The 72,089-nt window shown below is 36.5% G+C and overlaps 3 protein-coding genes across 12 annotated transcripts; all 3 read right to left on the bottom strand.

Annotated features, from left to right (window-relative positions):
• Positions 1-33,811: 33,811 nt before the first annotated feature.
• LOC131057353 (uncharacterized) lies at positions 33,812-39,174 on the bottom strand. 10 transcript variants are annotated; one of them, XM_057991490.2, is made up of 5 exons: positions 38,977-39,174; positions 38,753-38,811; positions 38,560-38,626; positions 38,375-38,441; positions 33,812-34,141 (listed from the first exon to the last, which is right to left on the bottom strand). In XM_057991490.2, the coding sequence occupies exons 1-5, from the start codon at positions 39,066-39,068 to the stop codon at positions 34,112-34,114; spliced, it is 315 nt and encodes a 104-aa protein (XP_057847473.2). In that variant the 5' UTR covers positions 39,069-39,174; the 3' UTR covers positions 33,812-34,111. The 10 variants fall into 10 exon arrangements, with proteins under 10 accessions (XP_057847473.2, XP_057847471.2, XP_057847481.2 ...); XM_057991488.2 differs by having other exon boundaries at positions 38,573-38,626; XM_057991498.2 differs by having other exon boundaries at positions 38,758-38,811.
• Positions 39,175-39,668: 494 nt separating this feature from the next.
• On the bottom strand, positions 39,669-43,556 carry LOC131856885 (uncharacterized). Its single transcript, XM_059208841.1, has 6 exons — positions 43,367-43,556; positions 42,492-42,940; positions 42,193-42,383; positions 41,913-42,007; positions 40,692-41,616; positions 39,669-39,969 (listed from the first exon to the last, which is right to left on the bottom strand). Exons 1-6 carry the CDS (start codon positions 43,554-43,556, stop codon positions 39,669-39,671), a joined length of 2,151 nt encoding a protein of 716 aa, XP_059064824.1.
• Positions 43,557-63,442: 19,886 nt separating this feature from the next.
• LOC131057412 (ervatamin-B) lies at positions 63,443-65,477 on the bottom strand. Its single transcript, XM_057991591.2, has 4 exons — positions 64,963-65,477; positions 64,644-64,876; positions 63,966-64,103; positions 63,443-63,848 (listed from the first exon to the last, which is right to left on the bottom strand). Exons 1-4 carry the CDS (start codon positions 65,426-65,428, stop codon positions 63,579-63,581), a joined length of 1,107 nt encoding a protein of 368 aa, XP_057847574.2. The 5' UTR covers positions 65,429-65,477; the 3' UTR covers positions 63,443-63,578.
• Positions 65,478-72,089: the final 6,612 nt, after the last annotated feature.

Below are 72,089 nucleotides of genomic sequence, written 5' to 3'. Positions count from 1 at the left end.
GTTGGGTTGTCTCATGGATTCTACACTTTCCTGGCACTGCGACTTTGGACGAGCTCCTAGGATGAAGTTGTACATTCAAATTCCACCAAACTTGTTGATACTCTTGATCATGCGAATGATGAATCTATCGCCCATCCATTGAGAATTCTTTCATTTTTTTTAACTTTTTTTTTTTGGATTTTTTACTTAAAAGAGATGTAGCATATCTCAAATTCAACTTGAAAGCTCATTTTGGTTCCAACTTAATTTGTGAATCCTCTTGATAATCCAGTGATCGCCTTCTTTTCTTGTACAAATTTTGTTGGTGAACCGCTTCAAAATATGACTTGATAAGCTCTAGCATCAACTAATTCATTCATGTATTCACTATCATGCCCTCCTAATGCCAATTTTGTTGGTGTTTTTTATGATACCATGCAACACAGAATAAAATACTATGTATTCTATCCTCTTGAATGCTAAACTATGTGATCAAACGAGACAACTCCAACTTTCTAATAGTCAGGTCTTGACTTTATATGTGGATAGACTCAGTGTGTTGATGTGATTTTGTTGGAATCACAAGGGGACTTAGTTTATGCTTGAACTCTAGTGGAACTTGAGATCTAATTGACATGAAAAGAAAATAAAAAGGATAAGGTTTTATGAAGGCTATGCTACTCCTAAGATCAATGATGAGAATAGATGTTACTTAGATAGACAAATTCCCTCAAACCAAGATTTGCTTTGCCATGATGACAACAACTATGCAAACTTGATGCAATCTTCTAAGGAAATTAAAGATTTCCATACTCCAAATACATCACTCAAATGCTTAATGTTGGTGCAACTTGAACAAGTATCTACAATCGAACTTAGCACAATAACGAGGCTTAGGCTAACCTTACACTAAAGCTTACAATTAATAAACTACAAAAAGTATGAACCAAGGAATTCATCACAATATCTTCACAAGCATCCACCATGATCAATGAAATTTAATTAACATTGTGAAGTAACAAGGAACCATACAAAATGTAGAAACACATACATCCACCACAACAATTACAAGCTTCCTCCTCCTACTCTACTACTACTTCTAACTGCTAACTATCGATTGCTTCCGCTATGAATTCTTATCTATTCCACTTTACAAAGTTAGGAGAGAAGGCCTTATATAGATTCCCCTTTACAAATCAATGGCCAAGATTACAAGATGAAACCCTAATTAGGGTTAGTGATGTGATGTTTTCACACATTGCCCCATTGCAAATGGGGACCCCCACTTTTTTCTTAGGCTTAGGATTTTAGTTAGGTTGTCTTAGCTTGGTAAGTTTGGTGATCGTTAGCCCTTATGAGAAGTGAATATGTCTTGTCAAGTCAGGATTTAAGTTGTGTTGCCAACCTTGCTAGGGTGGTTAATGTTGCTAAAAGTTGTCAATTTGCAAGAAAATGCCTTAGGATCTAAGGTGATGTGGATTAGGGTCTTTGATTGACACAAGTCAAATTGAGAAAAAGATTCGTTAGGATCACTCTTAGGGGAAGGTGGATGATGCAATCTCATAGCATAGTTCGAATTTAATTAAATTAAAAACACACTTAAATTTAATTAAAAATACATTTTTTTTGCAAAATTTAATGAGAAGATGCATCCAATGAGTCAATAAATGAGAACACAAAAGAAACAAGTTGACTCTAGATATATTTAAATGCACGGTGTCTACAAAATCGCATCCTCGTGAGGAATGAAATGGTTGGAAGCCTAGAAGCAAAATAGTAAATAGTTTTTCTAAAACCAAAGTAAATACATCATTACAATTACAACTTCCTCTTCCCATCTCTAGCAAAAACTAGGGGAGAGGTAGAACTAGAGGGTCTAGTCCTAGACGTTTGCAGTGGGCGTGACTGTGCCTCCTCTCTCGGTATGGCTAGCTTGTCCTCCATCCTGGATGAAGCTATGTCTCCACCTGCTTCCGACACTGGCAATGACTCCTCATCCTCATCCTCTTCCTCCTCAATGTCATCCAACGTGAAACCAAATCCACCCCCCTCCTCCTCCATAGCCTGCCACTCCAAATCAATGATGTCATCCTCGGAAAACAATGGAGGTTGCTCATGTTATGTCCAATCACTGTAAGGATCTATATCATCCAAGTCAATTGGACCACCTTCTGCTTCCTCTACCTTCCTTACGTGCAATCGAAGATTATATTGCACGAAGACAAGGTCATTAAGGTGTTTTTGTGTTAACTTGCTCCTCTTCTTCGTGTGGATTGCTTCAAACAAGCTCCAATTGTGCTCACAATTGGATGAACTACAAGGTTGACATAAGATTTTGAAGGCAAATTTTGTGAGATGTGGGGTATTTCCACCCCAACTTTGCACCAAGCATCTGCAAATTAAAATTAGGTTGAGTGTAGCACCCCTCGCCGAGGTCTGAGGGTGAGAAAAAGAGGGGTAGAGAGATAGGTCTAGATCTTGGGAGAGAGAGGAGAGAGTGAGATGGAGTGTGGTGGAGAGGGCGATAGAGGAAGAGTGATACGGAGATAGATAGGTCTAAAATTCAAGGCAGATAAAGTGAGTGAGATAGAGAGAGCGAGATAATGTTGATAGGAGCATACTGATTACTGAAATTTGACTGTGTAATTTCCCCTTCTCCGCAGTGATTAGTTCAGTGGTCCATTGGTTTATTCCGGAGACTCGTAGGCTATTTGGAAAGGAGAATTAGGGTTTCCAACTTTTGTGGAGTTCTGGTCGAGCTTTTTAGGGTTTACCAAGGGGGAATTCTTCAGTTTTGTCTATGGTTTCCTTCTGAATTTTTCATGAGCTCTAGGGTGGCATAACATGCATTTGATTCTTTGGTGAAGTGAGAACTTACTATTTTTAGTAAGTTAGGGTTTGGCAATTTGGATGATGTTGTCTTACTGAGCTTTCCAAGCTCTTTCTCTGGGTGCGAAGATCATGTTTTTTGGAGGAGTATTCCATGACTTACTATTTTTAGTAAGAGGCAGTTTTGAGCAATTCTATTTTTAGCAGTTTGGAAAGGAAATTGTTCTCATAGCAGTTCAGTGGTCTTGATTGCACAGCTTCATCCTAGATTTTGTTGATAATCATTATTGGAATCATAAGTGATTTAATTAAATATTATTTCCTTATCCTAAGGTTTAATATTTAATTATTTTATTACTGATTAATGATATATTAGGTGACTTAGGAAAAGACATTTATATCTAATATCAATGTTATATTTTCCTAAGTTAGGCGTTGAAATTTGAAGAATGCATTAAGTTATTGTTGAAGACTTAGGCAAGTTCGAACTTGCTTAATTATTGGTTAAAATGCAACTTGGGCACCCGCCTTGGGAAATGAAATGAAATGTCATTTGGATGCCATATGATAGTGAAATGAAATGAAATTTGGAGAGGTGAATTTGAGAACATTTACATTTGAATTTCAGAGGGAAAAAACTATAAATACAGGTGCTTGGCCTCCCATTTGGACATCTTGAAAAATTGAATCATTATGCTGTCGGTTTGGTAATTGAAATCTGAGCTTCGAAGTGAGCCTTCCTAGCTAAGTGTAGTTTTGTACTTGCAAGACAGTACCTAGTTGTTTTATTTGTCCTTTCAGTGATATTTGCAAGTTTGTTGAAGTGTGGAATTGTTGGTTCTACTATAGTTCGAGTTTTGGTGTGTTTCCAGGCTACTGGGGAAGTCATGGTTGAAGCATATTTTCATGTCTTCATGTCACCTCCTGCTACTTTTGGGTATTGGCTCCTTGGTTTTCGATGTCCTGGGCGATTCTTCCTATAAGTTTGCATTGGTTTTCATGGTGTATTCGAATTTATATTGCAAATCAAACTTTTGCTTTAGTACGCCCTATGTTGGAGGTGCTTTGGGTTGTGTGTCTTGGGTTTGGGGCATTGTTGGTTGTTGTTTATCTATTCTATTCATGTCATCTTCTTTGTATCTTTCATTTGCATCTAGTTTGGGGGTTTTCCGTTGAGTATAGAGAAAGCTATGAGTGATTTGGTGAGTTTTCAGCTTACTATCATAAAATTACAGATTTCCAGAAGTTGGTGTTTGGGAGCGCCTTTCATAGTGTGAGTAGGTTTGTTTTGGGAGTGATTTGAGGTGTTTTTGGGTGAGTTTGGAGATAAAATTGAGTGTTTCTTAGTTTCTTGAAGTTGTTGGTCTCCGTGTTATTGATCCTAGGATTTCATAAATTCATGTTGAAGGATCTTTTGGGAGTTAGTAACTGTTTGAAGAAATTTATCAGCATTGGACAACATTACCTCTCTATTCTATCTCTCTATTTTATATTGTAAGGTTAAGTAGTAGTACTACTAACCATTTCTAGATTGTAAGCATTCCCACTGGAAAGTGGAAGAGGCTGGCTTGCCACCTATATTTTGATATTTGTTACTTAGTCCTCCCACTGCATAAGCGATTGAGTGATATATGTTTGTAATGGTCCTCCTGCTGCATAAGCGGTTAAGTGTTTTTTATTGTAATGATCCTCTCGCTGCATAAGCGGTTGAGTTGAGCTTGTTTGGTGTGTCCAGTCCTCAGGCTGAAACATTGTGGTTGAGTGATTCATGTTTTGGGAGTGTTGTTCTCTTGGTTGGTTTACTGCCAAGATTCTTGATTCACCTGTTGGATAAGCGTAAGGGGTTGTCTTTCTGCACATTATTGTATTTAGCACTTCAATAGATTGTTACTAACGATCCCCTACTATCGTATGCTCTCGCCCTCCTAGTCTGGGCTCTCGGTGATCAAAAGGTGTAGGTTTCCCTTAAGTTGTTTGGATTTCATTATTCTAACCCTAACGGGTGATTGTAATCTTTCTATTGAAAAATCATAAAAAAATTTAGGGGAATATTACACTAAGTCGGAAAAATTAAAAGATCTTCTAAAACCTAGAATTTGCATTATAACTCCTAGAGATTTGAAACCACTCTCAAACATCCTACCAATATATACATGAAATATAACTTAAAGTATAACAAAAAAAAGACATTGAAATGCCACTTATACTTAAATGTTATATTTCATGTATATATTCTAATGAAGAGAATAAACCTGACCTAAAAAACCAAAAATATATAATTTTTTGACATGTTTGGGCCTCTTTTTTTAGTGTACCCGAGTTTTTTATAGAAACTCGCCGAGTTTTCACAAAAATCTCGGTGAGTACTCGAGTGAGTTTTTCAACGAGTAAAAGTCAGAAAAACTCGCAGGGCAGAAAAACTCGATGAGATTTCAAAACTCACCGATTACTCTGCGAGTTTTCCAACTATGGGTACGCCAACCTCATGAATGTCAGCGAACTAAGGAGAAGGGGACATTACATCTTGAGTTGGATTCCTATTTGTTCTACTAGTGTGTTGTTGAAGGTCTGTATGGCCTTTGTTTTGCTAAATGGTCTTGTGACACCTATTGTTGATGTCCTATTCGACCTGAGTTTGTATAGGGTCAGCACCCTTGTTTTTCTACCTATTGATGTGTGCTTTGTGACTTCCATTTAACAAAAGTAACTTAAGCAAATTTAAATTGACTTGAGAAGATAGAAAACCATGCAAATACTCCAAGAAAGCATATAAAATCACCAAGCTTCAATGTCTTACATCAATTTGGCTACACTGTAGCAACAATTCTCCAAAGTCTCTTATGAGGTACAAATGAAATGAGCTATCTTATATAGAGCTCTTATTACAGATGAAGAGCCAAGATTTATCCAAAATCAAGGGCCAAGACCAAACCACCTAATCCCTAATTAAGGTTTACAAAAAATCATTAAATACTATGCAATGAAAATGAAATATTCTCCTCATCACAAAACACAAGGAGTGAGAGCCAATGAGAAAATCAAATGACACCTAATCATCTAACAAAATATGTTCTAGAATTTGATTTCCCCTATCTCTTTCCCTAGTTCCATAGGAAATGAATAGGGTCATTATTAATTCAAGCTCATCCATGGCGAAACTTGGCAAGGCATCAAGCTGCAATTCTATCACATCCAATTCCTTTGTGCATGCTTCGAAGATCTTCTCCCACTTTGCTTGCTATCATTGGAGATGATTCATAAAGATCATGAATGAAAGGATTTCATTCAACTAATTTTCCTTGATAGACTCAATCCCTAAAAGTAAGTAACCTTCACTTTCTCCTTCAATCCTTCAAATTTCAAACCCTAATTTTCACTCATTTCCTAGCCCAAAAATTCTTCCAAAGATGAAAGGATCTTTGATTATATCCCTTTGGAAAATCCTTCTATCTTCTCACAATCTCCCTTCATTCTATCAAGCATTGCCTTATTCATCATCAAGGAACTATACCAACGGTTGAAGTCATAAATATTTCCTTCTTCAATTACTCTTTCTTGTATCAAAATTTGCATAGGAATCCTCTTCAATACATTGAGGCAAGCAATCGTCTTATCTTGGGCCATCAAAATATCTCCCCACTAGTTTTCCACACTTTGAATCCGTCCTCTAAACAATGCTATCTCATCATATATTTGCACAAATCCTTGCAAAAACTCTTCCGCTTGCCTTGAAATATTTTCAATCTACTTCCTTACTTCTTGATTTGTGCCTCTTATAGCTTTGAAACTTTCAAATGAATCTTGTGGAATGGAGATTGGTGGGACAAATGTGTCATCCTCTTGTCGCACTGGTTTCATAAACCGTTCTATGAACTCCCTCAATCTTGCATTTTCCAATTCTAAATTATCTTTCTTCTCTTCTGTTTTATTGAGTCTTTGTTGGATTGTCATGAAATTTGGTTCCTTTGTTGTTGGCCCAAGGTCAAGTGTTTTAACCTTATAATCTATAGGAGTGATCTCTTCTCTCGACTTATCAACCATGAGAATTTCCACTTGTAGAATGCATGATTCTAAGTCCTCTCTTGTGATGTGGGAGAATTTAATTACCTTCTTTCATTCTTTGGCCTTACTAATTCTTGCAAAGAAATCATCTATGTCTTTGATGGGTTGAACTTCTTGAACTATCTTCTAACTCGTTCTTTCTCTCAACCAATTAGGTACTGTGGATAGTTCCATTCCATCTTCCAACTGACTATCCTCATTGATTCCCCTTAAGGCTGAAATAATGACCTCATCTAGCTCTTCATTTGTATTTGGGTTAGAATTTCCCAAACTTCCACTATAGCTATCTCTTCTACCTCAGGATGATCCGCAATTGGTGATGCCCAACATGAGAGGGTGTTTGTTGCTCTACTCCACATTCTACTCACAAGTTGTTCTCTTATATAGAAGTTTGATTCATTTTTGACTCCCTAACCGATGAAGTACTTGTAAATGATTTGGTAGTACTTGTTCTTGATTTCTTATGTTAAGACTATGCACTAGCAACTTCCTTTCCCACATTTCTCCCTTCTTGAGGACTCTCAACTATATTCTTTCTTTTCTTGGAAACTTGAACCTCTCTGTCGCTATTTCTTTATGCATTGCTTCACCATCATCAAAGGAAGAATCTGTTGGACACAATGGATCACTGAGAGGGGGTGAATCAGTGATTCGACACTTTTCTCTTCAAAAGGGATATACCGGTAATCTAAGAGACAAATAGAGTGTTGATCGGTAAGCCAAACTATGCAAACAAAGTGTGTGAAAGGATTTGCTATAACATCAAAATGACTCATACACAAGAATGCATCACATAACAACAAATATATGAGGAAAACCCAATGTGGGAAAAACCTCAGTGAGAATAGCTGCTGGAGATCTTCGGCTCCAATCCAGCCTCACAATTAAACTGATCTGATTACAATTTTAGGGCACCAACCCAAGGAGCACCAACCCCTGAACTATTTATAGGATACAACCTAAAGGAGCTACAACCCCTCCACTAAGCACCTACTTAGTGAAGACAATATGAATATTCAAATACAAAAGTAAATTCCTTGTTGCAAATGAAGTTTTGCAACCCTTCAATACTCTACTCTACCAGTTTCAATCTTATTGATCTGTGAAACTTTCAAACACACTGTGACACTGCCATTATGTTGGTCCTTTACTCTATTGAAACTTCTCTTTATCTGTTTGTTGGATTCACTTCACACCTGCTCACACTTTGCCAAGTTCTATCTCTATCGGTTGGCTCTTTGTTGTTTCACACACCTTACCGATTTCTCCTTCTACACACAGTCACTTCAGATTTCTTGTTTTCCACTCAAAACAATATTTTCTATCTCCCTTTCATTCACAAACATAATCACAAATCGTTCTGTAGTAGTAGTCTCCTCAATTTAGACTTGTACATTTAAAAACAAGTTTTCCTGCCAAAAACAAATTCAAACTTCAAGCGGTTAGGGTTTCTTTCCTTCGACCAAATCTACATCAAACTTGTTTGATCTGCCTTGGATTGTTCACCTGTTATGGGGGGATGCATCTGTACACATTTTCATTCATCCAATGCATGATTTCTAAAATAGAAAACTTTACCCTACTTTACGGACTTGATCTTGGTTGACCTCATTTCATCTAGCTGTTTCTAACTGGAGGTCAATCTGCAATCGAATTTCGTGCCTTGATCACCATGCCAACAACTACCTAGTCATTCTTTGTCATCCATTCTTCCTCAAGCAGCAACAATCAGATAATATCCCGTGAATTTTGGATTTATCATTTAATGACCACCAACTGCATGGACAGCCATGTTGATGAACATTTTATCAACCTCTACATGTTTGCCACCTCAGCTCCCCATGGCACACATTGACATACATTCAACTCACCAACAAAGAGTCAGTTCAACCCTGAACATCCCTGCCAGTACAAACACTTCTACCAGCACAAACTATTACCGGTATGCCTAATACACAGGGCAACCACTGTTACCGGCATTACATAATACTGACAGTTCATCTTGTCTTCCAGTATGTCTTCATGCTTTCATTCAGTTCAGCTCACCGGATGTTGTTGTGATTCATCTAACATTTTGCCTCTTCATCACAAACAAACATCCAGCCATCATACCGGTTTATGTCTTACCGATTAAAACTCAGGAATGCCAACTCACTCCTGCATCTCACCTCATACCGGTGATATCATATGTCAACACATAATCATACTTATCTTACTTATGTCATTTCAAACATCTTCATACAGGGTTGACACACACTACCGGTAACCTGCACTACCGGTTGACATCAATGATAACTCAATGCCAACAATCTCCCCCTTTGGCATTGATGTCAACACCACTTTTTGTTCCGGTTTCTCTCCCCCTTTGACAGCAATGGCAAAGGGAACCTTAGTCTAACACCAAACATACTACCAGAGTCTAACCATAATCTCTTCGTTGTCTTCAACCGGTACGACACATTCTCCCCCTATGTCCATGCTTCATGATTCAAGAGTCATATGATAGTAACCATTGTTGATTCCCCCTGAACCATACATCTCCTACACATTTAAGTGTTGTTGGATGGTGGGACAACTCCCAACTTTTTTCTCAAGTACTCAAATGGGCCCAAGGGAAGTGGCTTGGTAAATATGTTAGCAATCTGCTCAACAGTTGGACCATATTTTACTATGACCTCCTTGTCTGTTATCTCCTCCCTCAAGAAGTGATACTTGATTGCAATGTGTTTTGTTCTTGAGTCCGTTACTGGATTCTTGGAGACGTTGATTGCACTTGAGTTATCACACCGGATTGGAATAGTTCTGATATCTCCACCTAAATGTCCTTCAAAGTATGTTTCATCCATAATATCTGTGAACAACATGTAGCAGCTACTATATACTCTGCCTCGGCAGTAGATAATGACACTGAATCTTGCTTCTTGTTGTGCCATGATACTAACTAATCTCCTAATTAGAAGGCACCTCTACTTGTACTCTTTCGGTCATCAATACTTCCTGCCCAATTTGCATCAATATAAGCCTGCAAAGAGAAGTCTCCTCTCTTTGGATACCACACACCATAACTAATAGTTCCTTGCAGATACCTGAAGATTCTCCTAACTGCATTTAAGTGAGACTGTTTAGGAGCATCTTGGAATCTTGCAACCATGCAAATAGCTTGTACAATATCTGGTCTAGATGATGTTAGATATAACAGACTACCAATCATAGACCTATATAGTATCTACTCTACTTTCGGTGACTCATCTAGTTTTCTCAACTTACAACCAATAACCATGGGAGTACTTACCAGTTCGTTGTCCTCCATTTGAAATTTCTTCAACCTATCTTTAACATACTTGGTTTGTGAGATGAAAATTCCTTTCTCTTGTTGTGAGATCTGCAAACCAAAAAAATAGAACAACTCACCCAGCATGGACATCTAAAATTTTGTCTTCATCTGATTTGCAAATTCTTTGCACACGATGTCCTTATATACGACAACTATAATCATGTGATCTCCATTTACCTTGACATACAAGTTGTTGTCTGCATTCCCTTTCCAGAAACCTTGTTCCTTCAAGTATTTGTCTAACTGGGAATACCATGCTCTGGGAGCCTGCTTCAAACCATACAAGGCTTTCTTCAATCAGCATACAAAACTCTCATCATCATGTAAAAGATAACCCTCTAGTTGTTCCATATACACCTCTTATTCAAGGTTACCATTAAAAAATGCAGATTTAACGTCCATTTGGTAGACCTTATAACCTTTATAAGTAGAGAAAGCTAAAAACATTCTTATTGCTTCTAACCTAGCAACCAGTGCAAAGGTTTCTTCGAAGTCAATACCTTCCACTTGAGCATACCCTTTGCAAATGAACCTTGCTTTATGTCGAATTATCTTGCCTTCTTCATTCATCTTGTTCTGGTAGATCCACTTGGTGCCTATGACATTCTTGTCTACCGGTCTAGGAATAAGTTCAAAAGTTTGATTTTTCTCAGTTTGTTTCAGCTCTTCATCCATGGCATCTACACACGTCTCTCTTTTTCTAGCTTCATCAAAAAATTTGGGCTCAAGTTCTATCATGAGGCAGAAATTTACCTGCTCATCATTCCGGGCTAGTCTCCTTCTGGTCTGCACACCTTCATTTTTATCTCCTATGATTTGTTCTTCCGGATGGTTCTTCTACACATATCGGTTGGAGTTCTTGCTTGGTACTTCTTCTACTGGTCCATTGTCGGGTTGATCTTCATGCTCATCATCTGAAACATCAATATAGCGTGTCGGTGCAAATTCTTTCTTATGTAGGTCTTTATCTATTCTCATATTTATACTATCAACCATTTTTCTCAATTTCTTGTTATAGCATTTGTAGGCTTTGCTATTGGTTGAGTAACCCAAGAATATTCTTTCATCATTCCGGGAATGAAAACTTCCTAATGATGGACTTGAAAAGCACTGAGAGGGGGGGGTGAATCAGTGACACCAAAAATAAAACTACTTCAAACACTAATTGGTAGATGAACTTAACAAAGCTTTCCAAAATGATATAACAACATCCACAATAAGTAAAATATCCACCATAACACAAGTGTTTGTATGTGGAAAACCTAAATAGTTAAAAACCATGGTGAGATGGAACTCACAAGTTAACTATCTGCAGTAATAGATAACTGACCGGTTAGGGTCTACAAAGTTCTCTGCTAGGAGTGAATGTTGTTAGAGATCCCAAATCTTGATTAGAATCTTATACCCTGTTAAAGGTAGTACCCTGTTAGCAGTAACCTCGGTGGAGGATTTATGAACCCAAACTAATGGATCACCCTGTTAGAGGAAAGAAGCTTGTTAGAGCTTACCCGGTTAGGGGATTTGAATTTTGTTGTGATTGTTAGAAAACAACAGGATTGGTTTGATTTGTCTGAGTAGCACAATACTTGCTTGATCAAATCCTTCTAAACATATTCAACACTGCTCTTTTGCATACTCTGCATCTTAACTCTTTTGACTTTCGCACACAACATATCACTTTCACTCATATGAAATAATTCATTGTAATGTCAATATATAGACATTAAGATTACATGTCAGCCCAAAGAAATCATAACACAATTTCTTAGGTGCAGTGTATCTGGTCAAGTGACCATAACTCATCAAAAAAATACCACCAAAACTTGTTAGTGGGATAACTCATCATGATTTGTGGTAACTCATCACAAAATCAACAAATATCAGTTGGAACAATCAATATCGGTTGGAATTAAATATATGAACCGTTATCCTTGAATCTTTTGCTATAATCTCTGCTTGATCTTCATCTTGATGCCAACTAATGTGTATCCACTAGTTGTCTTCTATGCATATACCAGTTGTCACAAAGTACCGGTTAGAGATAAACCTCTTAGTATAACCTCTAGTATACCAGTTGCAGTATAAACAACTTGAAGTTATACCGGTAGACAATATAAACATGTGTGTGTGTGTGTATGTTTCATCAATGACAACATATGATAAATATATTACAATCATCATCAAGCCAACACCTAGTCCATCAACATCTCTTTTGATGAAACACTTACTTCCAAACACTCAAAAATGCTTGAGTGATGGTTTCCGGTCATACCATAACTCATAAGGAGTCATTCTACTGTTCACTCTTAGCTGTACATGGTTTAATGTGTAGACAACATTATGAACTGCTTCCTTCCAGTATGTATCTGATATGCAAGCCTCACTCAACATTGTTCTGGCCATTTCCTTCACTGTCCTATTCTTCCTTTCTGCCACACCTTCTATTGTGGTTTTCTTGTTGTTGAATACTGTCTTCGGGTTCCATGTTTCTCACAGTAGTCAATAAACTCATTTGAAGAATATTCTCCACCCCGGTCAGATCTTAGGCACATGAACTGTTGGCATTCTACACTCTTATGAGAATAGTGGTGTTGTCATTGATGGCAACCATCTGGCAACCTTCTGGCACTCACTTCACTGGCACTGGCATAGACATCCACATACATCGGCAGATACTTCACCGACAGCGGCAACAATGCATACCGGCACCCCAACCGACAGGGAATAAACTTTTGTTTATTGTATTTAAATGTAATTATCTTTTGCAAAGCCAACATGGCATATTGTAAAAGACTCATATATATGTATGTGATCTTATAGGTCATTTTGTGTATCAAGGTAATATACATGGAGAGAATATATGGATGATATTTTGTATAAGGAGATATAGTTGACAGTGAAGGTTTTGGTTATAGAATGAGCTTAAACCGGTACTGAACCTGGCATAGTTGATGTTGATTTGAAGCAATACATTGTATTGGATTTCATAATCCACTTTTGTATTCAGTGTGACTCTTATTGAGCAGTGAGCTCTAGGAAATTGGTCTTCCTACATATGCAGGCCCCTCATTGTAAGTAATATTTATTCATTGGCCAGTGAGTGAATATTGTGGGTCACAAATCCCACCGAGGTTTTTCCCACACTGGGTTTCCTCGTTAAACATCTTGTGTTATGGTGTGTTTTATATGTTGTCTTTATTTTTCCTGTTTATTGCATTAATTCCTATTTACCGGTACACTGTTTTGGGATGCAAAGTTTTTAATAAGGTTAAATATTTTGTAAACCAGTTAGATACTGATTCACCCCCCCCCCTCTCAGTATCTTTGGGACTATCATTAATCCTAACAATTAGTATCAGAGCCTGGTCCTCTATTTTCAAAAGCCTAACAGCTTGAGGAAGATTCTAACACCGGTATAGATGGAGAACTTAAGAGGACAATTGGAAGGAGCTCCTGTAGACTATGATGCAGAGAAATTAAAGAATATCAAACTTGAAGATGATCTAAGGACTGCACAAGAATTCATTCAAGGACTTTAGGAGAATAATACTATAGCTCGAAAAAAAAGAAAAGAACTTCATGAGAAGATGTAAAGTGATAATGATGAAAAGGAAACTCTTAATGAGCTTGTGAACAAGTTGAGACAAGAAAATAGTAATATGAAGAATGAAATGCAAGATATGACTATGAGGTTTTGTAAAGACATTGAAGATAGGAAGAAGAATGAAGATGACTTGACTAGGAGACTCAATGATGCTGGAAATGAAAATCTAAGACTCAGTCATGAAAATGATATGTTGAAGATAGGTCTGATTCACATGCAACATGAGAAAACTGAACTCATGAGACAAAAGGGAATTCTGGAAAATGAGTTAGCTACTGCAAATCAACACAAAGAGAAATTCAAGAAAAGTTCAAAGGAATTTGATAATATGCTGAAAAGTCACAAACCTAATGGAGATACTAATGCACTTGGATTTGAAGTTGGAGAAAGTTTTGGTACTGCAAACAATCATGATCACAGTAAACCGGTAAGACAACCTAATTCTTACAATTTTAATGGCAAATGTTTCAATTGCAATAAATATGGTCATAAAGAAAATCAATGCAGATTTAGAAACAATTAGAACATCAATGCACCCACTGGTCAATGTTCCAAATGCAACAAAGTTGGTCATAATTCAGAAAACTGCAAAATGAATGTGAAATGTTATGTTTGTGGAAGATATGGGCACTTATCTAATCAATGCAGAACACAAACCGTTATAGGATATGGAAAGGATATTCAGAGGAATAATGTGACTTGTTATGCTTGTAACAAGATTGGACATATTGCAAAATTTTGTAGAAGCAAGACTTCACTGGCAAATAATAAAGGATCCAGTTTGAAAGGCAAAAAAAAGTTAGATGAGGTAAAGCAAGAATTTTCAAAACAATGGATTAGGAAGACAGATCAGAATGTTGATGAGACTATTTCTTCACCGGTAGAACAAAGTATTACTCCACCAGCAGGAGATTCTTCATCCAACTGAAAAGTAACCCTTTGGGGATATTGTAGCAAGTTGAATATCATGTAGATTACCCTTGTTCGATAGTGAGAAGATAGATTTCTTCTTTACCAGCAAATGTGTTAAGTTTTCACTTAACCGACTAGCATTTAATGTGGTTGTTGAAAGAAATGTCATTATAAATCATCAGATTTCCCTCATTTTTTATTCACCAAGCATTCAAAATCAGCAGAGAGCGTGAAAAAGAGCTAAGGCATTCAAGGCGAAGGTGTGAAGCGATTTCTTTCAACCATTCAAACATTATCAGGCAACTAAAGGTATTTTTCAAATGGCTTCTTCTTTTGCTCCCGAATTTATTGCGAACCCTACTATTGTGGAAAACATAAAATGTCCTAGGCCTGTGTTTAAAATAATTCCTGAAGTAGCTAAGCAAGATGATTCTATAGGAGCATTTTCAAAGATTCGTAAAGGTGTAGCTTATGCTGAAGACCCTAGGATATATATACATTGCAACATTGAAGAATTAGGTTCTGAAGAATTGTTGAAAATGTTTAGAACTGTAATTTGTGATGAAAATGGCACTATTAAACCCAAGCACAAGATTGTGGAGACTTTAGGTTTTGTTGAAATATTGAATATCCCTTAATTTCCGGAAGAAGTAGTGAGAATTGTCCTAAGTAGGGCACATGGAGAATTTCTATGGTTAGACTTTGTCTGCAAATTTACCCGGCAAGCAATTAGGGTAGTAACAAGTTTACCCTCAACCGGCAGCAGACCGGACAAAACAAAGAAAGTTCCTAACAACAAAGTAATGACCCTAACTAGAGCAACATCAGACAGTAGATCACTAAGAGTGAATGACATCAAGGACATCAATGTGAGATTCATAAGTATGGTTTTAGGTTACAAGACTACACATGCAAACAACCTTAATTCAATTTCTATTCTTTGCATTAATAGTGCTTATGAAATGGTGAACAACAATACAATGATTGATGTGTGTGAATGGCTGAAAGATGAACTCAAAGATAATTTGAAAAAGATTAAAGGAGATAAGAAAGGGACATTTCGATTTGGTAATCTCTTGGTATGCTTAATGTTGTATTTCATAAAGGAAATCCCCGGTATAGGACAGAAAGACTTTGGATATGACATACTGGTAGGAAAACAATTACAGGAAGCTTTTACCGGCATGGGAATTGCAAAAAACAGCAATATAACTAAATACTTTAAAGCTTTTCAAGCCAAAATGAAAACTAGAGAAAGACTATCGCAAATTGTAGTAAATATGATAAAGAAATCTGTTTTGTAATCAAGAAGTATGAGACATGGATGGAAGTTTTACTTCCTAGGACTGTATGGGTAACTGAAATGGGCTATGAGGTAGATCTCAACATTATTGAGACATATGCAAAAGCTTTGTTAGATGCACTAAGAGAACCAACAAAAGAATTTTTTGGTAGTGCTAAAACAATTGAAACTAATGTGAAAACAATGAAGTAAAGGAAGAAAAGAGAGAAATATATTAGGGATGCATCAAAGCAGGTAAAGGAAATCAAACAAAATGTTATGAACATTACTAGTATTTCGGCAAGTGAGCTGGAAGGACTGCAACCGGAGGCACACATTTCACCGGTTGGCACATCTTTTGACAGTGAGATACCAGCTGAATTCAAAAGAGTTGAAAGGAAGAGAAAACCTTCACCAGTACCCTCTCCTCCACCCAAAAGAACAAGGACCTTAAGGAAGAAACAACAGGCAGTAAGGCAACCGGCTAAGAAACTAACTCCCAAGAAGAAACAGAAACCGGTCATACCCTCATTAGATAATTTGTTAAATGAAATAACTGATGATGGTAATTTGGATAATGTGAGCAAATTGTATAACACATTCAAAGATTCAGAAAAGGAAAGCATTGAAAACAACATAATTTTACATCTGGATATATACAAGAAAGTTTTAATTGAATTTGTGGATGACTTGCCTAATGAACTATATAGAAGATTAGATGCCAAGAGGATTGTAGTGATGGAATTGGACAAGAAACTTAAAGTTGAAAAACTTCTAGCTGTACATCCGGTTAACTCAAAAGAGGAGATTGATGACCCGATTTGTGAGGCTAACAGATCCATTTTTGCTAGTGGTCATCGGCAAGTAAGTTTGATGGCAAGTAGAGTAAATGAGATTGTAGAGGAGACTGTTGATAAATGGGATATCTTTTTTGTGGAAAAAGAAAAACAAGAGGAATTGAACCGACCAAAGAAAACATTCAAAGTTTATCAGAAGGATAAGGACAAAGGGAAAGGTAAAGTTGGTGGAATACCGAACATCAAGATAACTGATAACTTGCCACCACCTTTGGATACTGCACTAGTACATATTGATGTTCCACCAGTTACTGAAAGTGAAGGTATCACACATGATAACACTAATCCTGAATCTGAAATACTATTCACCATGAATGTAGACACTCAGGAAGTGAATATTGTTGTGGACAAGGATGGTACAGAGGCTAAGGATGATAATGTTGAAAGTGGTAACATTGCTGATAAACTGGTAGAAACTATTGAGGTTGAGATCCCAATAGAGCAATTATTACAAACTAAGCAACCATTAGATACTGGGAAGAATACTAAAAGTATAGATGCTGGCACAGAGAAACCTACTGAGACAGAGCACACAGAGAAATCTACAGAAACAGAGATACATATTGAGGTAGTGAAACCGGTAATCACAGAGGTAATTAAGATAGTTGGTCAGACATCTGGTACTTCATCAAGTGAGTTCAGACCTACTAATGTAACAGAGGTACTCCTGGACTCTATCAAGAAGATAACTGACTGTAATGCATTGGCCTACAAGGCAATTGATGACACCATACCAATTCTTAAATTGATTGCACTGAAATGTAACATAGATCATGTAAAGGATTTTGTAGGTAAATTGGACACGTTGTCCAAATTTATTATTGACAATGTAATAACAATTGATAAGGTGAATGAGGACACCTTCATAGAGAAAGTTGAAAAGGAGAAGGATAAATTCTTTGAGGATACAATAAATAAGTGCACAGAACACATGAATACACTTTTACCGACATTGAACACTACAATTTTGGGATACAAAGAGTTGTACAGAGAAACATGCAAACCACATCTTTTGACAAAGGACATAGAAAAGGCAATCAGCAGAGTACAGAAAGAAATAGATGATATAGCTGATAACATAATTGGTTCATCTGAACCTATATCAGTTATTGAGCAAGAAATAGTAGGTTTTGAGGAGAAATTGGAGAAATTTGAGAAAGAGAAGGCAAGGATTAAGGCTAATGCTAGAGAACTTGAGTATAAACTTGGTCCTAAGTTGGACAATCTAATCTTTCTGAGAAATGAAATCTCTAAGGCATTACTTCAAGGAGAAATATCACCGAAAGAGCAAATGCATCATCTCACCAGAACGATCCAACAGACTGAGGCAACCCTAAACGACAGCAACAGGTTCATGCAGATTTTAAATTTGGTTTTGGCAGACATATTTCAGATTGTAACCAACTGGTTACAAACTTTGAGGTGAAATTTTTGCACTCGTTTGACAAATTTTGACAGCCTTTGTCATTGATGTCAAAGGGGGAGTAGTGGACAAAGAAAAATGATTAATCAGAGCAGATCATCTGCTCAGGGGGAGCTTATCTTTTTGGTAACTTTTTGGACTTCGGTTTTTGGAACAGTTTTTTTATTTTTCTCATGAGTGTTGCCATTAATGCCAAAGGGGGAGATTATTGGCATTCTACACTCTTATGAGAATAGTGGTGTTGTCGTTGATGGCAACCATCTGGCACTCATCTGGTAAAGCCACTGGCAATTACCGGCACCGGCATAGACATCTACATAAACCGGCAGACACTTCACCGACTGCAGCAACAATGCATACCGGCACTCCAGCTAACAGGGAATAAACACTTGTTTATTGTATTTAAATGTAATTATCTTTTGTAAAGCTAACATGGCATATTATAAAAGACTCATATATATGTATGAGATCTTATAGGTCATTTTGTGTTTCAAGGTAATATACATGGAGAGAATATATGGATGATATTTTGTATAAGGAGATATAGTTGATAGCGAAGGTTTTGGTTACAAAATGAGCTTAATCCGGTAATGAACCTGGCATAGTTGATGCTGATTTGAACAGTACATTGTATTGGATTTCATAATCCACTTTTGTATTCAGTGTGACTCTTATTGAGCAGTGAGCTCTAGGCAATTGGTCTTCCTGCATGTGCAGGCCCCTCATTGTAAGTAATATTTATTCATTGGCCAGTGAGTGAATATTGTGGGTCACAAATCCCACCGAGGTTTTTCCCACACCGGGTTTCCTAGTTAAACATCTTGTGTTATGGTGTGTTTTATATGTTGTCTTTATTGTTCCTATTTATTGCATTAATTCCTATTTACTGATACACTGTTTTGGGATGCAAAGTTTTTAATAAGGTTAAATATTTTGTAAACTGGTTAGATACTGATTCACCCCCCCCCCCCCCCCGCTCTCAGTATCTTGGGGACTATCATTAATCCTAACATTAACCGGTGTCCACTGTCATTTTCAACCATCCTTCTGAAGATATTGAATCTTCCAAATGCCTATGATTTTTCATGCAAAAATGTCACCCAAGTCATCCTTGAGTAGTCATCAATGAATAACATGAAGTATCTCTCACCGAACAAATCCCTTGTCCTTGTTGGTCCACACAAATCTGTATGTACTAACTCTAGAGGTATTGAGGTATTGTACTCTTTTGTTTTGCAACTCACTTTGATTTGCTTGCCTCTACTGCATTCATCACAAAAAGTACTTGTTGGTTTAGTTATTTGTGGAATATTTCTCACATACCGAGCTTTACTTATCTTCACCAGATTATCAAAATTTACATGACCTAATCTCTGATGCCACATCCAGCTTTCATCAACCTGTCCCATCATGCATTGGGACTCATAGCATTCCTTCAAATTGTAGACATTACCATCTGTCCTCTTTCCTTCTGCTACAACCTGACCAGTACTCTACTTGCTTATTTGACAACCAGTAGAGTCAAATGTGAACTTGTACCCTTTATCACACATCTGACTTACACTCAGCATATTATGCTTTAGCCCTTCCACATAGTAAACATCATGATCCTTGAGCTTTCCATCAATATTCAATGTACCACAACCCTTAATCTTGATAGAGGAGTTGTCCCCAAACCGGACAAAACCACCATTCCAATGATCAAGCTTGATGAACTTTTTTTTGTCTCCAGTCATGTGATTTGAGCAGCCACTATCTACTACCCATAGATTCCTCCTTTCAGCATGTAGAGCAGTCTTCACAATCAAGCTTGACTCTGTCTTGTTCTTCTCTTTCTCTATCCAGGCCTATATCTCTTCTTTCTTCTCTTCTTTTGTCATCTTGTGTTCCAATTTAGTCTCTATCTTCTGATCCGGTACTGTTTTCTTTTGCTCATCAATTCTCGACTTACAATGCCTTGCTATGTGACCAAAATTTTTACACTTGTAACATTTTACATTAGCATTAAAAGATGTATCCAAAATATTCTTGTAGGTCATCTGCACATTTCTCCTACACTCATAACTCTTATGACCAAACTCATTGCAATTATAACATGTGATATTTGTACCTTGTAATGCAGCAAATGAGTTTCTACTCTCAAAACTGGGATTTACATTCATTTTCCTACAATCTGCCATTCTATGACCGCACTTATTACACTGGTGATAATAACCATGAAAGTTTGGAACATACTAGTTAGATTGTCTTGGTCCTGCAAATGACTACCTCACGGGGGGTCATCCTTTCATGTTGCTAACTTTGGTGAGCCCTTCATGATCAGCTCTTGCATTTCTCCTTGGATCTACATGTCGATGCATTGTGTATGGCCTCTGGTTCATTGATTGCATATACCGGTTTGTGTGGCGGTTCTTAACAGTATCTGCATATGTCTTCTTACCGATATATTTTCTTACCGTGAATGTCTTCTTCTCTTCACCTTCATTTGAAGAAGTAAACTGTATCTCCTTACTAGATGTGTCTTTGCTATTTGAACTTTGACCCTCTTCAAATCCTTAGCCACCAGTATCTTTAGATTGCTTTTGCTTTCTCAACATCTTGTCTAAAGCTTCGATGTTGCCTTCATATTTGCTTCTCACTTTCATTTCTTCCTTGTTTTTCTCTAATTCCTTCTAAATCTTGACAATTTATTCTTCCAAGTTCTGATGCTCCTTCTCCTTTTTACTCAAGTCTGTACTAGTAACTTCATAGATCCTCTTGGCTTCTTCCAATTCAAGTTTTAGATCTGCAATTGTTTTCTTGGATTCTTCAAGATATTTCTCCAACATCTCTTGTTCTTCAGCTGCAGCCTTTTCTACCTTCTCTAGATCTCTTCTTGTTTTCTTCAACTCTTCCAAGGCACTGATGAGCTCTGCTTCAAGGTCTACTTCTCCATCTTTCTCTTCTTCTTCTCCTTCTTCAGGTACCAGAACCTCTTCAACCATAAAGAGGTTTGCTTTGAATTCATCTTCACTGCAACAGTCATTTGAGACACTCTCCTCATCTGTGGTATAATTTTCATGCGTGTAAAGATTGTTCATCTTTTGGTTGCCTCTTCTACCATGTCGGTAGACATTCTTCTTCTTGTCCTTACCGTATGATCTGCTACCACTTGATTGATTATCTTCATTCTTATCACCATAGGGACATTTGGCAGCAAAATGTCCAATATTTCCACAGTTGAAACATTTTAGGAGCAGCTTGCCTTTGTATTTTCCTGAACCCATCTTGAGTCTTCTGGCAAAGTTTGCCATGATATCATCAGAGTCTTCACCGGTTCCATCTTGAACAGACTCTTCTTTACCTTTCCTTGATGTTTTGAATGCAACTTCTTTCTTCACAACCTCAGTACCGACAATCCCCATCTCATAAGCAGTTAGAGAACCATATAACTCATCCATTGTAAAGATTTACGTATCTTTAGCTTCTTCTATTGCTGAAACCTTTGTATCATACTTAGTTGTGAGAGATCTAAGTACCTTCTTTACTACCACCTCATCTTTTATTTCTTCTCCAAGCCCTCTAATGGTGTTTTTTGTTTCATCAATCCTTTGGAGATAGTCAGCAATCTTCTCTTCCTCTCTCATCTTCAAACCCTCAAGTTGTGCTCTCAATGTCTATAACTTAGCTTCCTTGACTTTAGCATCGCCTTCAAATATTTTCTGCAACTTATCCCAAGTTTCTTTGGCAGATGAGCAATGCATGACCTTAACAAATTCATTATCAGATAGCCCACTAAGAATAGCATTTTTTGCCTTAGCATTGTTCTCATATTCCTTCTTAGCATTTGGATCAGTAGGAGGATTATTAGGGACTGTATACCCATTCACAACCGACATCCATACATCACAACCTAGAGAGGACAAATAGGTTTCCATTCTTCTACTCCAAAAGGCATAGTTGACACCATCAAACATAGGGGCTTTTGAGGAGCTAATTCATTTCTTGCCATTGTGAACACCTAACAGGATCTACCCAAGCTAGAGAACGCTTTGACAAAATAGGGTACCTAAGCTCTGATACCAATTGTTGGACACAATGGATCACTGAGAGGGGGGTGAATCAGTGATTTAACACTTTACTCTTCAAAACGGATATACCGGTAATCTAAGACACAATCAGAGTGCTACCCAGTAAGCCAAAATATGAAAACCCAATGTGGGAAAAACCTTGATGAGAATAGTTGTTGGAGATCTTCTGCTCCAATCCAACCTCACAATAAAACTGATCTGATTACAATTTTAGGGCACCAACCCAAGGAGCACCAACTCAAAGGAGCATCAACCCCTTAACTATTTATAGGCTACAACCTAAAGGAGCTACAACCCCTGCACTAAGCACCTACTTAGTGAAGACAATATGAATATTCAAATACAAAAATAAATTCCTTGTTGCAGATGAAGTTTTGCAACCCTTCAATACTCTTCTCTACCAGTTTCAATCTTACCGGTCTGTGAAACTTTCAAATACATTGTGACACTACCCTTATGGTGGTCCTTACTTAGTTGAAACTTCTCTTTCTCTATCTATTGGATTCACTTCACACCCACTCACACTTTGCCAGGTTATGTCTCTGTCAGTTAGCTCTCTACTGGTTCACACACCTTATCGGTTTCTCCTTCTACACATAGTCACTTTAGATTTATGTCGCAGTAGTCTCCTTGATTTAGCCTTGCATATTTAAAAACAAGTTTTCCCACCAAAAAAAAATTCAAACTTTAGGCAGTTAGGGTTTCTTTCCTTCAACCAAATCTGCATCAAATCTTGTTTGATCTGCCTTGGATTGTTCACCTGCTATGGGGGGGTGCATCTATACACTTTTTCATTTATCCTATGCATGTTTTCTAAAAATGGCAAACTTTACCCTGCTTTATGGCCTTGATCTTGGTCGACCTCATTTCATCCAGCTATTTCTAACTAGAGGTCAATCTGCAATCGGATTGCATGCCCCGATCACCATGCCAACAACTACCTGATCATTCTTTGTTGTCCATTCTTCCTCGAGCCGCAACAGTTAGATAATATCCCGTGATTTTTGGATTTATCATTTAATGACCACCAACTGCACGGACAGCCATGTCGATGAACATTTTATCAATCTCTGCATGTTTTCCACCTCATCTCCCCATGGCACACATTGACATGCATTCAACTAGCCAATAAAGATTCGGTTGAACCCTGAACATCCATGTCGATACAAACCCTTTTACCGGTACAAACTTTTATCGGTATGCCTAATACACAAGGTAACCACGGTTACTGACATTACATAATATTGATAGTTCATCTTGCCTTTCGGTATGTCTTCATGCTTTCATTCAGCTCATCTCACCGGGTGTTGTTGTGATTCATATAACATTCTGCCTCTTCATCACAAACAAACAGCCAACCATCATATCGGTTTATGCCTTATCGGTTAAAACTCAGGCATGCCAACTCACTCCGGCATCTCACCTCATACCGATGATATCATCTGTCAACACATAATCATACTTCTCTTCTTTCTGCTGGTTCAAACATCTTCATACCGGTTTGACACAGACTACCGGTAGCCTGCAATACCAATTGACATCAATGACAACTCAATGCCAACAGAATCTTCCTCATCTATCTTGTTGTATGTATGTGATACCCTTTGTTTCTCAACTTGTTAATTCGCTAATCAATCCACCAACTTGAATTATCTATCACATCCTTCATCAATGTGTTTATATCCATAAGTTTAGGTTGTAACCAGCTTGGTGCTAAGATAGGTTTGTCCTTTTCTTGCTCATATTGGGGCAATACATGTTCTCCATTATCCTTCACCTGATCCAAAACTGGGAAAATATTGCATCTTTTGATGAAGTCAATTGACATCCTAGACCAAATCTTTCTCCTAACTACGAATTCATCTGTGAGGTTTGCCCAATAATCCTCTATGTCGATTATATGCTTGTATCTTTTCCTTTCCATTGCCTACATCTTATGACGAGGATCAAAGCACGATCTCTACTTGTATATGTCAAGTTGATAGAATTACAATTTTGTATTAGTTGACTTGGTTGCTTGAGTTGTATAACATGTTTCTATCATCTTGCCAATTGAAATAGGAAATGATACCCCAGGGTTATGGTCTTCCTTCTAAATGAAATCAATCTCTGATAAGTGCCTTACCACTTCAAGTTGCACCATCTTGTCAGTTGTATATCTAGGAAGCTTATATGAATGGTATGTGCACCCCTAGATTCTTATGTATGTGTTCCTTTTAACAATATTTCATGTGTTCCTCCTTGTAGTAGATGGGTGAGATACATTTAGAATGCATCGTTGACTCTTTTGTAGTGCTCCTTCTCATGCAGTTACAATTGGAGATAGCAATCATATACCTTGAGATGACCTCTCTTAATTCCTACTTCACCTTGCATATCAATCCCTTATACCTTATGTTTTTAGCCAATGTATATATCACATAAGAACTCATGTAGAATCTTCTTGTCCTTTCCAAGTCCCTCAATTGTATGTCTAGGTTATCGCTAATCAGCTTAGCCCAATTCATCATCTTCAAACCTAGAGAAATCCCTTCTACATAGAAGAACATCCACGTTTCAAACATTTCTCCTTGTGGACTCCCCATGATACTATTGAGCATGAACACCATATCACTATACTCATCCTTGAAATCGGTGCACACAAGTTTCTTTGGTAGCTTGGATTGTAGTCTCTTCGGTCCGCTCATCCAGTCCGAAATAACAAGGCCCATACATCTTCCAGGTGCCTTCTCAAAAAATGTTGATGATTCTTTCTTTTAGTCTTGTTCACCATCCCATCACAATGAGGAATACCAAATGTCTCTCTAATTGCCTCTTCCAAAAGGAATGCAAGAACTACTCCATTAGGTGCCACTATTGTCCTTGTTTAGGGATCATAATGCCTTGCACATTCAACCATTAACTCATTGCATTGAACTGCTAGTAGGAAACTGACGGCTTGGTAAATTCTATTCTTAACCATGTTGTTCACTACGGTGGATGGCATTTGATCTCGAGTGCAGAACATTCTCCTTTTGAGCTTGACTAGGTCCAATTGCTCCAAGTTGGTATCTCCAACTTTCTTCCATCTTGATGAAATTTGAGACTCCGAGAAGAAACCTCTAAGTGTGGTCATCATTTGATCATTCCTTGCACTTCCTCCATTCTTTCCTCCTGACATTCTCATATACGAAACTTTGAAGTAGAGAATATTATTTTGAAAAATAATGATTAAAAATGATTCCAAGTTACTAATTCCAGAATTATGTAAGTTACGATTTCTACTCATGAATCTTGCATTTAAGTCTTAAAATCATAATAAAAATTTTAAAAGATAATTCTAGGACTAACATGATGATCTTGCAACATTTGAATATATAAATTCCTCATGAATTATGTCAAAATCTAGCCTTCATACTTGACACAGTGGTCTAATTCTAAGTTCGAATGTTGATTTGATCAATTAGCCTTTGATCAATGATTAGCCCTCTACTAATTCCTTCTTTCAATGATTTTCCTTCAACTTTACCCTATCAATTTTCTCTTCAAATGCTACAAAATCTGATTGAATTTCAACTTCCTAAAGTCTACTGGTTGAGTGCAAACTTAGGGAATATTTCTTCCTTAATGTGAATTTGTTGTGCTCTTCCCTTGATGTGAATTTGTTATAACTCTCCTTGGTACAAATTTATGCAAGTTTGAATTTGAATTGGATGACTTAGTGCTTTCTTCCTTCACTTTATATGCCTTGCTTCAAGGATCGCACCATTTCATCTATCAATCCAGTTGACTTTACCTTGATGTTTTTTCTTTCAATTAATTAGCTGACTTCAAGCAAAAATGTTTTTTGCTTGCAATTAAATCAAAATTTGCCTCCCTTTCATGCTTGCTAAGTTGGCACCCTTCCATGTGATTTGTACTTGCAAATGTGGTGTGCTAAAATAGGAATTCCATGTTTTCTAGCCTTTGTTTTAATTTGATCTCAATTTCCTTGTTTTTCAAGGAAGGTTTGATTAAGGTGTTTAAAGTTCCTTTTTTTAAGGAAGACTTCGATGTTTTGGGGGAGTAAATTTTCTTACATTTTTTTGGAGGTTGGTTTTCTTTCTTGTTTTTGGAGGTTGGTTTGCTTCCTTGTTTTTGGAGGTTTATTGTCTTCCTTGTTTCTGGAGGTTGATTTTCTTCCTTTAATTGATATTTTCTCTTAACAATTAGCCGCTCATGAGAAGGAATTTAAATCTTCATTGATTTTTGAAGGAACTCATTTGATAGGGGAGTGCTAATCTTCCTTGATTTTTGAGGAATATTTTTCAATAATTTCATCCAAACTTAACTTCTCAAAATGCTTCTCAAATTGCTAAGACCCAAACTCATGAGATAGGGAAGGTTGAAATTCCCTTGTTTTTTAAGAAAGATTATCAATTCTTTGCTCAAAATTGCCAAGGCTAGAAGCACACAACATCATGAAGGATCAAATTTCACCCAAAAAATTGTTCAAGACATGCTAAATTTTCCTTGTTTTACAAGGTAATTCTTCCAATTCTATTGCCTTAAAATTTCGCTCTCTCAAAGATGAAAATTAAATTGCACAAAGGAGATTTTATTTCCTTCAAAATTGACCCTTTAAATTTCACTCAAGAGTGGAGAGAATTGGTCTCCATAAGGAAATCTCAATTTTGTCTCTCATTTATCATTATTCTCCAACTGTGAAAAGTCAAACCCTAGAAGGAAGTTTCCAAATTCGCTCACTATGACTTCTTCTTGACAACCTTGCGACATGACAAGATTGAAGACAACTCTAGCAAAAGATTGGCAATATTAGCAACATATCTATAGAATTGATAATATTTGACAAAATTGTCAATATTATGTGCTTGGCTCTGCCTTGCAATCTTAACAACCCTTCATCTAAGATAGCTTGAAATGTGCAAACTTCTAAAAGTGAAATGCCCTAGAGATTGAAAATTACTACCAAAATAACAAAACCCTAAAACAACTAGACGCCTAAGCAAAAAAGGGGGATCCCCATTTGCAATGGGGCGATGTGTGAAAAGGGTCACAACACTACCTATTTTTAAAGTTACCTATGATTTGTTTATATACAGGGTTAGCACCCTTGTTTTGCTACTTTAATTATCAAAAACAACATACAATGGCCTAATGTGAATCAATAATGGATTAGAAAGCATGTTAGTGGCTATTATAAAGTGGTATGAGTGTCACCTTAAAACATAACACTATAATTCATGAACTAAATTTATCTTTTTCTTTGCAGGTTGGCAAGATCAATGCTTTAATACTCATTTGCATTGTCCCCTTTTGGGGATATACCTGATTTTACCCAAAATAACAATTCCCACAATACAATTTATTTACAAATAGTATTCTAGTACATAATTGCAATTCAATTTAGAGAAAATTATAATCAATTAATATTAACATTAATATCAAGGATCTATGATCACATACAAACAGTTCCTATTGAAAAACATAGTATCCTACATGCATTGAATCCAATTTTTTATCATTTTCTGAAAGCCAACCATATTAGAAATTTAATGGGAAGGCTTGGTAGGATGCTCGAAAACTATTCCCCACAATTAATCCCAAGAGCGCAAAATGATCAACCAAGTCAATTCGACCCCTTGGCCCATAGGCTAACCAACTTGGGGTGGGCTACTTAATTGAAGGATGCCCAAATACTAGTTCTATGGAACTAAGCCCAAGAGTGCGGAACAACCAACCAATTCAATTCGACCTCTTGGCCCACAAGCTAACTGTTGTGAGGTATTCACACATCGTCCCATTGCGAATGGGGACCCCCAATTTTTTCTTGCTTTCTAGTATAGTGTTAGGGTCCTTAGCTATTAGCCTTTGCATTAGAGGGGTATAGGTGGTCAAGAAGCCAGGAGTCAAGTGGATAGCCTTGTGTGAAGTCTAGCTATCATGAGATCCAATCATGAGTGAAGAAGGATTGCTAGTTAGAGGGTCACTTCAAGTGCTCCTCTTGAGGAGTGAACTTCACTTCATGTGCACCCCTTGTGGAGCAAACTTCTTGTGCCTCTCCCACAGAGCGAAAATTCATCCTAAGACTACATGGTGAATATTGCACGATGCATCAAATTTGAGAGAGTGAACGAAAGAGAGCAAAGGTGAGTTAGAGACTTCACTACCCTCAAGAGCGTACTTCATTTACCATCACTTTTGGAATGAATTTCCCTTAGAAACCTTGTTTGAGTGTGAATTAGAGCGTTTGAATGAATATAGTGAGCATGATTTCGATTTGAGGTCACCTCAAGTACTCCTTTGGAGAAAACTTTACTTCATGTATCCTTTGATAGGAGTCAATTTTGCATTTTAGGCCTTCATAGGGAAAGTTTGACATTTTTTTGTAAATGAAGACTTAAACCTAAGGGTTGAATCGATGAAGCAACAAACTGATTGAAGAAAAGTTTGTTTGAAATTAACTTCATTTCCAAGCCCCCAAGAGAGAACTTCATGATTTGAAGGAGGAGAGCGAACTTAATGTTTGAGCATTGAGGAGCGAACTTCATCTTCAAGGCCAGGGGAGCGAACTTCATGTTTGGGCATAGAAGAGTGAATTTCATGTTTGGGCATACATGAGCGAACTTCATGTCTTGTGGATGGAGACCGAACTTCATGAAAATGAGTTTGAGAGAGAATTTCATGTGATGACCTCCAAGAGTGAACTATATATGCAAAGAAATAATGATTTTGAGTTAAAAGCAAACTTCATGAACTGAGGTACATGAGCGAACTTTGGGAAACAGAAGAGGGGATCGAACTTCATGAACTGGAAGAGGGGAGCGAACTTCATGAACTGAGAGAGGGGAGCGAACTTCATGAATAGAGGAAGGGGAGCGAACTTGATGTGCACACCATGTGGAGCAAATTTCTTCTAGAGGCTTTCCCTAAAGACAATTTTCATGTTAGCATCAATAAATGGTGGAAGACTCAATGTTAGAATCCATGGAATGAAGGGAAATGAATTAAAGTGAGTTCAAAGACAAGTTTAAGGGTAACTTCGTGAACATCAAGGGTGGAGCGAAAATCAACTTCAAGTGCTCCTTCATAAGAGCAGACTCTCTCTAAATCCTCTTATCAAACCTGCATAACACATAAAAGCAAAGAATATATCAAGTTAGAAGAACTATCAAGGTTATATATTATGTGTATTTGATATCATGTTTGTTTTGTTTTGCAGACGAGAGAGGGTGGTGATTGCAAAGAAAAAGGAGAAAGATTGTAAGATCTACACCACCATGAAAAGGGTAAAACATCATTTACAAGCACAAGAATGCCCAAGAGGAATCTCAATTCTCACCGCACCATAAAGACATGAAGAGATCAAAGGAGCACGATGGAGAAGCCATACAATCACCCAAAGGCAAGCAGGCGAGGATGGAGGAATAACTCAACTACATCAATGCTCCCTATCATCATCATATTAAGCAAGCGACTAATGTTGAGTATCAAGAGATATCTCTCAACATCCCTTCATGATGATGAATCAAGTCCACAAGTGCAAAATTGAGGTGGCATCCCAGTCGCTATCTCCACCAATCAAAAAAGTTCCACATCAGCATGTCTAGATGCAATGAACCTAACTCGTCCATGATGGCACAAACTTTGAGGCACCTACCCTTATTATCTATTGGTCGTACCAAAGTGTGTAATTATTTCATTAGCCCGAATTGAGTTTGATGTCGCAAACCCTAATTAGGTCGTCATTGTAAAATCTAGGCCATTGATCTCAAATTGATTTGAGCCATTGAATTGTATTGAGAGCATTATAAAAGGCTCAAGCTCTTCATTTGTAAAGGTTAATAGTAAGTAGTGAATAGATAATTTTTGAAGAATAGAATAGTGAATAGCAATTAGAGTAGATGTTAGATTAGGAGAAGGCAAAGATTGTTGTCAAAGCCTTGTTGTAAAGAACAATTGATTTCATTGAAGTTATGGTGAATTTGATTTGTTACTTCAACAACTTGCATTATCTTACTTCTAAATTTGTTTTTCATGTTGATTAGATTGAATGGAGGAATTTGTTGAATGTATTTGTGTGAAATTTGTTTAGTCCATACCACTAGCCTCTTGTTGATTGTAAGTGCACCTTGCATGGTCAACTGGAATGATATGAACCTAACCTCAAATTGTTATGCATCCATTGTTTACGCATTAACTTGAATGATGAGCAATGTTTGATGGTGATGATTTGAACATCTTTGAAATGTCCTTAGAAAATTGCACTGAGCTTGTGCCAAATTATTCAATTTGATAGTGAGACCTCGCCCAATAGGATTCCATCTAATCATTTACTCATTTTTTTACATTCTAGGTCTTAGAATAGAACTCCCCAACCCTTTATCTTTTGCCCTTTTTTTCAACTCAAGCTAGTTTAGGACAAAAAAGCATCACAAGATTATAACATCAGATGATCAAGTCCCACCGATTCAAGCATTCAATAATTCAACGTAAGTCCCCTTGTGATACCAACAATCACATCAACCAACTATGCTTATCCACACATCATGACCTGACATATAAGAACCTTGGAGTTGTCTCAAGTGATCCTTAAGCTAATCTTCAGCATTTGATTAACTTTGTTCAAGAGAGGATAAGATACTTTTGGGTATTTTATTATGTGTTCGCATGTGCATAAAAAACACATCAACACTAACCAACTTGGGGTGGGCTACATAATTGGGAAAAAGTCGATATCATTGCATCTCCCTACCACGTTTCCTAACTAATCCCAAATATGTTAGGATGTTGGGAGACTGTCTTCCTCATTCAAGCCCAAGGACAAGGAATGAGCCTCCAATTCATTCAGCCCCTTGGTCCACAAGTATGACAGGACCGCTAGTCCATCCAGCTCGAGGTGGCATGCTTGATGAGGGAAGATCAATACTACTACATATTCCTTACAAATTTATATATAAATAATCTTAAATACCATACACTTTCCTTAATATTTTAGATTGTTGTACTTTTTTTGAATTCTATTAAAATCAGACTTGATCATTTGATTGTTGTTGAATGATTGATATATGTATGAATGACTGATTGATTGAATGAATTCCTTTGATTGTATGATTTGAGGTACTAGTGAGTGATGATTAAGTGATTGATGATTAGATGATTGATAAGTGATGATGTAATGAATGTTGGTTTGATATATTAGTGAATGATGATTGAATGAATGTTGATTTGATAGAATGGTTTGTTGATTGATTGCTTGATTTGATAGTTTATGATTGTTTTGTGGATTCATGAATGATGATTGATAAGTGATCCTTGAATAATTGGAATGATCTCTTTTATACTTCATTGGTGTAAGGGTCACTACCTTACATAAGACTTGAGTCACCACCCTTCATTTCTGCCCTTTGAGTGTAATAACCCTTTATACCTTCCAATGTGAGAGAGAGTCACACCTCTTCGATATGTCTGCCCTTTGCAAGGGTCATAACCTTTCACAGTTTTTACCCTTTGAAAAAATCCAACCCTTCATAATTTCTACCCTTTGAAAGATTCACAACCTTTCACAATTACCACCCTTTGAGAGAGTACAACCTTTCATAATTTCTCCCCTTTGAAATAGTCACTTCCTTATTTACTACCCCTTCCTTTCTATTAATCCTTTCTTGATTCATATGCTCCATTCTTTCTTCCTTGACTATTGTTGGACAAATGATTCTTGGATGTCCTTCTCAAATGAAATGATCTCCCTTTTATGCCTCATGTTTGAGGGAGTCACAACTCTTCATTTCATAGCCTTTGACCATTCAATAAATTTTAATTATATTATTTTTTTTATTTTTATAAGTTATTATTACTAAATCCCATTTCAAAAAGGGGACATTACAAATACCAAAGCAGTTATAAGCAATCATTGGACTATTCCAATGATCGTTGCTTGGGGCTCCTTATGTACCTTAGGAACTAGCCAAGACACTAGTAAAAGATTACCAAGGGTTACCCTAGATGTAGTCCAAGAGTGGTTGAGTTGGTAGTTACCCCTATCATGCAAGTAAAAAAAATTGGAGTTAACTATCGTATCAAGGGTGTTAATAGGCAGTCACCTATAGCATGGAGGTGATCAATGCCAGGTGCTACCCATATTGTGAAGGGGAGTGGTTACAATATTGCTATGGCCACAACATGATATATGTTTGGAGCTACTTTTTGGGTGGATAGACTTGTTGGTGGCCTAGGGGCAATTGAAGTTAGAATCCACCAATATAGTAGGTTTACTACATGTGGAAATCTCTCTTGTGCCAACACAATCAATTGGGGTTGAGGATGGGCCCACAATGAAATGCGAGATACAGTGAAGTCCTCTTCCTAGTTGATCCCTAAAAGATCCAAGTCTTCACCCCTCACCTAAGTCCATGATCTTAACTTTTTTATCATAGGATTGATTGTTCTATAGAATAGGTTGCTAAGTCCACTTGGTTGGGGTGGACAGGGTAGTGGTTCACTTGGTTGGGTTTTTGGCACCTTCAAGATTGGTAAACAGGAACCCAAACAACCAAGATGCTACTCAAGACCAACCAAGTTGTTATTCTCCACCAGAAACTTGTATGTTATGATCATTGTACTTTACATTCCTATTGCACATTGTGTTATAAACTCGTTAAGTCCACCTTCATGTTCGTATTGCCAAATTAAAATGATTTTTGTATATAATTGCCACTTTCCCTTAAAAAATTAAGCATGTATATCTTAAAGTCTTTCCCTTTCACATTGTTTAATAAAACCCTAAAAGAACTATTGTATTTTTAATAAAATTCTTTTAATAAAATAGTATAGGATTGTATTGTAAAAAATTTGAAGCTTCCTAATGGATTAACGCATCATGTAAAATAATCTAGTGTTACTCAGAAAGCACCTTTAACCAATTGTTTAGTGAACCACAATCACAAATTCTATTCATAAAGAACAGAAGCACTGAATAAAGAGATCTCCATTGGATAAGAAAGAGAGGCTACTGACAACACCCTCATTTTCTACTCAATCACCGAAGGAATACCTAAGACTTTTGTACAAATTTCATATATATCCATATGTAATGGTAATGATGAATACACATTAGGAATTTTCCTATCACTTACGTTGTTGTTTGTGTCCTAACTTTGCATCAGGAATATATAAAAAGTAGCTATCCATGTCGTAATATCTAGAAATCTAAAAGGCTTTTTGAAGTCACTAAAGCATTTTTTCATGTCATAATATTTGACATTCTATATATTTTCTTCCAAGCACCTTCATCTGGGCCATGCTATATCCTATAGTGAAATGAAAACACCCTAGTGTAAAAAGTAAAAACTTAATTTTCCTTAAAAGATGTGTAAACATAGCTAAGCCAATCATTGTGGACATGCACATGCCCATGCTCATAGATGACAAAGTAATGTGATAGTTTTCTTGCGGGCTCATTCACAACAAAACATACATCAAAGTAGGTAATGTAAACTTCATTCAGACTAAATGGTATTATTGTAGCAACAGTGATTATGCCAAAGGCAAGAGCAAAAAAATCAAGGTAATGCGACCTGCTTGGCTTGATGAGGCCCTGGCAGCAGTAGCCTGTCGTTGAAGGGAAACTGAATGCATAGATGCAGATATTAAATCATTCTTTATCAAATTTGGACTTGAATTTATTGATGTTTCTCCATAGTATATTGGAGAAGAACAAGCATATGCAAAGCTATCCGAAAGAAGAAGCAGGTGATATGAATGTTTTATATTTTTCTATACTATACATGTTGTTTTGGTTTATGTTGGGCCTGCACAAAATAAAAAATATAATCATTAGAATGAAAGGCATTACATGAAAAAAACCTAGTGAGTTACAGGAATATTATATGTTCATAATTCTATCAGATATCTAAAAATATAAACAATATAATGCCTCAACAAAGTAAATGTTAGAGTACATTAGGTAAACATTGAATACCTATTTTATTTGGTCCATTGGGAACAAAACTTCACTTCTATATGTTGAATTAACGCTTTGAATTTAATAATCGGTATTTTTCAGTTGTATTGATGATTTCTCCATATGTATGTTTTCCTCCTTGAAACCAATATTGATAAAAATAGTCTAGCTAATAATGTCAACATACAATCCTCTTATATTAATAAAATGAGTAATGACAATTCTTATCCCAAAAAGAAAAAACAGGGCATAGATCTTGATGGCAAGCATCTCTCAATATGCTGATGAAATCTGTCCATTATAAGTATAATCAAATAGAGGAAGCTTATCTTGCATTGAAACTAGTTAAGTCCCTTGGCAGATAAATTGATTGGACCAAATTCCCTTATTCATCTTTTAAATGCAAAGGCATTGACCTTGCTAGCAGTGTTCCCACCATCATTTACATCTATAGAAGATGGTTATGACTGAACTTCTCCATGCATGAGAGGTGTGATTGTAGAAGAAGGTGCTCTAGTCTGCATGCAAAGACTGTACATTGAATGCTACTACTTTTTGCTTATTTTTCTACTCATTCTGTTTCTTTCCCTTGTCTAGGTAACTCTGGTTGTAGTCCCATTAGCTGCTTATCCCTGTACATGAGCCTATCTCCGCTCAGGCTTGGTAAGGCCAAAGTGCATAGAGAGAGGTTGTGTACTAACCTCCAGTTCTTTTAGACAATGTAATGTGTATAGTTTCATTGAGAGCATTACAAAGGCTGTCTCAGAATATTCATTCAATTCACTTTCCTAATCCAATGTTTTACCCACCTCCTACCATTTGGTGCACTTCCAGACCAGTAAGGAAATAAAGTTTGTTTGAGATCATCCATATAATTTAAAAAGAGGTGGATGGGGATCCACATAACCATTAAATCTCGCATTTGGATAGAATACTAAATCAAAGGGACATTATACAGCTTTAAAGATATTAATCTCATATGCTATGTCCCTTGGGACAGTAGACTGACAGATTTGTAGTTTTGATATTTTCTTTGTTGTTAACCTTATTGTATATTCAAGAAAGTGTTTGAAGGATCATATGAAAACAATGCAGAATATCTCAGAAAAAATGGTTCTTGGTTTTTCAATGCTATTCCAGAAGTAACAGGTAGATGAAGTCGACATTTTTTTAATTTCCCACTAATTAATACAGTATTTTTTCCTATAAAAAATAGGAATGCAATTTATATTTTATTATAAGATTTAAATACTGATATAAATTTTGAAAGTTGTTTAGGAAAATCACTGAGAGATAAACAGAGCATTGAAATACAAGGTAAACAAAATATTACCAAGGGCACAGAAATTACCATATATCAATGAGATTCGACAAAATCACCCAGCATTATGCTAGTGCACATTCAATGTATTAGAAAGGCGAAAAGGTTGCACAAGCAATTATCAATACCTGAGCATAAGCCTTGACAATAGTTTCTACATAAGCAAGCCATTGTTGACATGAAATATGGAAAGATGGTTAAGGAACTAGAATTATGAGAGCACATGGATTAGATGCTGCAAATAACACAGTGATTTTGTCCGTCCATCTCCTGTACCATCTGAATCAAAGTCTAGCCAGGAGAAAGCATATGACAATAACAAAATATTGAGGAAATTAAAAAAATTAAACATATCGAATTTATAAGTAATTTAAGAAATTTAAGTGTTTGGAATTTCTCCTTATGTTCCTATACTATTACATGGACATCTTCAAAGATTCACTTTACCATAGACTCGTATAATTAAAAAAATAAGCATCCAACATGGAAGCAAGAAATAGAAGTAATTTTATGCTGAAATCATCCAGTCAAATGCCAACTGTAAAGCTTAAACCTGTAAGAAATGAATGAAAAAAACAAGAATGTCATTTGTCTCTCCTTCTGTTATAAATGGTATTGTTTCAAACACTTGAGGCAATGATATGCCTTTGAAGTCTGATAAAATATTAAACCCTTTTCATTCGTCCAATGAATTGATTGTTCTATAGTTGACTAGTTTGAAGATTCCTGAAAGCAATACTCACAAAACATGTTCAAGAATCAAACAATTAAGAACTCATTTCAGGCAATCAACAAAGAAATCGATGCCAAATTTTTCTAATTTCTCACCAAGTTTTTTGCAATAATTGTATCACACTTTTATGAATATTATGTCAAACTAAAATACCATTATCAGTGCTTATAGATATTCTTCTGAATCAACATAGCAATTAAGATCAAGACGAAGATACATAATCAGGAATTTACAAGGTGAAAGATTTATGGTCATGGTTGAGACTCAAGAAAAGAGAGATACAATCGGTCGAGTCAATGCTCATTCCAACAAATCTGATAAAAATTGTAGATGGTGAAGTAAAATGAACCATATGGAAGATGAGTATTGCTTGAAGTTGAAACAAATGCATTAATCAGAAAAAATACAAATAGGAAAGATAGACATGGGAAAGGAGATAACAAAGAATGTACCATGGCCTTTTTGAAAAAATTAATGAAATCGAAAAATAGAAAAATCTTTTCATGGCCAATATGAAAAGTTTGCAGTATCTGAATTGATTTTTTCTTTGGGTTCAGGAGCAATATGACATGTACAGAGGATGAATTATGTAGTCTCATTACCTGTTTCCAATAGCTCTTGGAGAATTTTATTCATAAAGCTAGGGCCAAGATCAAATTCCCCTAAAGAAATAACCCAATTTGGATGTTTCATATGTATTTTGATTATAACAGAATCTAGTCATTGTCGACTGCTAAATAAGAACTTCACTGTTGTGTGCCGACCACGTTGATGCTATATGTTTCAAAAGCGGTGGTCTCTACAAAATTTAAAGAATTGGGGTTCAAAAGCAGGGCTTTCTACAAAATTAAGAAATTTTCTGTAAAGCGTCATCACTGTCTTGTGCCAGTTCAGCCAATAAACTATGGCATGATCCAATTTTGTTTGGTAAGGCTAAAACAAAGTTTGGAAAGGTGCTATACTTATTGAATGCAATTCTTTGTCCCAAGAAAAACTTGGGAGTTGATTGAATCGCCACAGATACAACACCAATTGAATGCAAATGGACAGACTAAACCAAATTCAAAGCAGATACACTGACACCTATGTCTAGAGCTTCACATTGAATGCAAATGGACATACTGAACGAAAAAAGTGTACACAAAAGGAAGGCCTTGGTTATGAAGAGATTCACTTACACCTATGTTGATAACCACAAGTTTCATTAGATATTCCAGAAGAATTTGGTTTGGCAGGTTCATCATTCGTACACTGCGCCCACAAGGTTTTCTTATTGACAGAAAAGAAAATTCTGATCTGATTGAGAAAGGATTTCTATCAACTTAAGCAAGTCTAACAAGAATTCTATAAGAAGGTTGATGATCACCTAAGATTTGAAGGAACTACAAAAGTTTATTCTGACCCAATTATGTATGCTAACATCCATCAGGATGAAGGATGAAACTATAAACAATCAATGGTGATTTAAGCAGAAATTATAATGATGTGGCAGGAGTGCCATGATGACCATGTCTAGAAGGTTGGATATTGATTTGATGAAAGAGTGAAGAGCTCATGCTAGAAAGACTAATATGTACTCAAATGACATCTAATATGTTTACTTTGAAGACTGATACAAACAGGGCTCTCCAAAACCTTTGGGCTCTTCAAAATCTCCGAAGTATGATCTAGACTTCTGAATTAGTCTATAACAATGACTTCGACGCAGTGATTTTCTATTCCTCTTATAGCACTATAAACTAATTTCAAGAGGATAGGATCGTGCCACATGCCATACAGTTTGTTGTAGAAGAGTAAATTTTCATGCACAAAGAACTGTTTCAAATTTATATACCCCATATTGGACACAGAAACTTTAAGAAAAGATACAGGAATCACAACACATACCATTTTGAAATAGAAAATATCAGTTTCTAACAAAAGCATATTTAAAAAATAGTTGATATTTAAATTCTCAGACACCCATTCATATGAAGTGTTACATTGTAAAGGAAGGCAGTGCGTTCATAACAAAGATTCAGATGTACCTGACTACCCAACTCATTTCCAGAAGAGGCGCTGCATACACATTGTCCCGTAAAGTGAGAAAATGCCCTGCATACACATACTTCTAGGTTAATCTTTTCAAATTTGCAAGAAATTTAGTAGAACGCAAAATCAGAGGGATATATCAAATTAAATGGCTAAATAATGCACAAAGATTCAGATGCACCTAAATACCCAACTCATTTCCAAAAGAGGCGTTGCATACACATTGTACAATAAAGTGAGAAAATGCCCTGCATACACATACTTATAGGTTAATCTTTATAAATTTGCAAGAAATTTAGTAGAACACAAAATCAGAGGGATATATCAAATTAAATTGCTAAATAATGCTCAAAGATTCAGATGTGCCTGACTACCCAACTCATTTCCAAAAGAAGCGTTGCATGCACACTGTACAATAAAGTGAGAAAATGCCCTGCATATGCATACTCCTAGGTTAGTCTTTTTAAACTTGCAAGAAATTCAGTAGAACGCAAAATCAGAGAGAGATATCAAATTCAATTGCTAAATAATGCTCAAATCGTAGTAAAGCAAAAAGAAAACAAGAAAGTAGAAACATAATATCAAATTCAATTGCTACCTAATGAGGGTGTCGATGTACTTGAACTGCTCTGCATATCCATCTGCAATGCTGAGATTGAAGAAGAATAGACTGTTTAAATTGACAGTCATTAAACAAGATAATTTTCTACTATTGATGTGCAAACAGAAAAGAATCGGTGAGCTGCTTCTCAACAGAGTGCTTTTATATTTAGTCGACCGTTGTTTTAGTTTGAATTGCGCGGGTATATATTGCGCCAAGTTTGAAAGACTCTGCCACTTGCTTTTTTTTTTATATTTAGTCGACTTTAAATTTTGTGTCAGGGTTGATTTTAGTCGACCGTTGTCTTTCTTTCAATTTTCGCTCAAATTTAATTAATAATAATAACGTCATTTAAATTTCTTAAACTTAGATTGCATGCGAATTATGGTTATGCCTATATAGAAGCATATCTTAATAGTGTTTCTTTCATTGACTGTTCTTAATATTTTTATTTTTATTTTAATGGTAAGAGCTATCTTTAAAGGGGATAACACTCTTATATTGACTATCAAGAAAAGTATTACAAAAAGCCTCTGGACTTGATAGCAATTACATAATCCAACTTTCTATCTATTCCCCCTGTATACAGAGCCTAATCAGACAAAGATTCCTAGCTCACCCGTTGTATTCCTAAACCACAGTTTAAACCATATAACCAAAGACAGAGACAACCATAAACCAGGTCTACATTATGCACCGCCACTGAGAGTTTGCATGATGACCCCTGCAAACTCTCCCACACTGATTACAGTTTCTGTTGCTCCAGCCGAGAACCACCAAGTTTCAAAGTTTGTCACTCTACAGAAGGGAGCCATATTCCCATTCTGCACCGCACACCTGAAAACTTCCCAAGCATTTTCACCGAATGTCCTCATCATCTCCTTTAGTTCTTCCTTCTCCACACGCCTACGTTCGGCCCGGTTTCTCTTACTATCATCGGACTCATCACTCCCTTCATCCGCACTCCCCTCCTCTTCGTCCTCGGACTCACTGGGTAGGAATATGTCCGGCTAAAAGTATGTCTTAAGAATGTTAATCCACACATTCTCCGACGGGCTTAATATGGAATCGGCGATGCAGTTTCCATTGACAAGCTTAACAAAACCGCATAGCAACTCCACATCGCTTTCCCTGGACTCAATGATATCCACTAGTGGCATAAGGACAACTTCATAAACAGTAGAGTCGCACCAGTGTCGTTCGAAGTTGAGTGTTATCCCAACCAAACCTTTGAGGGCCTCATAAACATACTCCTTTGAAATAAACAAATTGTGGAGCTGGGCATCGAGTGTTTCCTCACAATTCATGCAACCAACATTACCAAAGTATGCCATGGAACAAGATAGTGTTCTTACTCCCAAGAATACGCTCAACACTCAATTTTATCAGACCGTAAGGCCGAGCCATGAGGAAAGCCACTTTAATAGGGACTGAGACATCTAGTAGTTTCCGCATGAGGCCCACATGCCAAAATGAGCAAGATCGCACAGTCTTCACAAATCTGTCCTACAAATGCTATTTGTCAATCACATGCGACTCAATCCACCGACACTACTAGTTTGAGAAGTCAATCTGCTAAAGTTGTATGATTCCTCTGCCACCTATTCATGATGTTGTGGGTACATTATCCAACCCCATCTCGCTTTCTTTCCATTACATCATTCCTACTCAGTTTCGTGATCTTCATGCTTATTGATTTGGGGTCAACTAACACTTCTGCCACATTCGACATGACACCAAGATTGGCAAAAAGATCTGCCAATCGATTACCTTCCCTAAAGATGTGAGATATTTCATAAGGCCTGATTGATTGCAGCAGAGTGTGTATGTGAGGAAGCCATTTGGCCATTTTCCAATTTGTAAACCTAGAGTTAATCACTCCATTTATAATTATTTGAGAGTCTCCCTCGACCTGCACATTAGATAAACCCTTCTGTTTGCAGAGGAGCAAACCAGCCTCAAGGGCTCTAAGTTTCGCTTCATTGTTTGTAGCTCGTCCAATATGCCCGTAGGTGCCCGATACAATATTCCCAACCTCATCTCGAATAACTGCTCCATAACCAGCTTGCCCATGGTTACCCCTGTTGGCCCCATCAAAGTTTAGTTTTACCCAATTGCAATGAGGCTTAGCCCATCTAACCTTACTCCTATCAATTTGCTTTCTGGGATAATGGAAGCTCGCATTCTTGAGAGACAAGTTCTTCTCCATTTCCAAATCCCAATCATTGAATCTGAACTTTCTGACATTCTTAGATTTACCACATAGAGCTTCTTCAATGGCAGCCTTTAGAATGCTAATAACTACTTCTACTAGTTTAGATGTCTCATTGAATATTCGCTTGTTCCTTTCTTTCCAAATCAGCCAGACAATCATTATAGGCCCCACCAGCCACAGTGCACCCCACTTAGATTGGTTGAATATAAGCCATAAAACTAGAAAATCCTTAAGTGTCGCATTCCTGACTGTGCACAGGTTCATCATACTTAGAAACCACTCCCAACAACTTTGAGCAAACTTACAATTGAAAAGTAAATGGTCCACCGATTCTTCCTCAGCGTTGCATAATGCACACCAGCTTGGTCCATGGATGTCGATTGTCTTGAGTCTGTTGCCAGTGAGAATACGACCATTAAGGGCTATCCATAAAATGCCCCCGCTTTAGGCAACACCCAGTTATTCCAACATAGCTTACTAGGCTAGTTCGGATTGACAACCCTATGCCTCTGTACTTCATATCCCAACTTAACAATGTATTCCCCTGACTTAGTAGCACACCAAAATAAACAATCCACCTCTCCCGAAGCTAGTATTGCTCTCTTTCTCATAATTTCTTCCAACCTTTTACACAACTCCAAGTTACCTATTGTTATCTGTTTCCAAGTCCTTATGCCATGACGGTCGACACCCTCGAAGTAGTTAGCCACTTGCATACCTATGGCTGATTCAATGGAATTAATCCAATCCTGATCTTCGAAGATTTCTGCCAATGGCAATTCACCATCCCAGGAGTCCCGCCAGAATTTAGCCCTACACCCATTGCCAACTTTCCAGGAAATGTGGTTCGTAATAATACCCCGACTATTCCAAAGAAAGTTCCAGGTGGGAGAGCCCTTTTCCGAGTCAACAATTGTGAAAATTTGATCCGATGCATCAGAGTCTAGATATTTTTTTTCTGAAAAATTCTACACCATAGCTTCTCAGGATTTCTATACATTTTCCACGATAGCTTTGCACCAAGTGTCGTGTTTTGGATATTCATTTTTCTCAACCCTGCACCCCCATCCTCTTTTAGCATGCACATGGTATCCCAATTTATCAATGGTATCCTTCTTTGATCCTTAGCCCCTTCCCAAACAAATTTCTTTAAAAGGCCATCTAATTTCACACCAACCTGATTCGACATCTATAAGCATTGCATATTGTAAATTGAAACTGTTGCTAACACAGATCTCATCATTAAAAGTCGATCAACCTGAGTAAGCCACCTATTTTTCCATTGCTCCGATTTCACCTTGCATGAGTTTAATACATCTTCCCATATTTGGGTTTGTCTACTGCCCTTATTAATTCTGATCCCAAGGTATTTAAGAGGCAACTCGGCAATGCTGAAACCCAGAATATGTGTGATGCTATTTTGATTCATTTTGTTTGTGTTAAAAAAGAAAATGTGTGATTTGTCCTTGTTCATTTCCTGGCCCGAAAGCAGAAAGTACTCCTCTAATACTTCCATCACTCCTCTGGCTTCCCTCACCATAGCTGCTCCAAACAAAATTGTATCATCAGCAAACTGCGAGTGTGTGATGGGCTCTATCAATCTATGGAGTCGAATGTCGTTCCATTGCCTAGCTGCTTGTTTTGTTTTAATTAAGTTTCCAAGAACCTTCGCCATCGGGACAAAGAGGGCAGGGGATAGATGATCCCCTTGCCTAAGGCCATTAGTTGCTTTGAAAAAGCCATAGACTGCACCATTCACTAGCAGAGAGAAATTAACTATGGATATGCAAAAAGAGACACAATCTATCCATTCTTTTGGAAAATCGTAGAATTTTAAAACCTTAACCAAGAATTGCCACACCATCTTGTCATACGCTTTTGCAACATCAAGCTTTATGATCATACCTTTTAATTTTTCTTTGTGTATGGAGTGCATCACTTCAGATACAAGAATAATGTTGTTCGCTAGTTCCCTTCTAGGCGTGAAGCCATTTTGATTTTCTGAGATGAGATGAGGTATAATTTTCTTTAGTCTGATAGCCATAGCCTTCGAGATAATTTTGTATATGGTATTGCATAACGATATGGGCCTAAAATCGTTCATTGTGGTGCAATCCTATTTTTTGGGGATTAAGGCTATAAGTGTGTTATTCAATTCTTTAACAAACTTACCTTTTCTCTTGAATTCTTCCACTACCATCCAAATGTCATGGCCCATAAAATCCCAAAATCTTTGATAGAACTCCGTATTCATTCCATCCGGACCCAGGGCCTTATGAGGGTGTAGCTCAAATGTAGCAATTTTAATTTCATCCAAGGAGTAAGGTTCACACAATATAGCTACCTCATCCTCAGAGACCATCTTATGTAGAATTTCAGATAGCCTATTATCAGATGCGTTCCAAGATTGGTTATTTCACCCCAAAATTTTCTCGAAGTGCTCTAATGCAGCTTGCTCAATACCAACCTCCATATCTCTCAACGTTCCATTGTCATCCAGAACTGACGTGATTTTGTTCTTGTTTCTTCTGCCCTTTGAAGAAGCATGAAAAAACTTTGTGTTTCGGTCTCCCTCTGCAATCCATAGCGCCCTTGATTTATCCCTCTAGTATACTTCTACTCTACTTAACAGCTCCGCGTATTGTTCCTTAAGTGATTTTTCTTTCATATAGTCTTCACGATCCATTCCTACAGTCATTACTTGATTATTGATTACTTCCAATTCTTCTTCTATTCTTAGTTTTTCAGTAAAGATATTCTTGAATGAAAACTTGCTCCACTGCTTGATATTGTTTTTAATGTATTGGATTCTTTTGACAAACCGGAAACTGGGAGATCCCGAAAATGTGTTACTCTCCAACCACCAATTTTTTAGTGAATCTATAAGTGAAGGATCCCTCCACCACATGCTTTGAAATTTAAAGTAATTCATGTTCTTGGGAGTTTCATGATTGATAGATAACATAACCGGTAGATGGTCTGAACCGGCTTGAGGGATGATGTTAGTTTCTATGGAAAAGTTGCCATTGACCCACCATTCCCCCACGAAGAAGCGATCCAATCTTTCAGAAATTTTAGAGAAATTAAGTCTTCTGTTAGTCCAAGTAAACTTTCCATTTTTGAGAACCACATCCATCACTTGACTCCTCAAGATAAATTCTCTGAAATCCTCCATTACTTTTGTGCTCTTTCTGAGTCCTCCATCTTTATCATCTATATCAAGAATTGCATTGAAGTCCCCAACCAAGATAACTTTGTGCTTCTCCAAAAATTGCAATTGATCATAAATCTCAAACCACACCCTCAGTTTCTCATATGTTTTAGTCGAGCCATATACGTTGACTAAAGGGAAGCACATATCTCCTGATTTATGCTTAATGTTGCAGACCATCCAAAACTCATTAGATGCAATTGGATCCACCTCAAAGACCTCTGAATTCCACAACATTCCAAGGCCCCCAGCGGTACCTCTGGCATCTTGAAACAACCCATCCCATTTAGAGCAATACTTAATGAACTCATGCACCTTATTACCACACATTTTTGTTTCTTGAAATAAGACCATGTCAGACTCAAGCTTGATCAAAGATCTTTTGACCAAGCGTCTTTTGTCAGGGGTCGATAGTCCCCTGACATTGCATGAAGTGATTCTCATTTCTTTCCAAGGGAGGGGATGCCTCCCTTGGTGTTCCTTATGAATTCCCGAACGCTGACAATACCTTTCTCCTTGGCTTTTTCTTCTCTAATCTGTCGATTGCTTTTCCTGCCTTCAGCCCTTTTTGTTCTACCCAAAATGGCATTTGTAGATTGACTAATGCATCTGGGGTCTAAGTTGTCTAAAGCATCTTCTGGCTCGGAATTGCTAGTCTCAGATTCTACTGTGCAGTCCTCATTATCATTTGCAGTAGGAATCTCTACCGGCGAAGACCAGCCTGGGTTTGGAATGGCCACCCTCTCTGGGTTGACTAGCTCTGAATCCTTCTGACAAGGCTGGGAAATATGTTCTGTATGGGTGCTAACCTCTGGTTGTGCCATCATTTCTTCAGGGGTCGTCTGTGTCCTTGCATTCATTTTCTCCAGTCATACCATTTTTTCATCCTTCTGTACTTTGATATTTTCCCTTCGCACAAACACTCTGCATTTCTGGTATGGTGTGTTCTACTTCCACATCTTTGACACACATGTATTTCTTTCTCAATTTCAATATCTTGCCTCCAAATCCCATTTGTCATTATTAAATTTATACAAAAAGGGATCTGCTTGACTGCGGCAATTCTCATCCTTGCATACACATAAGAATCATTATCAATAATGTCCTCATCTATTTCCAATAAGGTTCCCAGTGATCAACCAATTTTTTCTAGACACGGGTCCCCCCAATACTCGATCGAAAGATTGAACAGTCTAATCCATATGGGTGTATCATAAACCGCCAGTTTTAACGGATCAAAGTTGGGTGTCCAGGGTTGGATGTATAGTGGAAAATATTCAAAATACCAGTTTTTCGCATTTAGGGCTTGGTCCCTCTCTTCTCTTTCTGCAAAAATTATGACGAAGAAACCTTTTGGTAAGTATTTTACCACCGCATGTCTACCCCAATTCTTCTCTACCCAAGGCGTTATTCGTTTCCTTGATTGTTTTGGTCCAATAATTCGGGCAATAAAGGCGAGGTCTTCCCAAATACACTTCTCATCCACCACTTCATCCATTAAATCAATTGTTATCAGATCGATTATGCTAGCTTCTTCAGAAGTTTTTGGTTGTGAATCATCTGCCTCATTGAGTGGAGTGTGTTCGTTACTTCGGACTCTGTGAATCGGCCTGTTATCATTCCAATCCACATCCAGTATTCGCCATTTTGTCAGTTTTTCTGAAGGCTGCACCTTCTTTTGATCATCGTAGATTCCCTCTGCCCTCCGCCATATATGCGTTTCCTGCTGGGCTTCATCTTCATGTGTATGTTCAATATATGAAAATCTTTGCGCATCACACACCGCTTTTTGCATTCCGCACGCCTTCTGCACCACGCTCGCCTTCTACACCACGCTCGCCCTCTGCTCCTCGCTAACCCTCTGCACTTCGCTCGCCATTCTTTTTTTTATTCCTATGTGGGCATATGTGACTGTTCTTAATATTAGTATATATGTAAAATATTTAAAGATATTTCTGTGAAATTTGAAAAATATATTATATAGATTTGAAGGTATAGTTGAATTGAATTTATATATTCATATTTTTATGATGTAGATCATAATTGTAATATGTCACAACATGCTTTGTAAAAGTCATGATAGCTTTGCTTGCTTAATAAAATAATTACATAAATTTTGATTTTTTGAAATGGTCATGTTGCTATTGTACAAACTAGCATATTTATCTTAAGAAGAATATAGATAAAGTACGCCAAAAGATATTAAATTTATTCATTATTTCATTTAAAAAATTGTTATATTATTATATTATAATTAATATTAAATTATTATTAAGATATGATTATATTAATATATTACTATTTTATTATATTATATATTTAAATATTAACATCTTAATCTTTAATAAAAATAATACTAGCATACCTATAATTTTAAGAAAATCTATGTAAAAGATGTTGAGAGGTATCAAATTTCAAAATATGAAACATTATAAAATAAAAGATGTTCATTTTGATTAATGTCTTGAAAGCTAATATTGATGTATTTGCTTCACTAGAATGAACATTTAAAAGTTAATGTTTAACTTTTGTTACAACATTTTTAAATGATGTATGTTAATTTTAAAGTAATTGTGGTACAAACAAAAAAATATTTTATGTATAACTCTTGTATTAGGGAAAGGAAGAATGACGAAAAAAAATAGCATTAGTAGAAGATACATTAATCGAAATCCCTAAAAGAGATGCATAAATAATTGTTAGTCAATTGCCCTCAAAAAGTATTAAATTCTTATATTTAAAGAAAACATTTAAAAGAAATGGTTCAACATAACGACATGTATGTGAAAGGTGCCCAAAACAATCAATTTGTTCAAGCAATGCTCAAACATTGTAGCTATTAAAATTTAATACAAAATTTATTATGATATATATATATATACACAGTACTCTACCCTTATCGTATGTGCAACAATTAATCCACCTAAAATCCAAAAAATGATAGAAATTGTGCACTTAAAATAGAATGATCATTTCTGATTACACTGGATACAACTTTTTCAATAAGAAATGGATTTGTACAATCGTAATGGACATGGAACTTTCATGATCTTCCTTTCCAATACAAAATAAATCTAAGAGGAAACCTGGAAAAAAATTAGTTAAATAAACAAATTTACATCATTAAAGAAATTATAATTGATCTTCATAGAGAATATCTTTAGAGTAAAAATACAATGAAAACATCCCATGTCTATCAGTAGTTCAAGCATTTCTGCAAGCTTTCATTACAACTAAAAACAAAACAAAACAAAGGCTTATAATATAGAAGGATATGCTCTACTCTAATGCGAAAAAATGTGAAAAGATAACACCTCTGTTTTTCGGGAACAATGGCCTCCTGCACCAGTAAATGAGGATGGTTGGCAAATAGTTCACTCTAGAAAATTCAAAAACAAAAGGCAGCCACGGGAAAGACCCCTGAGCTTCAGCTCAGGCATCCCTCAGAAAAAAACGACATGGCCCCACAAACATAAGAGGTTTCAGCCACAAAGAGAGTCGAGGCCATTGTAGGGGACCTCAAGGGCGACTAATCAAATTTCTACACAAGAAACTAATTAGAGCTCGACTACAGGGGCAAATGGTATTCCCCTTGGAACGAAGAGGCACTTCCTCCTCGCCCAGTGATCTTTGGTGCCTCTAGCAAAACCTAACAAAGAACAAATGGCAAGTAATAAGAATTAAAGATTCCTACAAATTTCTACAAATTTCATGAAACCTATCTGGGATCGCCATGCAAAATTGGGAATATTGGTTGTTTGGAGCTTGGCAAAAACCAACCAATCCAGAGCATCATTGAATGGTGGGAAGTCAAATATCCCGCACATGTAAGTATTTCTATCCTAGAAAATGATTTCCTATTGATAATCTGTAAAAATGGGGAAGTCAAGCAAGAAATTTTGTATGGTAACATAAATTTTTTTAAAGGATATTGTTTTCACTGCATAGATTGGGAACCAAATTTTTTCCCTAACTCTTATAGACCTACTCAATTTCCAAAATGGGTTAATCTTGGCATGCTCCCTATAGAATATCAGTTGCCTGAGATTTTAGAAGTTATTGGCAATAAGATGGGATCATTTCTTGGTTGTGAGGAAATCTCTAGGATGGACCATATAGGATTTGTCAAATTACTCTTAAATATAGACCCCAACATTAAATACTTACAACATTTGGAATTATCAATAGAAAAAGGGAGCTGGATTATCAAACCTTCCTTTTATAATGGCATTATAGATGAAAAAAATATCATCCTCAAAACTAGGCATAAACCTAGAATCATTAATGACAAATTCGATCTGCCCACTCCAAAACAAGACGTGACCATAAAATCCAATTTGGAGAGTGAAGGCTTTGTGGTGGAATCTCCGGGAGAAGAGCAGCAGAAGACTCCCATTGAAATTTCCCCCACAAAATAGGACCCAGTATATTCTGGATCAAATAAAATTATACCCTCACATAGCAAAGAAACCCTAAAGCAACTCCTACACAATACAAAAGATTTTAAAGGAGAAGTTGAAGAACAAATTGCTATATTGGATCAAGAAGAGGTTGATCTCAACCAAATTCAAAAAGATAATGGTACAGTAAAAGAAGAGTTGCAAACAACATTTAGAAAAATTAGCTAATACTGATAATCATGAGATTAAGGACAATTATTAGATTCCTTCGAAATTGGAAGCAGTTTATGGTATGATGGGTTTGCAACAAGAAGAGGAGGAAAAACAAGAGGGAGAAGCTGCAGAGAAACAACAACTGATAAAAAAGATATTGGAATTAATGGAAACAGAGGAAGTGGCAGTTGAGGAAGAGGAGGAGGATAGGGATATGACAACAGTTGTAGAAAATGAACCTGGGCAAGCTGTATTTGACATGGTTTGAAGAAATGGAGGTAAAGAGTCTATTGCAAGCAAGACTCTATTTGAGACAGCCATTAAGGAGCAAGCAACATTGGGCTTAATGCAAAATTTCCAAAATAGAGGAAGCCCAGACTGTGCAAAGCAAATCAAGAGGAGGGGTAGGAACTCATTGAGTGAATTACGAGCGATAGATGGTTTGGCAGAATATCAAGTAAAATTGACCACTTTGTTTAATGCAAGGAAGGGGAAGGTCCTTCCCAATGAGAAATGAGGGTAATCACTTGGAATGTTAGGGGCATGAATGCCCCTAACAAACAACACATTTTAAAGCGTTGCATTTTTTCTTGGAAATCTGAAGTAATATTAATTCAAAATACCAAACTAAATACAGAAGAATCTGAGCTATTCAAGAGAAAACTAGGAGCCTGGAAGATGGAAATAGTGAGGGCAGAAGGAGCCTCGGGTGCTCTAGGAGTTATCTAGGACCCTAAAAGTGTCTCTTTTGAAACACTAGACAATAATAAGATTTGGATAGGGGAGTTACATCAGAAGTCTACAAAGCAACTTAACTTTTATTTTGAAAAACATATATGGGCCAATACAGATGGATAAAAAGAAAGATCTATGGACTAAAATAGAAGCCTTCTTTAATCAATATACTATCTGCAATATAATCCTAGGAGGAGACTTTAACGCCATACTGGATTTAACCGAAAAGAGTAGGGACATTAGAAAGGAACCCCAATCCCTAATCGACTTCAAACAGTGGGTTAACCAAAATAACTTGTTAAAAATTAAGGCAACTAATGGTAATTTTAATTGGAACAATAGAAGATCAAGTTTCAGCCAAATAGCAGAAAAATTAGATAGATTTTTTTTAACTGACAAGCTTCCCATTTTACTTGAACTCAAAAATTCTTCCAAACTCAAGTTCATATCACTTCCCACCAATCATAGAAGAAGAAACCAAACCCAAAAGATGTCCTTTCAAATTTGAAAAATATGTGGATGATGGATGAACACTTCTTTAAAAACATCGAGCAATTGTGGAATGAGAAACAATTCACAGGGTCCAAACTCTTCTGCTTCATATCTAAACTAAAAACTATCAAAAGAAAGTTACTACAATGGAACAAAGAATACTTTGGTAACATCTTTGAATCAAAAGAGGCTGGAAATAGAAATGGAAGAATTAAATGAGATATTAATTAAGGAAGGGATGGACCAACACGGTTACCAGAAAGAGAAAGAGCTACTTAGCCAATATGAAGATATCCTAGAAAAAGAGGAAGTTTTTTGGAAGCAGAAATCTAGAGAATCCTAGTTAAAAGAAGGTGATAAGAACGCCAAGTTTTTCCACAACAGTACAAAGCAAAGAAGAAATGTTAATAAGATCTTTAGAATTAAAGATGGGGCAAGTACACTTATTCAAGATCCTAAGGAAATAGCTAAAGAGGTTGTAAACTTCTTCAAGAACATCCTAAACAATTGGGACTCTTCAGATCTTAGAGATCAATCAAAAAAATTGGAAAATATTCCAAAACTTATTACTATTGAACAAAACCAAATGCTAAATAGAAAATTCATTGCCACAAAGATCCACACAACCCTAAAACAAATGCATCTAGACAAAGCCCCTGTACCGGATGGTTTCCTAGTAGGCTTCTTCCAAAAATGTTGGCTCATTCAGGGCAATGAAATGGTGGAGGCCTTAAAAGCAGCCAGAAATTCGAGTAGATCTTTGAAAGAAATCAATAATACCTTTATAACCTTAATACCCAAAAAAGAGCAAGCAGATAACTTCGATGAATACAGACCGATCTCACTCTACAGTGTTATATACAAGATACTCACTAAAGCTTTAGCCAATAGCCTAAAAACAATTATTCCATATATTATAGCTGATGAGAAGACATGTTTTATTCCAGGAAGATCCATCTTTGATGGAGTTAGTAATATACTCCATTCAACAAAACTTAAATCCAAGTATGTTAATCAAACTAGACATTAAGAAGGCTTATGACAAAGTAGATTGGAGGTTTCTATGTAAATGCCTAGAAGCATTTGGCTTTTCTAAACAATGGATTAATCTAATCTATGAATGCATTTCCAGCCCTAGAATATCTATACTTGTTAATGGAACCCCTAAAGGCTTCTTTGAGATTTCTAGAGGCCTTAGACAAGGAGATCCTATCTATCCTTTCATATTCATCGTGATGGTAGAAGCCCTAGGAAGAACCATCACTAAGGCCCATAACAATTTAACCAAATTAAAGGCATCAAAGTAACCAATGGCATATAACCTATTACTCATCAAAAATTTGTTGATGATACCATGCTCATGGGAAAAGTTTGTAAACAAAAAGCTAGAATGTTTATGAAAATAATATCGAACTATTCTAAAGCATCACGAGAATCGGTTAATCAAAATAAATCAGAAATGTTCTTCAATTTCGCTCCCAGGATAGAATTAAAAATTTGCCATATTTTGGGCTACAGGAAAGGAGCATTACCCAGTAAATATATTGGCCTACACCTGGACAAGGGACAAAGAAACAAAAAAGTATGGGGCCACATTCTAACTAAGATAGATAAGAAACTGAAAGTTTGGAAGAGTAAATGGCTCTCTTCAGTAGGAAACGTTAGAATGTTAAAAAAAGTATTATCCACTATTCCAATTTATCAAATGTCCTATCTCCCCCTACCCAAAGGAACAAATGATAAATTGAATAAGAAACTACTAAATTTGTTTTGGAATTGAACTTCAGAGAAGAAGAAGCTCGCTCTTATAATTTGGGATAAAATATGTAGACCAATAACAGAGGGTGGGATTGGATTAAAAAAACAGATCAAGCAAAACAAGGCATTAGGTGCAAAGCTATTCTGGAAGATGTATAAGGAACCCAATCTAAAATGGGTTAGAATCCTCAAACAAAAATATCTAACTAGTAATGACTCTACAAGTATTTTCAGGACTGTATCCCCCCCTAAAGGATCGAGAATTTGGAATATCCTCCTAGAATGTAGAGATATTATCTCTAAAAAGCTAACCTGGGACATAGCTAAAGGAGACAAATCATTATTTTGGGAGGAGGATATTTAGCCCTATATAGTCTAATAGAGAACAATCTGATTAAGGATAGGCTGACTACTCAATGGGGTGAGTTTGTCAAGGACTACGTGGAGTTCCCAAATGATGACCATGCCCAAGGTTGGAAGTGGAAATATCTTGATAATCTAAACCTTCCAAGGTAGGAAACAGAGTCATTCAAAAGACTATTAGAAGATAGAAAGATCCTAAATTTAGAAAGGGAGAAGATAGACTTGTTTGGGCAGGATCCAAAATTGGATCCTATAGTGTTAAAGAAGGACACAACCTATTAAATAAGAAATTACAACATCTTGTATCCAACATATCGATAGAAATTTGTTGAAGCAACAATTTCTTACCCAAAGCTGGTATTTTTACTTGGACAAATCTTCAAAAGATGATCCCAATAGTAGATTGGTTCACTAAACTAGGTTTTGAAGGCCCTACAAGGTGCCCACTATGCGAAAATAAGGAAGAATTAACAAATCGCCTTTTGTTAAGTTGCCAATACACCAATAATTGTTGGAGATGGCTTTGTAATAAACTAGGGTGATCAACAACTATTCCCAATGATCTATTGAGCTGGTTTCAAAGTTGGCCAACACTGAATAACAAAGGTATTTTATAGTATTTTATGGAAAATAGCTCCTTCCATTTTGTTATGGGAGATTTGGAAGGAAATAAATAGAAGGATCTTTAAATCGAAATTCATGAATGAAAATCAATTAACTAACAAACTAGAGGTGGCCATAATGGAAGTCACTAATAGCAGACTATTCTCTCAACAAAAGGAAGAAAGTAGTTCTAACAAGATGGGATGAAAAAACCAGGAATAAATGGCAGGGGCTAAAAATTCCACCTTACATTAGAAACAACAATGAGAATAAGCCTAACAAGAGGGATCAAGTTAGATGGAAAAACCCTAGGAACGACTGGTATAAGCTAAACTTTAATGGAGCTTCAAGGGGTAACCTGGGAGCTTATAATTAGATGTATACTTCACAATTGGAATGGAGAGGAGATTGACAACATAAATAATTCTATAGGGGTAGACACTAATAAAATAGTCGAAATCCAAGGTCTAGTAGTAGGACTGCTATTAGGTAAAAAGTTAAATATTAAGAAAATAGAAATAGAAGGAGATTCAACCATTATAATCAATGCTCTAAGAACAGGAGCAACTACAAATTGGAAACTAAATGGCCATTTATAAACAAAACTAGATTTACTCAAATAATTTGAAGAATATTCAATAAATCAAATTTATAGAGAAGGGAATGAGAAAGTAGACAGATTGGCAAACAAGGGAGCAGATGGTGTATATGATGAAACATTTCCAAATTTCTTAGCAAGGATTAATAATCAACAAGATTAGATACTCAGGACTATAACTAGTCTTCACATAGAAGGATTTTGATATCTGTCAAGAAAATAAATTCATTTTAGTTTGCATGGCTCCATTCAACCTGTTGGTTCTCAAATCAGTAGGTCCCAAAACCCTACAAATTTAGCCACTCTCTTATCAACAGGTTCAAGGCTGGATTTGGCCAACTAACGAGATTCAATCACAAGACTGAAAACTCCTGCACTTCTAGCTCTGCGAGATCAAGATGGGTGTACCTAAGTAATGCCTAAATAGCTTATGAACTTCAACATTCATGGCATTATAATTTTCAACATATATCACAATGTGTTTATGCCAAGGAAAGTGTATGAATCTTTAGATTTGGCTACAATCTTGGCTTTTAAACTCACTCAGCATTTGGGATGGGTTTCTACACTAAACCTACTCCTATAAACAGAAAACAAAAACAAGAAATAAAAGAGTCTTTAAGAGAATGGATTGATTCTAAAAACTAGGAGGAAACCCCATTACCAGTGCCTTCATCAGGGCAACAGAGTCAAGTTACAACCAATAGACATTAAACCCAAATAGACTAACACATAACTAGTGGGTTCTTAATATTAATGCACTACACTAATACTCCCTTATTATAATTCTATTGCAGCCATTCTTATTTATCCTACATGCACACAACACCATTTCATTATCCTATTAAAAGCACTTTAATCTCTTCCTTGAAGAGAAGCAAAAAATAAGATAAACACATGAGCTTGCAGGGACAAAACAAAGGATCCTTAATCATATATTTCATAAAATAGTGGAATTACATACAAGAGACAATTACAATAAAAACATTAAGATTTACATGCATTCTAGTTATACACTATTTGCAGTGGCAAAATGATTACAAGTTGAAAATATGAACTCTAGCTTACTCTTAACCTTCGACAGTACATGGAAGAAGAACTTCCCAAAATCCGAACTGGACCCCCTCTCACTAGCCCTAAATTCCCTTTTATAAGACAAGGGAGCGAAACAAGCCTCAGGCCAGATGAGACACACTTGTCACAATCTGATTGCATGAGATTACAATATGCCCTAAGGAATTAGTCCTTGTACATTACACACAATCACTTTGAATGCATTGAATGTGAGCACCTGCAATGGTAGCCCCTTTGAGTTGCAAGCCTGAGGACAATTAGAGGTAGATTTTTTGAGCCTTGAAGAAATATGTCCTCCAACTACAGATTGACCGCTAACATAGATTTTTTCCTGTCATATCTTGATCAATCTCTAAGAGTGGATTACTACATTTAGTAATCTCGCCTACCTTGCGTCCTTACATTGTGTCGACTAGAGACCCTTTGATTTGCTCAAGACCATGATAACTCATTCATAGAAGATCATGTAATCCTCTTGATCCACACACTCAATCCTCTATCGATTCACCATTAAATGCAACCACCTTCCTTCCTGGTTTCATCACTACAATATGATCCGATCTGGCTGCAAACCTCTATTTGCATTATGTCGACACAACAATCTCTGTTGGCAGTGTCTCTCCCTTCAATAGGTGGAATTGACTCAATTAGCACATTCCACATCCTTAAAAACTCTCCATCTATCATTTGTTCAACCTCCATCAACCTCCCCACGTGAACGATTTGACTATCGGGCTACAAGCATGGCACTTCGCGTGTCAACTAAAATGCATGTTATACACCTTTGTGATAACAGCATCCCTACAGGCTGGCGAGATACCCTATTCTCTCTTTGCCACCTTGCCCCGCGAAGTCACCTACTTATCGCCTCAATTGTCGTTGGATAGTGGGGAAAGGTCTCTTGTTATACCCCCACGTTGCCCCGCAAGCCATCTTCTTATCACCTTTCATGTTGTAGGATGGTGGGGCCCTTCATTTTCCTTCTATATTTTACCCCGTTGCATGCCTTAGTGTCCCCTTACTACCATGCGAGGTGGTGAGGATGATCCTTTCTCCTTCCTATGCTTCCCCTGCACGACCATCTTCGTGCCCACAAGACCCCTACGGGGTGGCGAGGAAAAGGCTCTTGAGCCTTCATCTTGCCCCACACCATCACCTTCATTCCCATTTTACCCCCACAGGGTAAGCATTCCCCTTGCTCTTCAATGCTCCATGTTATCCTACGGGGAACCCCTGCATAAGCCCTTCCTTTCTTGGTTGTTCTATCATCAATCGTTGCAGGGTGGCGGGGACATCTATCCCCCTTTATGTTTCTTCTCCTGCACCATACCTGGCACCATCCTGGGACCTGTGTGGGGTAAGGACCTCCTAGTCTGCCACTACATCTTGTTGTCCTGTTGCGCCCTCTATCTCTATTGTTGTTCTTCTTCCTTTCTTTGGCCACACGGGATAGTGGGGACCCCATACTACGTTGTACTCCCTTATCCCGCAACACCACCGAATGTCACATGAACCCCCTGTGGGGTAACCCTTCCGTTGTAATTCTTCATTCCCCGCTATCCCGCATGGAACCCTTGTTTATGCCTTCCTGTGCCTTGCGGGATGGCGGGGGACCTTAAACCTCAGCGTGCGGCCTTGTCCCACAACGCCCCTCGATGCTGCCTGAGACCCCTGTGGGGAAAATCATTCATTGTCATTCTTTGTTCCTGTTGTCCTGCACCCCTTGTGCGGTCACACAAACATTCAGTTGCTTGATCGGGTAGTCAATAACACACACATTATGCGCACCTGACAGTCTCTCAACCTTTGTTAGATCAATAACCTGCGTGTTATATGACTATCCTGTCACTTGTTGTCATGTAGTAAATAGCGATAACCTGTGTGTTATGCGCTACCCCTGCAATATTTGTGCGACTAACATGGTGTGTTATTGACAATTGCAACCAAGTGTGACTAACACGATGTGTTAGCCAAAACATAACCATACTTCTCCTAGATCAAAGCAGCCTACCCAATGCAATTCCAACTCAGTGGTGAATGTCATCCCTAACCTGCTACTTGTCCTAATAGCATATCATGTGCTTTCTCTTCATATTCCTATGTGACTAACACAATGTCCTCTGATTAGATATCTACAAAGGTTGTAGTATAACACAATGTGTTATCTGCAAAATGGGATTCTTAGTGTCAAAAATCAAAATTTCGAACCTGGGACTTCAAAATTAGGCAAAAATTTTGAGGTCCCAACACAACCATCTTTGTGAACTCTCATCGAATTCCTTAGACTCCAACTTGGACCAATCATCGATCCATAACTCAAAAGGTCAACATGAGTTCAATTGTGGTTCCCTCTAGGTCTCTAAGGTTATTGACAAGAGTCTTTACTTCGACAATCTCCTAGAATTCTTTTTTCGAACTCCAATATCTCATCAAAATCAATTGTATCGCCAAAACAATCATCATGTCTTATCAACATGGTCTTATAGGCATAGACTATGTGTTTGGCATCCTTCTTAGAATTTCTTATCGAAGCCTTAAGACTATGTCTCTGACTAACTCTTTTATATGTCTCAACAAAAACCAAGGTCACCTTGAAAAGACTGCTCGTCGCCAAGACTCGACTATGTCTCATCGAAACCATCTTATCGCCCAAAAAAGTGACTTTGGCTACCATCTTGAGGTATCTTAGCAAATTTGAATGTCACACCGATCTCCTTGATGTCACCAAGACCCACCAACTATCTCAACGAAATCGGTAAGATGAGTGACTTCTACAAACTACTTGAAGAGTCTTATCAAACCCAGATGTTACACCAATATCCACAACACTTCGCCAAGACCATTTGAATGTCTTGCTGAGACAAAAGCTCATTGCCTAGGAATGTGACTTCGACTAATCGCTTGGAGAAACTTGTCGAACACCAAGATCACACCCAAATCACTTCTTTGCTTGACTTCACCAAGACCTGAATTTAGGTCACACCAAACTTTCTGAAACTAGTCCTTTAGGGGAGGTTTTAACTAGTAAGTTTGAGGCATACTTCCTCAACAATGATAAGGGCTAGTCATCTTTGTGGAGGGGCAGAGCATACTGAGAGATCCTCCAAGAGAAAATCGTATGCAATCAAGGACAATGTGGAATCATTCAATGCAGTAGATAGGAGACTCCCTCCTAATGGTGATTATTGGTCCAGATGATAAATCTACTATGTGGAAGTTGGTTGAATGTGGATGCCAATACTCATCCAATCCTTTTTTTAAATGTTGTTTGCTCAACTTCTTGGGATGCATTACTTTGAATGATTCAAATATTGCTCAAAATATTAAATAATCTTATGGGCATGACCAAACGGTTTACTCCGATCTGGTTAAGCTAATCACTAAGCTAGAAATCTACACTCTGTAAGGATCAATTCTAAGCCCATTAAAATGTTAGAATCTTCTAACAATCATGTAGAGAATCATTTCCTGACTGGGAAGGAGGAAAATAGGTAAAATGTTGGTGAGTTAAATAGGTATTTTCTACTCTCAGCTTAGGCCCTTTACCTAACACATTTTTTTTTTTAAATGAATCAAGTTAGTCATAGTAATCTTAGGACCAATAATATTGTGAAATTGTTGAATGAAAGCATTAACCAATTGTTGAAATGATGTAATATAATAAGAAGGCAAAGCACAATACCATTGCAAAGCTTTATCCCTAAAAGTTCTAGTAAACAATTTAGGCAAAAGTTTTTAATCATGAGAAAAATCACTACACAAAGTTTGAAATGTTTTCACATGAGTCAAGGGATCACCTTTTCCATTATAAATCTCCAATTGAGTTATTTCCACATGTTTAGGAGGGACAACATAGATAATATAATTGGATAATGGGCTCGCTAAATCAAATGTGAGCACATTAAACTTGGATTGGGTGATTGAAGCTAGGTGTTGTTGCAAGGATGAAATGGTTTGGGCTAGGTTATTGATGGTTGCTTTGATGGATGGATTGAAATTAGGCATATTGGATCAATATGGAGGAGTAACATTGTTGTATGAAGGTGGAGGTTGAGAGTAAGGAGGTGGAACACTATGATATGTAGGTATGGGAGATGATTGGGTCACTAATGGAAGACTCACAAAAGGAGGTATGAAAGAGTTTTGATTAGAAAAGTTGCCTCCTTGACCAACATGTGTAGGATTAATATTTTGTGTGGAAGTAGTTGTGATGGAAGATGTGAAAGTAGGCATAATAGGCACAAATGTTGCAATAGGAATGAAGTGATTAACTTGGCTAGGAGATTGGGTGTAACCAAGGACTTCAGCATAACTTTTCATAGGCACGATATTAGTGTCAACAATATGAACGAGGCCATGCAACAAATCAACACCAACTTTATCACTTTGGACCATTCATTTTAACCCTTCAATCAATGGGATAGCCTCACTTTCTGAGTATTGTTGACTCATCCATTGTTGAAGATTTTAAAATTCATTGTCAATCTTCTTTGATTGGTCAACAGAAACCCTAGTTAGTGATTCATCCTCATCATGAGAATCATATAGAGAATGGGGATAAACGATATCATTTGTTGGATTAGAGGAACCCCCAACATTCTCATGAAATAATCTATCCAAAATAGGCTCCATGTCCTTGATGCGTAAACCTTGGGATGCCTTAATTCTACAACTTCTTTTCATGAGAATATTGTAGGTAGGACTAATGGTAGTAAAACTCATGCACAAAGGAGGGAAATTTGAATTTGAAATTAAAAACTGTGATTAAACAATACAATTTTTTTAAAAAAAGTGATTGACTAACCAATTATTGAAGCAATTTGATTTGTGAATTTGAAAGATAAATGTAGCTAGATCAACAACATACCATAAAGATTAGATTTGAAATTTGATTTGAAAAATTATGCAACCCACAGGTAGGTTTTAGATTTATAAATTAGGGTTTTTGTAATTTCAACCACTAAATTTATGTAATTCAATTGAAAATTAGATCTATGAGTGCAAATTTGAATTTGAAATTGCATGAATAATCAGATCTGAAATAATTAATCCAAATTAGACAACCCACAAGTTCAATTTTATATTTAAAAAATTAGGGTTTTTGTGAATTTAACCTCTTATTTTTTAAAAATTCAATTGAAAATTAAACTTGTAAATGTAAATTTGAATTAGAAAAACACTCAGAATCTGACAACATAAATCCGAAAATTAAAGAGTAAGATGTTGGGATCACCAAAATGTAATGGTGAAAAATTAGGGTTTCCACAATTAGATGTATGAAAACCACTAATTTTAGACTTAGGGACCATTACATTAAAAGATGAGTGAACCTAATAGATCTAGCCATGAATTAACAAGGATAGGGCTGAGAATTCTTATTAGATTCACTAGGATTAAGTGGTTGACTTTCCTCTTTTAACTTGAATTGTGAAAATGTTCTAGAATTGAAGTAAATACACATAAATAGTGAGCTACAGTCATCAGACAAATTTACAAACCTAGATTTGAGAAATGTAAGAGTGTTTGAATTTGTTCCCAAAAGGAGCTCCTAAAAAGTTGGGACCGAAATGCTCATCACTCTAGTCCTCCGCACTTTTCACCATCCAAAGGGGAACCTATTTGTCTCTGTAAATAAAGCGAATTTTGAAGATCGCAACTTCATACCCGTTCCTATGCACAATACAGAGGGAAATGGGTTTGCCTTAGGTTAAACCCCAGTTTTGGAATTAACCATGGAATAGAAATGAAATGTAATTGAATTGGAGTAATGAAAGTGACCTCCTTATGAGGAAAATGTTGAATAATGTCCGAAACACTAATGTTGTACCTTTAAATGGAGTTTTGTTTGTCTCCACAAGGAATTAGGGTTTGATGAAGTCTTAATAAACATAGAACATGAATGTCAAATCCAATGCTTGAATCTTTACTTCTGCTCCAATGCTTAAGGGAAGACTAATTGCTTGTTCACTTGAATTTAAATGAATGCTTGATCACTTGAATTGAATTCATTAGGAGTGGATCCCAAAATGAGAGGGATAAATCTACTTTTATACTTGAATGTCAAAAAACAAATTAATTTTTTGACACGGGTCGACATAGGATCAGGATTCTCACTCAAATTGAATGAACATTGTGAGGCCCCAAAATAAGCCCTGATTGGGAGGACTAGAGTATCAGGCACTCTTGTACCCGAGGACTAGGGTGCTAACACCTTGATCCTAACCGATCCAAGACTAAGAAACAAGGGGGAGAAAGTGTGCATGCTGGAAAAATGAGTTGTTTGCATAATGTGAGCAGAATTAGGGCTCCGATCAAGTCTCAGGACACGAACACCAAGGTGAGGGCCCAAATGAGGACAAAATCATAAGGGAGTATAATTTAGGATGCTACAATCTCTTTAGGATTCATGTGTACCTATCTAGATTCATCTTGAATAGATCCAATATATTATTTTTTATGTTTATAGTTTAAAAAGTTTAAAAAGTATTGGAGCCCCTAAAACCTTCTTTAATCTAGTGTAAGCTAGCTTGAATTTTAGCTCCTTGGCCTTTATAAATGTCAAGTTCACAAAGTTAAGTCTCAATCATGGTGATCAAAGTTTGAATATTGAAATTTACTCGGATTAGAGTTAAGTAATTTTCTAGAATGATCTAATTTCCCCTAAAGTGACGTTTCTTTACGCTTTCGTTGCCAAGCCATTCTTTTACCAAAGGCACGTAGAAATTCAACACACTGAGTAATAGCATTTTGCCACCAATCTTTGTAAGATTCACCATCTTTTGGCTTAGGAAAAGAATTCCAAATGCCCACTAAAGCAACCAACCATGAGGGGTTTTTAAGATGAGAAACATTAAGTTTAAAAGAAAGTTGCAAGTCCGCATTTCTCAAATCAGCCCCCAAGATAGAACATATGATGGGGAAATGGTCTGAAAGAATGGTAGAATAATCAACCTTAACTAAAATCCCATTGGATGCTTGATTCAAATGAAGGTTGGGGGAGATATAGAATCTCTCCAACCTACTAAGCTTTCTCTCAGAACTAAGTCTGTAATTAGACCAAGTGTACCAATTATGAGCATGACTAGAGAATTTGTTATGGACTAGATCAACCATCCCAATAGAATTACGACAATGCAACCATTTCTCAAACTCTTCATTACTCATCTTAACATGGCTTGTCCAACTGTGATCATTAGAAAATTCCACCATATTACAATTTTTGCCAATAACCCATTAGCATAGGGCAGTTCTTTGGTCATCCAATCCCAAAGCTCACATCTCTCTTTTGCATTATTATTGCCATAGACTAAGCAAAAATTGATAGGTTGACCATTAATGAAGGTCAAGGCCCACACACAACTATGTGAGGGGTCGTCACCATTCGCAATAACAAACTTACTTATCCAAGAAGAAAAACCTAAAATAGAACCCCCTACCATCTCTATGAAGTGTATGAAAAAAAGTGGCAGTTTTCCAAGCACTAAATAGAGTAGAAGTAAGGCAGGAACCATTAAGTTTGACTTCTTACAAGAAGATAACATTAGGCTTCCACTTAGCAATAATATCCTTAATGCCATACTTATGCCAAGGGAGAGAAATTCCTCTAACGTTCCATGAAATAATTTTGTAATTCATGCTTGAATTGATTCAGGAGGGTTATCCCCTTCGGGTAGAACACCAAAGCGATTAGCAAGAGTTATTGACTAGTCTAGAAGCTTAGAATCTTTAGGCACGGATGGAGGAGACCTAGATCTTTGTCTAGAGTAAGGGGGGGAGGGGGGAGACAAGGAGTGTCGCTCATGTGAATTAGAATAAGGAGGAATTGAGGATGAGGATATGTTTTGAGGAAAAAATGAGTCACTTTGAGGCACAAAAAAACCCAACGATTCTTTCCTCTTTCTTACCACCTTCCAACCGTCCAAATCCATGGCATCCTTATAAGATGGAGCAACAACCATAGGCTTTTTATTAAAGTTTTTCGGAACCATGGGATGCGTAACTTGGTTTTGAGAAGAAGATGAATCATTCAGCCCAAAGTGTTGATAAGGGGGTTGCACATGTTGGGAACTAGAAGGACTAGACATTGTAGGCTACACAAACCTATTCCTCTAAATTGGACAATCTCAAATCAAGTGGCCATCTTGATGACAAAAGAAACATGCATTAGGCTTATTTAAATAGACAATAGGTTGGTAAAACTCAAAACCATGACCAATTAGCTTAATATTTTTGAGCAGTTGGTTGTTCAAGTCTATTTCAACACAAGCTCAGGGATGAACCCTTAAACTAGCAAATTTGTCAGTATTGTTCTTGCACTAGATACCTCTTCCAAGTTGAGAAACTATTTCCTTAAAAAACGGTCTAAAGGCCAGATTCAAAATGGGGAGTTCAATACACTTTAGATATAGAGATCTGGAAGGGCCTTTGGGATGGAAGTCTAAGGTCCATGCCTAGAGATAGCATATTTGACCACATATTATCCAAGTCCCATATTGTAAAACAACTTATACATGCTCCAAAGATTTAAAAGTACATGAAACATTGAGGCCTCTCAAATTTTCAATCTCCCATCCCCTATTCTCCCAATTCAATTTTGCTCCTGTATAAAAATCGAATTCCTCTTTAAAAAAACAAAATTATATAATCGAACGATCATAATATGTCGTTACAAATGAATAGTGAATATTTTTGTGTTTATTTTTTTATTGATCATAATATTATAAATGATTATATATTTGGATGGAAATTATCTTTTCATTAAACTACTACTAATAGAAAGTCAATTCCGTGACCCAATCATATAACATATTCAAAACAAGATTAACCTTAATCATTCTTAATAGAATGGATTACAATATCGAATTTCGTAAAATAACACTTAGTTTGTGAGGAGCAACACTAAATATACTTCGCTCCATGAAATTTCTTACTGAACTTTCACAATTTCGATGTCGGCCCTATCAGACGGCTTGGGCGTAATACTGTTGCGCTCTTATTAGGATGCGAGGCCATTGCATTAATCGCGCAGACACCATATGTTTTATTTGTGTTTCTTCTAATGTAGGAATATCCCTCTATTCCCCAGTCTGTACCCCACGAATTCTTCACTATCCAGTAGTCTTCCCCATCTTGGGAGGCATAGCCCACAATCAGCACTGCATGATCAATGTCGTTTGGGTCGCTGGAACAGTCTCCGTCGTATATTCCCTGTTTATATGTCAAGCATTATATATACATTGTGTATATTCAATTTCTTGTTGCATATATTCAATGTGCATATTTTGGATTTTGAAGGAATATGCAAGTGCAGAGGTATAAAGTTACCCCAGAGTAGAGTTGAAAATCCCACGCCGAACCGTCAATGCCAACGCTGATTGGTTGTTTGGCGGCCGCACAGAGCAGTGCCGAATCAGATTCTGCCACGTCGGTGTAGCTGTCGATTGCTACTACTTTCTTTGCTTCCTGAAAGTGCTCATTCAATAATGCAAACTAAGAGACAAAATCGGATTTCATCAAACATTTAGGCTTAATGTAGCAATACAATTTTTCTACTTTGACTCTACAATTTTTAATGGCAGAGTAGTTTGACAATTAAATATTTGTGGCTATGCTAGATATTAAAAGTAGGAATCTCTGAGTGGTTTACTGTTGGTGCTTACAGCTGATTTGGTTAAGAAAGTTTTTTCAACTGACTCTCATCATTTTGTCAGCCCATGTTTTACAGGAAGAAGAAGAAGAAGTTCAAGAAAAGGATTCTACACTCCAGGCCTGTTAATGTATGGGGAAAGTGGATGACGGAGATTTTCCTCCCCCTTTTCTATTGCATTAGTCGTCTAGGGTTTATTTGCTTCTATCCATATGATTTTACAGATGTGATTTTTATATCTATCCATATGATTTTACAGATGTGATTTTATATCTACCCATTTTCTGAATGTAAAATATTATTTTATAATTGATAATCTAAACACTCAGTCCTTAAGAAAAGTACAGAGCATATACCTTCTTAATGTTGCAACTACCATCTGTCCCTGTGTAGGGATAACTTGACTCTGTGTCAATCCCTTTATTTTGAATGACCCACTGGAATGCATAGTCCATAGAGCCTCCATCACATCCATAGTTGGTTGAATCACAGTCCACCAACTCCTGCTCAGACAAGCTTACAAGCTTCCCTGTAGATATGGCATTCACACCCTCAATTGCCCCTGTTGTTGAGAAAGACCAGCAACTCCCTGCCACAACACCATCAATTGGATGTCAAACCACAACAACAAAAAACTAATGGGCTTCTTAGATTGAAATGAATCCTAATACTTACCACAGTTCCCTTGATCCTTGACTCCAGTGACAGCCCCCTTTTCCCTCCAATCAAGAGAGGCAGGGATCTTGCATGACTCAGCTTTCTTTATCATTGCACCCAAAGATCTTCTCTTTGGATTAGTTTTCTTCTTTGAAAACAGAGCCTTGAATTCTTCATTTGTTAGGTCTGCAAATTTGTTCAAACCCAACCAGTGACCAGCACTAGTGTTTCTGTTATGATGATGAATATACTCCACATTCCTCTTAAAGATGTTCAGTCTCTTGGCTGTCTCATCTAAACTGTTGTACAGTTTCCCATGCCTAGTTTGCCATGCTTGGAACAGTCGTAACAAACTGTCCTCTGAATGAGGATGATCACTGGGCTCATATCCTAAAATTGAGAAGCTCCATGTATTTGCAGATAAACCCACAGTGAACAGAACTACAAATATTGACACCCCAATCCAGAAGGAATGATAAGCCATCTCAAGTATCTATTCAGGATTGGACGATTGAGTCTTGTCATGAGCAAAGATTTGTCCACATTAATATACTGCATTGTAGTTAGTTGAAGGTCAAACATGAACTACCATTCTTGACATCTTGAGAAATTCAAAGAAGAATGTGCAGTGAGAATGGTTGGTGTGTGCTCTTCAAACTAGTTTAGTTGGTGGACAGACGTGGAGCAGGGGAGGTCCACTCCACATGGAGTTAGTTGCACTTCGCAGAAATACCACACCATAATAGTACAAACCGAACCATAATGAGCTGCAATTCAATTAAGATTGAAAAGGCCTCTCAGGGTCAAGATGTAATGGATAAGATATCACACTTTAAAAATCATTAAAAGGATTTTACGATAGTTGGAATGGTATTAGTTAGGGGAAGAGCCGTCATTGTAGTTAACTTTGCACACTCACATATCTTAAATGATACATCTGGTTTTAATGATTCTTTTAGGTTGTCTTTGTATGCAACTTAATTGCTTATAGTCGTTGTTCTTGCTTTTGGGTAGTAAAGACAAATACTATGGGATTCGTTATGCACACAAGGGTCAAAAAATGATCATTTAGAAGTGTTGCTCGAAATCTACTTAAAGATGCCCCAATAAATGTGCACTGCAAGCACCTCACAAATTGTCAAAACTTATGCACAAGTACCCCATAGTCGTGCGCTATGGGTACTAATAAAGTCACAACTCTTTGAATTAATTTCTACAAATTTTAACTACTAGGGGTACAAATGGGCAGCTATTGGTACATGTGAAATTTATTAATGAGCTTTTATTTATCATTTTTTTGGTTTCTTTATAGTTAGTAATTGAGGGTTTGGTGAGCAAAGAGTGAAGAGTCATTAGAACATGGTCCCTTCCCCTAATGGAACATGTCATTGTTGTTTAAATCAATAAATGCATATTAAAGTATGTGTGGCTGCCATCTAATTAATATTAAATAAAAATATGTACAATTAATCAACTTTTATAATAATAATAATAAAATATTGGTCAAAATCTAAACACGCATGAAACATGAGTTAAGATAATTTATTGGACATAGAACTTCATATTAAATATTATGCTATTGAAATAAAATATTTTGCTCTTATAATAAAATGTTATGTCTGTGTCTCCAATTTGTACATTTCATGCAACTCTTGTCTAAATGAAAGAAACATTGCTATTAACGTCATGTTGTGTCTTTCTAAATAAATACATACTTGACAATATGAGAAAAGACATAAATGTACAACTTGTAAACTTAAGCTAAATTTAAATTATTTTTTAATAAACAATATAAGTTTTTTGTTAGTCATATTTAAAATCTTATTTTTTAACAAGTGGTTCATTCTATTTCTTGTTATGTGCAATTAATATCATTTTTGAGACTTCAAATACCAATAAATGAAGTACTTCAAAAATAAAAAAAACTTGTAAAAATTGTTAAATTGTACATGAATAACACGTATGCCAATTATAAAATTTATAGACTAACATCCAAATTTTAGAATAGACTCCCTCTCAATTCACACGAAGCCCTCTCAACCAAAAAAAAAAAGTTTATAAATGAAATTAATTAAAAAATTAATAGTGGAATAAGTTTAAACATTGCAACAAAATCCATAAGTCATTTACACTTAATGTGATATAAAGGTCTATGTTATTTTTTACTATGTAGACATGTTTTATTTCTACAAAACTAATTAGATTGTTTTGCTACTCGTTTCATCACATTTAGTCTCATTAGTAATCAAATTAGGTATTTTATGTTATCTCTCTCATTTACATTAGTGGCATGTGCACAAAAATGGGAGGCCTCACAAGACATCTGGGTCTATGAGGATTTGAAAATGGATATCCACATTGCAAGTTTGCACCATTTCCCATCTTTTAGTGTGATTCAATCGATTAAGAAAGACACAATTTATGATCTCTTCCTAGAAAAATAAGTTGATCTAGAAATCCTTCTCAAGTAGGTCTAGATATACAATTTGAGGTCCCAAAAATGAATAAGATGGAAGTAAAACCTTGGAAAATTTCTAAATAAAAATAGTCCTACTAAATGTAATACCCCTACCTTGATTAGACTTTATTTTTGCTACCTAGTTTGACTCTAGTGGATTTTTCCTTTTGGTTTATGTGGTTTGGATGATACTTTATCACGAAAGACATTACTATGATACTTGGATGTTGCTTTTGGTTATTTATACATTATATCTTATGGATTTTAGATGTGGTTTTATTCATGTTACTGACCATGGACTGACATATGTTCTTTGTGTATGAAATATTTAATGTGAATGATTTCATTTATATGTTGAGTCTGTATAGGGTGCGGGGGGATGATTTTTTGTCACTGGCTTCGATGAGACACAGAACGTCACAACTCTCCTCCACCAGTGTGCATGTAAATGTGGATATATATGTATGTATGTTTTCTCGGTGATGCAGGTTTGCAGGTACAAGACATCGACTCCACCTGATTCCACAAGTCTGAGCATGCCTATATTATCCTAATGGAAAAAATATGGAGATAGTCATAAGGCTTGATAATGTCACCCTTATCTTTGCTCAACTTAGAGCATTGTCAGTTGTCATGTTAGCCTTATCGGTTCACCACATAGGCAATAAATCGATGTTCTGATTGTGGTACGTGTTTGTTTATGTTAAGTTTGGGTTTATGTTTTAAGTGTTGTAAACTTTATTATTAAATTTTTGCTCTTGATTGAAGATTAATATATTTAATTATTATTACTTTTGACTAATAATTAATTATGTGTATGTATTAAGTATTAAAGTAGATATAATACTTTATGTATTAATTAATTAATATTTAATTGCTAAATAAATTAATTAAAATTAAGATCACATAAAAGTTTTATTGAATTATTTATGAGGTTGTTTTTTAATGTGTGAATAAATTTAATTATATATTAAATTTATTTGATTATTAGATTCATTAGAATTTTTAAATAATTAATTGGAAATTTTCTTAAAGGGGATCTCTCTCTCTCTCTCTCTCTCTCTCTCTCTCTCTCTCTCTCTCTCTATATATATATATATATTAGAATTTTCAAATAATTAATTGGAAATTTTCTTAAAGGGGATTTTTTTTTATCTTCTGTATATACAAAAGATAAAAAAAAATCCCCTTTAAGAAAATTTCCAATTAATTATTTGAAAATTCTAATGAATATATATATCAAATACATATATATGTATGTACGTATATATATGTGTGTGTGTGTGTGTGTGTGTGTGTGTGTGTGTGTGTGTGTGTGTGTGTGTGTGTGTGTGTGTGTGTGTGTGTACATCTATATACATCTATATACATATATATGTACATATATATACATATATACATACATACACACGCACGCACACACACACACACACACACATATATATACATGTATGTATCTATATATATATATATACATACATGTCTATATATATATACATACACACACACACACACACACACACACACACACATATATATATATATATACACACACACACACACATATATATATATATACACACACACATACATATATATATATACATACATATATATATATATACATACATATATATATATATACACACACACACACACACACATATATGTATGTATGTGTATATGTGTATGTGTATATGTGTATGTGTATATGTGTGTGTGTGTGTGTGTGTGTGTGTGTGTGTAATTGTGTAAGTGAAAGTGTATTTTGATGAATTGAGGAATTTTGATTAATAAAGTTTTATTTGAGTAAATAAATCATTTTAGCAAATAAATGTATTTAGATTAATGCTTATTTTAAAAGGGAAACTTGCATAATTAAGTATTCAATTATTTAAATGATTGTTTTGGGTATATAGTAAGTAAGGTGTGATTAAATACTTGGATTCATCTTCTATCCTGGGAAATTAGTTGTAAATGTTTAAAGGAAGGGAATGTGCGAGCTTATGTGTTTTTAATGTCTTTATTTTGTATTTTTTTTATCATATGTGGAGGTTATGGTAATGTTGTTCCTTGTTTGTAATTGTTTCCTCTAAAGTGGTCATGTGTTAGAGAGTTGACCAGATGTTGACCGTATTGCTTCTAGGCAAGTTATCCCTTGTAGAAGTTGTATTTGTTGTGCTTAGCACCTCTATGTGTTGAATGTTGATCATGTTAGCTTTATGGTTTGGAAATGGAACCTTGAGTAGGCTAAGTGTCATTAAGGGAGAGTGGCTTCCAAGTGGGGGTTAGGGCCCAAAGTGGCTGCCAAGATAACCCATTGGAAGTTGGCTTAATAAGTGATAACCTAATAGTGTATTAGGGGGCTAGGTAGTTTATAACATTAAACAAGACTAATGTGCCCCACTCATGGTTGAGTGCTTGTAAAGACTCAGGATGTAGTGGGAAGGCCTGGAATGGTAGGATCAACTACCTTGTCTTCTTGAAAGGTAAGTTGGCACTGAAGGACTTGCATAGGGGTCGGGAGTTGAGAGAGGTTGCTAGGATAACCCAAGATGGGGGCTGGGGCCTATGGAGGCCTGTCGGGATAACCTATCTTGAGCTATCTGATAACACTCTTCCTTTGTGTACACTTATGTCAGATTGTGATAGAAGCACCTGGATCTTACTTGCTGGAGTTGTATATGTATGCGTGAGATTATTCTTGAAGCAACCAATATCAAAGAGACCAAAAGATAGAACAATGACAAGAGAGATAAAATATAACAAGAATAAGTTGTATTCCTATCAAGATGAAAAAGAGATCAACTGGATCATCATTACATACAATGTATGATAAGCATGCTTATAAAGGCAAGGCTAAGAGATAAGAGAGCACACAATGATGATATATGGCTTAATGAGATGCAAGGGTAGGTAGGAGAAATAGTAAAATATTCCACATGAGGTGGATCACCCACCGAAGGTGGAATTATCACTCCACAAAAAGTGGATATGATAAAGTAACAACAAGCTAACACCATAAAAGGTGGAAATTCTCCTACGTACACACTCCCAATGTATGCATATCTCCCCAAGTGTCTCATATGCAAACTACAATGTTATGCATGTACCTAAGTAAACTTAAGTAAAGTGTAATTATATCCAAGGTGAACAAATAATTACACCAACACCCCCCCTTAAGTGCAACTTAGGGGAATGCACTTAATGTTGGTATTATGGATGTGTTGCATTAGTTTTGTCATTGATGTCAACACTTATCCTTCTGTAGATATACATTGTTGATTTGGCACTATGGTTATATTAGTTTACTGATGAACCAACACATTGTGTTCATCGCCAAGGTCAGTGACTTATGCATAGTCATCGATATATGCTCACCGATAGGTTATATGGTTCATTGGCACTGATGATGACTTGTTATCATCTAGAGATCACTTGATTATGTCAAAGACATGGTTTGGATACTTGGTTTTGGTGTTTTGGTTATTGGTCTAATCAGGTTGACATATTTGCTGTTACTAACAGATTGGTCTAGGTTATCAATCGGTATGCGTTATCTACTCTAGATCAACACGACACGTTATGGAGATGATTTATTGATTGGATATTGTTGTAAATGTATTGAGCCGACATGCTGTATCGCATCAAGACTTATTTGTAATTGATTTAATTGTAATATTATTAGTAAGCCGACCTGCACATTTGGTCTTAGGTTTTGTATAAATGTAAGATCTCATTTGTGAGATGAAGTGTGGAAGTATGGTTATGGTATGGTATTGTAACATGGTATGTGCAAATATTGAAGATCATATGAAAAGACCATAGAGAAGGTTCAAGGAAGGTTTGAAGGTGTTTATCAGAGCTTAACCGGTATTGAATCTAGCATTGGAGATGCTATTTTAAGCAGTACATTATTCTAGGATTTAACCATCCTACCGTAGTCATTGCGACTCCCATTTGAGCAATGTTCTCTAGGCGATTGGCCTTTCTGCATGTGCAGACCCCATTTGTATACACATACTATCTGTAGTAGTATCATTTGATTGTGGGTAAGGTTTCCCACTGTGGTCTTTCCCCTTACAGGGTTTCCACGTCAAAAATATCTGTGTTATGTGTTGTGGATGTTGTTTCTCTTTCCGTTTCATACATTAAGTTTCACCAGTATTGATATTAACTGCTAATCTGTCAACCGACATTAAGTTTGGTTTACCAGTATTAAGTATCAAGTTGAATTAAGTTATAATTGGGTTGAAATTCATTGACAACTCATTCACCACCCCCCCCCCCTCCCCCTCCCCCTCCCAATTTTCTTTCCAGTTCCTAACAATTGGTATCAGAGCCAAGTCCTCTTTTTGCAGAAGCCTAACAACTTGAGGAGATCCTATGGCAACAAACATTTTCAGGAAGGATAGTCTGAAACTGGATGGAACTAACTATGGTATATGGAAGATTAGAATGGAGACACATCTGAATTGCATCGGAAGGGACATATTGGAAGTTACAAAGAATGGCTATGTTGGTCCTACTCCGAATCAACCTAATCCACCAACTTTGGGTAAGGATCAAGAGAATGATTTCAAAGCAAGAGAAGCACTTCTGAGCGCATTATCAGATCAACAAATCATGGGATTATCAGACCGATCTACTATTAAAGCTATTTGGGATAAATTGGAGACATTGAATG

Source organism: Cryptomeria japonica, chromosome 7 (genome assembly GCF_030272615.1).
Source record: "Cryptomeria japonica chromosome 7, Sugi_1.0, whole genome shotgun sequence".
Lineage (NCBI taxonomy): Eukaryota > Viridiplantae > Streptophyta > Pinopsida > Cupressales > Cupressaceae > Cryptomeria > Cryptomeria japonica.
Note: the sequence above shows the minus strand (reverse complement) of the source record. Positions and strands in the feature narration are given on the sequence as shown.

Bases quoted from the DNA above. Each gene is read 5' to 3' on its own strand.
- LOC131057353 (XM_057991488.2), bottom strand. From the start codon at position 39,068: ATGACTGTCAATTTAAACAGTCTATTCTTCTTCAATCTCAGCATTGCA. The intron at 38,812-38,976 runs GTAGCAATTGAA...ATGCATATGCAG, and splicing joins TACATCGACACCCTCATTAG to GGCATTTTCTCACTTTATTG. The intron at 38,627-38,752 runs GTAGTCAGGCAC...ATGTGTATGCAG, and splicing joins TTCTTTTGGAAATGAGTTGG to GGCATTTTCTCACTTTATTG.
- LOC131856885 (XM_059208841.1), bottom strand. From the start codon at position 43,556: ATGGTCTCTGAGGATGAGGTAGCTATATTGTGTGAACCTTACTCCTTG. The intron at 42,384-42,491 runs GTGAAATCGGAG...CAATGCTTATAG, and splicing joins ATGTATTAAACTCATGCAAG to ATGTCGAATCAGGTTGGTGT. The intron at 41,617-41,912 runs GTATGCAAGTGG...TTTTATGGATAG, and splicing joins TTCCATTGAATCAGCCATAG to CCCTTAATGGTCGTATTCTC.
- LOC131057412 (XM_057991591.2), bottom strand. From the start codon at position 65,428: ATGGCTTATCATTCCTTCTGGATTGGGGTGTCAATATTTGTAGTTCTG. The intron at 64,877-64,962 runs GTAAGTATTAGG...GTGTTGTGGCAG, and splicing joins CAAGGATCAAGGGAACTGTG to GGAGTTGCTGGTCTTTCTCA. The intron at 63,849-63,965 runs GTAACTTTATAC...ACATATAAACAG, and splicing joins ATTTTCAACTCTACTCTGGG to GGAATATACGACGGAGACTG.